This window comes from Quercus lobata, chromosome 7 (genome assembly GCF_001633185.2).
Source record: "Quercus lobata isolate SW786 chromosome 7, ValleyOak3.0 Primary Assembly, whole genome shotgun sequence".
Taxonomy (NCBI): Eukaryota; Viridiplantae; Streptophyta; class Magnoliopsida; order Fagales; family Fagaceae; genus Quercus; species Quercus lobata.
In genome coordinates, this window is record NC_044910.1 from 44,411,746 (window position 1) to 44,472,693 (window position 60,948).

Here is a 60,948-nt window from a genome sequence, read left to right on the forward strand (position 1 = left end):
TTATATATATGGTTCCTAGACTATTGCAAAAACTAGGTAGTGACTCCCCCTTATGTCCACACCAACCTCCATTTATCAATCAATATCGTTCTTTGGAACTGCAGAGGAGCCCTAAACCCCAACTTTCATCAATCTATTGGCTCATAGCTGCTATGTATGATAGCTCTGGATATAGAGAAAGAAAGATTCTATGGGACAATCTTAATCAAATTACCTCTCTACACCAATTACCTTGGTTATTGTTAGGTGATTTAAATAAAATTTTTAACAAGTGAAGACGAGCTTAGGGGGAGACCTATAAACATAACTAGAGCCATGAGATTCCAAAACTGCTTAAACTCTTGTAACATGATAGATCTTGGATTTCGTGGCCTTAGATTCACTTGGGTCAATAAGAGAGATCTTTTTGCTATTATCCAAGAAAGACTAGATAGATGTTTTGCCAATTCTCCTTGGAGAAATCTCTTCCCTCAGGCCTCTGTTCATCACCTCACTCACCTTCATTTTGACCATTTCCTTGTCCTCCTCAGCCTAAACAGAAACCCTAAAATTTGTTGACCAGACCTTTTAAATTCCAACCTATGTGGATGTCCCACCCCCTATTTCCTAAATTTGTTCAAGATAATTGGGGTTCTTAAAATCTCGAAGCTAATATCCTTGCCTTCACCAATGCTTCCCAGACTTGGAATAGAGAAATCTTTGGTAATATTTTTCATAAAAAATCTAGACTAGAAGCTAGATTGAATGGAACTCAGTGAGCCCTCACTAACAAGCCCAATAGCTTCCTAATTAACCTAGAAAAAAAAAATTTTAGGGATGATTACCTTCTAATCCTTAACCAAGAAGCCCAACTCTGGTCCATGAAATCTAGGTATAACTAGGCTATTCAAGAAGATAGAAACACAGCCTTTTTCCACACCTCCACCTTGGTAAGAAGGAAAAGAAATAGAATTGACTGCATAAAAAACCATTTGGGAGTGAATTCATGATGAGGAGGTGATTGCTGAAATTATCAGAGAAGGATTCCTCAAGCTTTTTTGTATAGAGAAAACTAGTGCTCCTAGAGTTGACTGGTCCATTCCTAGATGGCCTACTTTTTTGTTTGAAGAATCCATCCAAAAGCTTAACCTTCCTGTCCCTTATCTTGAGATCAAGGCTGCCTTGTGGTCCATCAAACCTTTTAAAGCTCTTGGCCCTAATGGTTTGGATGCTAGGTTTTTTCCAAAATTCCTAGCAGTTTGTTATTGATTCAATGTGCAAGGTTGTCCTGGAGGCTTTTAGTATTGGTTGTTTCCCCGAATACCTAAATCATACATTACTTGTCCTCATTTCTAAATGTCAAGGCCCTAAGACTATAAGCCACTATTTTCCTATAAGCCTTTGCAACACCACTTACAAAATTATCACTAAGGTAATTGTCCGAAGACTTAGACCTTTCCTTGACCAACTCATCTCACCCCTCCAATATGCTTTTGAGCCTAGGAGAAGAGGTATGGATAACATGATCATTGTTAAGGAACTTGTTCATACCCTTAGTTTAAAAAAAGGGAAAACAGGATACATGTCCATAAAGATTGACTTAGAAAAAGCTTATGACAGACTAGACTGGAATTTTATTAAAGATATGCTTACTCTCTTCAAGATCCCCCCCCCCTCCTTATGAAACTCATTCTAAATTGTGTCTCCACTTCCTCTATATCTGTCCTCTTCAATGGAGGCAAGCTTGATCCCTTCCTTCCTTTAAGAGGAATCAAACAAGGTGACCCCCTATCCCCCTACATATTCATCATGTGTATGGAAAAGCTTAGCTTCCTCATCCATGATAAATGCAATACTAAGCTCTGGGACCCTTTTAAAGTGGCAAGAGATGGACCAGCTTTTTCCCACTTATGTTATGTTGATGACCTGGTTCTCTTTGCTAAGGCTGACCTTAAGAATAGCCAAACTATTAAGGATGTGTTGGATTCCTTCTATGATATTTCTGGGCTCAAAGCTAATTTAACCAAGTCAAAAATTTATTTCTCTCTCAATGTTAGCCAACAAACCCACAATTCCCTCTGCCGAGTCACAGGCTTTAAATCGGCCCCTAACTTGGGTAAATACCTAGGATTCCCCCTCAAATAAACTAGTTCAACAAGTCATGACTTTGATTTCATTATTGATAGAGTTAAAAGTAAACTAGCTGGATGGAAAGCCAATCTCCTCTCTATGGCTGGCAGAATTGTCCTCACCACTGCTGTCTTTACAGCTATCCCAGCATACATCATGCAAGGCACTATCCTCCATAGTAGAATCCATAATTCTCTAGACAAAATCAACTAGAATTTTGTATGGGGCACCACTAAAGAGAAAAAGAAAATTCACCTTGTAAACTGGAGGAAGGTGACTAGACATAAAGAAGAATGGGGGCTGGGTATTAAGGCTGTTAAACAAAAAAACCTATCCCTCACCACCAAGTTGTGTTAGAGGTTTAAAAATAGCAAAGGGGATCTTTAGGATGAGACCTTGAGGGGAAAAAAAAAAAAAACCAAAATAGAAATCACCCTAGGAAATATGGTTTCTCTAGAACCTGGACAACCATAACCAAGAGTGAGAAAATTTGTACAAGGGGTTCTCATTGGCTCATTGGGAGTAAATTTGGGCCCCTTAGAAGTCTTATCCAAGATCTTCTCACCCTTCTTGAAAGCAACCTCTTGGTTAGGGAAGCCATTGTGGATGGGTAGTGGTTTATCCCTCCAATATCCTTTGTTATACCAAATGATATGTTAATGAAGTTGGAAGCTATTCCTCTTAGAAAAGCTTCTATTTGTGATGATATCCTTAGTTGGGATGGTAAATCTAAAGGCCTTGTTGACTCAAAATCAGCCTATAGTCTAGCCTTTGAGGATGACACCAGTGACAGCCCCTTTGAAGGAAAATGGGTATGGAAATTTAACTGTTTTCCAAAAATCCAAATATTCCAATGAAAATGTATACATAACAGCCTACCTGTGAAAGCCATACTCAACCATAGAGGAATAACTGAAAGCCCTTTTTGTTTACATTGTCCTAATCCTGAAAAATATTATCCATGTTCTTAGAGATTGGTTTGTGCCCAAAAGCTATTGGATTGGGGTTGGGATTAATGGTCCTGATACTGAATTCTTTACTTCCCCTTGCTCTACTTGGTTAAAAGTTAACTCTTGCAAAGAGACTCCTATGCCTAATAAACCTTTCCTATGGAATTCATTCTTCCTTTTTAGTATTTGGAATTTATGGCTTCAAAGAAATAGATGCAGCTTCCAACATCTCCACATAAACTATTCTTTGATTAGGGATGTTGAATTCCTTGCATCTAAATTCTCTTGCTTGGTGTCTAACCAAGAGACAGCCAGCCCAAAAACTGATATTGTAGTGAGATGGGAATTCCCCACACAATACTGGTTCAAACTAAATTTTGATGGATCTGTTCTTTGATGTCCTGGGCTTTTTGTAGGTGGTGGTCTGATAAGAGATCATCAAGGGAGATGGGTAAAGGGTTACACTAGATTTATAGGTTGGGCTAACAGCATTGAAACTAAGTTGTGTGCAGTAAGGGATTGCCTAATCCTATGCTTGCAATTACAAGTCCAAGCTGTTGAAATTGAGCTTGATGCTAAATCTGTGATCCACCTTCTGTCAAACAATGAGGTATCTATGGCTAACTATGCACCTATTATTGATGACTGCGAGAACCTATTGAACCAGCTGCCCTTCTGGAAAATCCAACACTACTATAGGGAGGCGAATGCCTATGCTGATGCTCTGGTCAGGAAAGTTGTTTCCCTTCAACAAGAATTTTGTATCCTAGACTCTCCGCTTGTGGGGCTATCTTACCTTTTGATACACGACCTCTCTAGTCTTTTTAGTAATAGATTATGTAACACCTCTGCCCATGTGGCTAACTCTTATAGTCCATTTGGAATGAGGAGAAGGGAGTAGAGTAGAGTAGAGTAGATTTAGCACAAAATTAACTTATTTTTAGCCAATACTACTCTACTCCCCTCCACCCCCCCTCCTTCCCCCCTCTATCCAAACAGGCCATTAGTTCCTAATATATCCTCTTAACCAAAAAAAAAAGGTGATAACTATATAAAATTAGTGTAGCTCGTTGTCTTGGAATTTTGAACCTTTATACTTTATTCCATCAGAATATTCATGTGAGAAAAGCAAAATTTTCCACAATTTTTTTTATAAATTGAGTTGATAAGTTTAGAGTTATATAACATCACTTTTATATGAATTTATTGTAAATATCATTTTAATTATGTAACATTCATTGCAAATACTAGTTTAACGGAGGCTAATAGAAGACCTTAATTGAATAACTTTGAAACTTAGAGGTCTGAAATGAACAAAGCAAAATTAGAGGTCTAAAATGAATTATGGTGAAACTTATAGGTTGAGTTTTGCATTTTTGCTTTTAACTTTTAGTTGATTTCATAATATTATGTCACATAAACTTTTGATGTCTCACAATTTTACATGTCATCATTCTAATACACACACACACACATAGAAATTAAATTTACTTTAATTTTATATTTAAATAATTCATTAGAATCTTTGTATTTCATATTATATTTAAGTAGTAGAATATTTATATTTAGGCTAAAATATAAATTGCACCCTCTAAGTTTGACTAAAATTCATTCAAATTCTCTAACTTTACTTTCGTTCAATTGAGTCATCTAATTTTCAAATTTATTTAATTTAGGTATTCTATCCAATTTCATTAAAAAAATTTCCATTAAAAAAATATTTTTCTCACATAAGAACAAATATATAAAATTAATAAAAATATTTATAGATTTTTTATCTAAAAACTTTTGTTCACATTTTTTTTGTTCATTAGTTTGCATACTTGAAGGTTAATTTTTAATAGAATTATATGAAATGCCTGAATTGAATAAATTTGAATTTTTAAGACTTAATTGAATGAAATTTATAGTAGAACACTTAAATGACTTCCAATCAAATTTAGAGGGTGAAGTTTGCATTTTAACCTTATATTTAATAAACAAACATAATTATCAAATTAATTTATAATAAATGTTTATAATAACATATTTATAAGTACTTTTATAATTATTAAATTTCATATTTTAAAAAATAAAATAAAGAAGCAAAATTGTATTATCATATTATGAATTGATAAAACTTTCCTAGGGCTATCAATGAACCAAGTAGTTTATGAATAAATTGACCTCAACTCAAGAAAAAGCTTGTTCATGTTCATTTGTTTAAAAACAAGCAAAGTTCAAATCTTTAGTTTATGCTCGATTATTAAACAAGTTGAGCTCAAACATAATAATGTTTTTGTGAATAAGTTCGTGAACATGAAGACACGATTTAAATATATATAATGTGGGGCGCAAATGATTTATGGGCCAGACCCATCTACCCAGGGAGAGTCCAAAGGCCCAAGCCGAGGAGGATTATGGCCCAAGTTCAACGAAATAGCCTTTGGGTACCGCCGAGGGTAGTTCAGTCCTCGGCAGACCCACAGTACCCCCAAAGGGAAGGGTAAAAACGGTATAGGACTGGAACATGGAAGAAAGATCTAAAATATCCAGGGAAAGCTGCTGTTATTGTCATTTAATGTTCTGAACCCGACAGGGCCGCATTCTTTGGCTCTTACAACCACCCCCAACGACTTTGGGGGATGGACTGATGGGACAAGTATCAGCCTTGGAAAGATTGACCCTACACGTGGATGAAGGATAATGGACACAGGCGAGTATAAAAGGAAAACTAAGTAACTCAGGGAAGAGGCTGGGAAAAATGGCCAAAAACGAGAGCCTCCCAGCCCACCTCCAGGAGAAGTACTCTAGGGGTGACGATCGTTTAACCTTGTATGAACGCCATGAAAAACCCATCGCCTATCGATCAAGGCCTAGCCTTTCAAACCCACGCTCTACAAATGATATTGTTAGGGCCGTTTTACGTGCGAACCCGACACTGTTACGGTCCGCCACGAATCGTGACCCTACATATAATATTATATTTTTTTACATTTATAATTGTCTAAAAATATATTTATATAGACTTGAAATTGAATTATATAAGTTTGTTAATAAGTTCATATGATATTAACAAGTTTGAATTATTTGTACCTTATTGATGATAATCTATTGGTAGTAAAAATTCATAAAATTGTAAAGAGGTAAAACATTTTAGTCATTGTTTCATAATATATATGAAAAGAATAAGTTAATTAAGTAGCTTGTGAAAAACTTGAACTTAATTGACAAGAAAATGAGCCAAACTTGAACATAAAATCTTATTAGCCTCTAAGCATACATGTTGCGCATACTTAAAGGCTCTTCTATTTATTTATTTATTTATTTTAAGTAAAGGTTAATAATTTGCATATATTATAATTTGGAAATATTTTTTTTTTTCAAACAAATAAAAATGATAAACTTTAGAGATAAGCAGCAACTATAATTTCTTTAAAAATAAGATGAATGTGAGGGAAAGAAAACTAAATTTTAGGAGAATTCTTGGTTTTTTATTTTTTTATTTTTTAAATTATGGGTGTTTTACTTTTATTTAGATGAAAAATGAATAAAAAATGCTAAATTTTAGGGAATAAAAAGATGATCGTGAAGGGAAAAAAAATCGTAAATTTTAGGAATTCTCATTTTAAAAATCAAAGTGAAATTTGTTATTTAACATTTTTGATCCTATTTTTAAACCACATAAAGTTCAATTCAAAAAGGAGAATCTTTTTATATATAATATAGATTTGGTGATGATCTCGAACTCGACTTGTGTTCAAAAAAAAGTTAAATGAACAAATTTAAACTTTTAATATTCAACTTAGTTCTGCTCATTTACCACCCTAAACTTTCCTTCTTCTTTTTTGGTATAATAAGAGCATCCACTCTTTGGGTGGCCCCAAGATGCGAGGAGTTTCAAACTTAGGGCCGTTTGTTACCGTTATTTAAATAACAGTTTTTAGTGTTTAAACAATATTATATGTATTTTCACATACTTTTTCACCTACATGTATTTTCAAAAAATACAAATAATATTATTAGAAATTTCTTACCAAACGGGCCTTTAAAATCTCATAAATGGATGAATATCTCATGAATTAATGAAAATAAATAAGTGCCTATTTGTTTCAACTTTTTCAACCCAAAAGGCACGTTTTGAAGAAAGTTGAACCACAAAACCCGTTTGGTTAGGTATAAAATGCAATTTTCTGGAAAAAGTTGCGTTTTGGGTTTGTGAAGAGAACGCGCAAAGTGAAAAAGGTGCTCTAAGGTGCATTTTGGAAAAAGTTTATGCGCGTTATTCATATATCTGTTGAATTCTGTGTGCAATTACCAAATTGCACTACACATTTTACTGAAAATCTAACTTTACCCTTTGATAAATCAAGGTTTGTAGCTAGAAAGTCATGGCTTCCTCTCAAATCATTTTCAAGAATAAACCTCTCCTCCGTGCCGCTGCAAGTAAATGTTTCTCTTGATCGATCCAGATCGATCTTCTTCGTCTTCTTCTTCATGTTCTTCTTCTTCTTTCTTCTTTCTTCTTTGTCTTCTTCCCAAATTGCCCATTGTGTTTCAAAAGGCAGAGTTAGAGTGTGGGTACTGGGTAGTTAAAGTGTGGGTACTGGGTACTTGAAGTGTGGGTATTGGTCTTCTTGAAGTGTGGGTACTGGGTAGTGCCAGTAATATGTGAAGGAAGTAGTAGGGAGTCTCTGTGTGGCAAGAGAAAACAGAGAAATGAAGAAAGAAAATAAAAAAAGAAAGAGGAAGAAAGAGGCTCTGTGTGGAATGTTCTGGAGCGTGGAGGAAGTGGTAGGGAAAAAAGAGGAAAGAAGAAAACAAAAAGAGTAAGGGTACGTGTGTGGAGGAGAAAAAAAAAAGGAAATACGGATGAAAAGAAAAAAAAAAGAAAAAAATAAAATTAAAAATAAGAAATTAAAATTGAGAAATGCTATCACAATATTTTTATAATACTTTCATAATAAATCTTAAGTGGTAGGTTATTATTAGCTAATATTGGTAAGAAAAAAATAATTCTTTTAGAAAGAGGAAAAAATAATTTTAATAATACATTCAAATTAAAATTAGTATCAATTATCGCAATACTTTGTTAGGTTATTATTAGTTAATATTAGTGAGAAAAAATAATTTTTTTAGAAAGAGAAAAAAATAATTTTAATAGTATGTTCAAATTAAAATTAGTATCAATTATCACAATATTTTCACAATACTTTAACAATAAATTTTAAGTGTAGGTTATTTTTAGCTAATATTGATGAGAAAAAAAAATTAGAGAGAGAAAAAAATAATTGTAATAGTAAGTTCAAATTAAAATCAGTATCAATTATCACAATAATTTCACAATAAATCTTAAGTGGTAGGTTATTATTAGTTAATATTGATAAAAAATATTTTTAAAAAGAGAAAAATTGATTTAAGTATTATGAAGTAGTTGATTTAAGTATGAAATAAATTCATTTATATTAATAAGAAGTCATTAATGATAATAACAAATAATTATAACACTAAAAAAGAAAAATTGCCCAAACATTATTAAAAGAATCCCAATAATATATATTTTTTCTTCTTCTTATTATTGTTATCATTATAGTAAGTATATGAAGTTGTTTTTTTTTTTTTTTTTGAGAAAAATTATACGAAGTAATTGATTTAAATAAGAAATAAATTCCATTATATATACATTGTCTTTTTTGGAAATTTATCCTTCAAACTGCCACTTTTATAAGTGCTAACAAAACACTCAAATTTTTCAAAAAACATTTTTTAACATCTTTTATCAAATACTCAATTTTTAATAAAAATATCTTTTTATTATGCATTTTTTAAAAACCCCACTTCTTTAAAAAAAACCTAAACCAAACTAATTCTAAGTTTTAGTAATCTTTCCTAAACTTTCCGGTTGCCGACTAGTAATCAATTTTTTTTTTTTTTTTGATAAAATAAAAATTAGGTACGTAGGATTGATTCTTTCTCGAAGGGGAATTTTATAATATTGATATATAGGTAGGACCCGGAAATGGAGAGCCTATGCTTTTGACATCATAAGCGTGTCACGAGTCAGTCACTGCACACTGACCGACGAGCCACGCTATTGATTTAGAAGTCGACAAAATAGTAACCCATCCATATTAATAAAAAAAACAGAATTTTCTTTTCATCATCATTATTCTTCTTCGACTCTCACAGTCTCACAGTCTCACTCATTCCCAATTTTGTTGTCAATCACCCAAAATTCCTTCTTTTAATTACTACTAAAGTAGTAGCAGTGTAAAAATTTTAAGGTTCGGTAAATTGGGATTTTAAGGAGAAAGCAGCAGCAGCGATGCACGTGAGCCGACCATCGGTGCATCCGGTGGAGGCGCCGCCACAGACGGCGCAGAATGTGCCGAGAGCGAGGATGAAGGACATACAAGGCATGCCTGGTACTTGTGGCGGCTTCGCTTTGCGTCTCTTTCAGTTTATCTTCGCCGTCATCTCTCTCCTTGTCATGGCTTCCACCTCCGATTTCGCCTCCGCCTCTGCCTTCTGGTACTTCCTTCGCCTCTTTTGTTAAGTGGGTTTTGTTTACTTTTAAGATTTGTTCTTCCTAAATTTTTTGCATGAAAGGTGTTTGAATAAATTCCTTAACCAAATTTATTATAATTGAAGTATTGAACATCGAAAAGAAGAATCTTTGAAACTATGTACGGTTTTTGTTTATTTATTGGTAAGTGAAATAGGGTCCATGGCGATTGTGTAGAGGGTGGATTCATAAATGGGTTTCTTTTATGTATTGTACTCATTCTGGTAGAGATATTTAAGACCCCTATTCTTTTCTACCATTTCTGGATGTTGAATTTACTATATAGTAGTTCTGTATACACTATTTGTAACATAAATTAGTAAATTACATGTACAGTTAGAAAAAATGTTAGGGTGGGGTTCAAGGTGTTAGCCTAGTAGTACCAGCACCCTCTGTGGTGCCCAGTGCCTAAGGTTCGAAACCCCACCTCTCCCTTCCCCACTAAAAAGGAAAGAAGGAAAGAAAAATGACGGGCGTCAAGATGTTTGTGGGAGCAGGGCTTGCTTGTTGGTACCTGATTGACATTGACGAGACCAGAATAAGAATTGTTCCAATTCAGAATTTTTTTTTTCAATGAAGTTCTCTGTAGAAGGTTGAATTTAATGTTCTTCTTTGTATCATATGTGAATCATTTACATCTTTGTATATGATGGATAACTGGTAGTTTATATCATCAACATTTAGCATAAGTAGTGGTTGGCAGCATAAGTAGCATATCTTAATAATTTAGCATGACTGAGTCCACCGTGTGATCTGCCACTGTGGACCATTTGCTAGACTAAGTGCATCTTGGAATGCTGGTTTATCACTAAATTGGTATATAAAAAAAAAGCCTTGAATTGAAACTTAGATCTGAAACGTGTTGAAAGAACATAGAGTTAATTCCATAACATGATCACCATTTTAAACTTGGATTTTACTAACTTATGCCCTTAGACCATTTTAGGAAACTTTTTATGGAAAAATGAAAAAGTTACTAACTTTTTTTTTACAGTTTTTTCAATTTCCCATAAAATGTTTCCAAAAAGGGATGAGTAATTTATGCCCTAAGGTGCTCTCTCTCTCATCAAAGATAGGTGGAGACTGGTCAGTGAAGGGGAAAATTTGTAGTTATGACAGATAATATTTTTATAACTTACAAGTGGATGATACAAGATTTGCGTCCAGTCAGCCCTCTTTGACTTTTTGTCTCCAGCCTGTTGAAAGTCAATACTAACCAAGCCCCTGTGTCCAACTTGTTGACCTATTATCTTCGTAGTAATTTGAACTTTTTAGTCAATCCCATTATTAGTTAGAAAGCCTTCAGATGAGTGTGTGCTTTTGACATTTGTCTACCTGTTGAACCTACGTACTATTTCCCCTGGTTTACCATTCCCACCGACGTGGCAAACAGGTCAGAGAAATTACAGCACAACTTTTTGCGGGTGGTTTGGGCAATGAGTTCAAATACCATTTGGTGGTGTGGGATACAGTTTACTCTCCTGTTGCCAGTGGAGGTTTGGGTGTAAAGAAGTTGGGGACCTTTAATCAAGCTTTAGTGGGGAAATGGTCATGGCGCTTTGGGACAGATGACACATTTATGGAGATAGGTAATAGCTACGAAGTATGGTGAAAAATGGTGGGGATGGATTTCAGAATCTGATAGAGGAACCCGTGGTTGTAGCCTTTGGAAAAGTGTTTGAGCAGGATGGGACAGACTTATAAGTTATTTGTCATTTGATGTAGTTGATGGTAATTGTGTACAGTTTTGGTATGACCATTGATGTGGGAATCACCCCTTTGAAGGAGTTCTTCCCCTCTGCTTTGGCCCATTTTTTGTAGCACTTGGTGGCTGGGAGGAGGAATGCAGGGCTATTTGTATTTTCAACAGTTTTGGTGAACGGTCCAATAATTCCGAATGCTCCACATGGAAAATGGCCACGGAGCTGTCAATGTATGGAGAGATAGGGATTGTTGTCTTTGGTAGTGATACTGTCAGAGTTGTTTGTATGTTCATCAGATAGTAATGCATCTACTCACTCATTGTTGGTTAGTCAGATAAATGGGGAGGCACAAGCTGGGATGTTAAATTTCATAGAGACTTTAATGATTTGGAATTGGAGTCAGTAAGTTCCTTCCTAAATTTTTTTAACTCAAATATTCATATGAGAGAGGGTTGTGATAGATTGATGTTTGTTCGTTCTTTGCTGTCTTACGTGATCCTAGTGCAGTTTCTTTCCCTTGGAAGTATTTGGTCTGTTAAGGCTCAAAGAAGGGTTTCCATTTTTGAATGGACAGTAACTTGGGGTAAGATACTTACTTGTGACAATCTCATGAAGAGAGGTTGTACTTTAGAGGGTTGGTGTTGTATGTGCCGGTATAGCGGAGAGGTAGTGGATCTTCTATTGATGCGTTGCATTGTAGCTCACTTTTTGTGGAGTTATATTTTTGGATTTTTTGAAATTCAATGGGGGTTACCAATGATGGTCATGGATATCTTGTTTGATTGGACTTGGAGGAATTGGTTTGGGAAACATTCTTTGGATATTTGGAATCTAGTCCCTTTTATGCTTGGTGTGGGCTTATGGAGGGAATGAAATTATTGTTCTTTTGAAGATGCAGAAAGTTTTGGTGACTCAATTGCAAACAGTATTGATTACAGTATTGTTTGACTAGTCCCATGCTTGGGGCTTTAGTTTTACCAACGGTAATTCTTTTGTTGATTTTGAAGAGTCTGCACCTAATAACTTATTTTTTGTAATTCTTTAGACTTCTTTGTATTCTTCATTAAGTATTCTTTTTTTGATAAAATATCATTACTTATCAAAAAATAAAATACTGTCCGTTGAAGTCAATATTTACTTTTTTTGAGTACAACAATTGCACATCATGGGCACCTACTTGTTCTATGTGATCCCTGTTTAGATTGTTTTGGCAATAATTATCTAAGCATAGAATTTGAGCTCATCTTTTTATTACATAGCTACTTTACCTTTGTGGGTGAAAAAGTCCAGTTGCATTGTGTATTTCTGCTGTTCTGGTTGTAACCATTTAAATGATTATGTAAGTTAGTTTGTTTGTAAGATTAATAGTTCGTTGTTTTTTTTTAAAAGTAGATAAATTTGAATAATATGAACTCTTCATGCTTTTTCCTGTGTCAGCTACCTTGTTGTTGCTGTTAGCTTGCAAAGTTTGTGGAGCTTTTCTCTGGCAGTTGTTGATTTATATGCCATTTTGGTGAGACGAAGCTTACGGAACTGCAGAGTTGTCAGTTTCTTCACCATTGGTGATGGGGTAAGAAAACTGTTGGAATTGGTTGCTGATTAGGCGCCATGCAAATTCTGTTTAATCACTAGGAAAGTGGCTTGTAGCTGTAGGTTGTTTCTTGTCGTTAATCTGTTGAATGAGTTGATAATGTGAATTAGTATTCAGCTGAAAGTCTAATAAGTGTTTTTTATAAGCTCAGTTTTTAGCTTTTAGCTTTTATGTACAGCTTTTTAAAACCTCATTTTTTCAAAGTATAAGTATATTTTTGCACATGTTTAGCAAAAAGTTTTCGGCAAAAAACAAAATAAGTTGTTCCCAAACGAACATGAGCTTCTTGTGGAGGAATAATTTGCCATTGCTAATTGATCTCCTTTTTTTTTTTTGGAGTAATTCTTGATGATTGGTGGATACTGAAATTCTACATTTCTAAGAGCAATTACTATTGCTAGTCTTGTTCTTTAATCAATACTGTATTGATGTGTGATTACTGTAATATCAATGGTGTGGAAAGTAAGATTGGTGCATTAGGGAAGCATGAAGATTTTGTTTAAGATTTTGTTATTGTGCAGATCACATCCACTCTTACATTTGCTGCTGCATGTGCATCTGCGGGCATAACAGTACTCATTGGCAATGATCTTAATAAATGTGCCATAAACCACTGCACAAGGTTTGAGACTGCTACAGCTATGGCTTTTATGAGCTGGTTTTCCGTTTCACCTTCCTTTCTACTGAATTTTTGGTCGTTGGCTTCCCGGTGAAATTTTGGCAAAAAATCCGTAGTCAGCAAATGCTTTTGTGCTATCCTTGCTGGGTTTTTATTTTTATTTTTAAATTTCTTTTTGCATTTATAGTACACCATGTTTGGAGAACTGATTTCTCATACTTTGTATATAGGTAAATTATGCTAAACTTTTAAGGAAGGGAAAAAAAGTATTTTAAATGCATTGCATTTCACTCTTTGCAAGGTACATGTGTTTGTGTGTCAGTCTCTATGCTCTGAAAACAACCAGCCTGCTTTACCATTCATAATCATATATAACTTTCACTAAATTCCAATCATCATCATCAACCCAACAATCTCCGAAGTTCTTTTTGTTTAGAGGTAGTTTGGTTTTATCATTTGCTTATAACGCATAATCGAATCCTCAAAAGTTCATTCAAAGGTCAGGGTTTTCATGAAAAACAATCCCAATTCCCAAGTGCAGTTTTCGTGAGCAATTCCAAAGTAGCTTTTAAGATTGCGTACTCCATTTACAGTTACAGAGGTCGGTGAGTGTATGCCCTTTTGTGATATAACTTTTTTAAGGGGTGATAAATTATTAAATTAATGATGCTATGCTCTAATTAGTTTATAGGTACTAATTAGTTTATAGGTACTCTAAATTGAAGTAATGTTACAGTCATAAATTATTTTATAATATTTTTATAAATTATTGATGTAGCCAGTTTTTAAGTTTTTTATTGGTTTTATTTAGGCTCACTATTAATATCACTTTTTTATTTATCAATGACCACTTATCACATCATTAGTTTGTAAAATTTTTTGTAAAAAAAGTTTGTATCTCTAGCATTATTCCTCTTAATAGATATCTTTAAGATATTTGTCAATGAACTATTTTAGGAAAATTTTGATATTATGAAAAATATAAAAAACTATCGATCGTTTTTTACTTTTACTATAAAATGTTTTTTTTTTTTTTTTTAAGATAAAAATTCAACTATAACCTAATCTAAGTGTATATGTGTGTGAAGTTTTCTCCTAAAAACTTGAACTCCGGTTCTTATCCTTTACACCCCACAAACACTTATATCACATCATTAGTTTGTAAATTTTTTTGTAAAAAAAGTTTGTATCTCTAGCATTATTCCTCTTAATAAATATCTTTAAGATATTTGTCAATGAACTATTTTAGAAAAATTTTGATATTATGAAAAATATAAAAAACTATCGATCGTTACTATATAAGGTTTTTTTTTTTTTTTAAAGATAAAAATTTAACTATAACCTAATCTAAGTGTATATATGTGTGAAGTTTCCTCCTGAAAACTTGAATTCCGGTTTTTATCCCTTACACCCCACAAGCACTTATATGTGTGGAGTGATCATTACTTCCTCCTGAAAACTTGAATCCGGACTCTTATCTCCACACCTTACAAGCACTTATACTTGTGGAGTGATCATCGCACCAAACATATGTGATAGTCCGTTCTAAGCTAATGTTCTTAGGACATCTGTTAACTTTTCCTTAGTTTATAGTTTTGTTAATTTTTCCCATAGTTTATAGTTTAATTAGGGATTATATTTTTCATAGAGTTAAGGTTTCCATGCAAGATCTGTGAAAGAAGACAAATTGGCAACTTATAAGCATTTAAATTTTCCTTCATATTATATGTAAACATGTTTCACGAGGCACCTGTTTTTTGGTTTTCTTTCGGTGCCAGTACTTTGACCAAAAAAAGGGTGTCAAGCATCTTGCAGCCCAACAAAAATGATCGGAGGAATCTCGTGTCATATTCATATTTGTAAGAGCTGTTATGTATGTTAGTTATGCGTCGGTTGCTTTTGAATCAAAATAGAACCGAAAACAAAGGCTACATTAACAGTTTTGAGAAATATCACCTGGCCCATTGTATCTTATAAGTGGGGTTTCGAGAGCAAGGGGTGCTATGAAAAAAGGAGATTCATTTGAGTAAAACCTTAGCTTTAACCAAGATCATATGTAGATTAAAAGAAGAAAAAAATTTCAATATATAATTGGGTTCCGATAATATGTTGTTCTTAGGTATTTGTTAATGAACTATTTTAAAAAATAACTATTTTAAAAAATTTTGAGATCACTCTTATGAAAAATGTTTTTTTAAAAAAATGATGTAAAAAAAAAAAATCAGTTACTTTTTTTCTTTTCAATAAAAAGCTTCAAAATTTATTATCTAAAATATGTTAGCGAAACTTTTTTATCAAAACCAAAATTATAATTAAGTAATAAAATAATTAAACCTATTTTGTATTTCTTAATTAGTTTGGTAATTGACTTTTAATTGGAGCAATATTTTGATTAGTTTTGTATAAAGTTTCACTCATCATAAAATGTCAATAATAAAGAAAATACACAAAATCCCTATGTGGCTTATTGGTAAAACCTGAGAACCCTTGAAGTTTTGAATGCAATATTTAAGTAATGCCCTTATGATATTGTTTCAAATGTAAACCAACATGCATCCATTAAAATGAGCAATGAGTTATTCATGTGATGATTTGTATCCATATCTAGAGTTATATTTTTACATTAAAAAATACCACAAAGGGGTTTTGTATCATACTCAAATGCCCCAAAGGAATTAGATATTACATAATTAAACAATTCACATATAGAACAATACTACAAGGGAGTTCCATGTTTTTAGGGGAAACCACATGAGTATTTTGTATATTTTTCCCTTAATAATATTATTGTACTTACATGACGTGTAATACTTACTTTGAGTCACACGACATGAAAATTGTAAAACCCAAATTAAATTATTAAAAAAATATTGAAAATAATTAAAAATATATCATGAAACTCTTTTTAAATTTCAAAAAATCTTTAGAAATAGAATTTTAACTAGAATAGTACCATTTTTTGGGATAATTCAATAATTAAGGGGTGGAAACAATAATTCAAAATATCTTTAATTGAGCTATAAGATTCTTGACACTAGGGTAATACTTTTAAACTTCTTTAATCAATGACAATAGAATTTCACTTAACAATTAAAGGGAGCATTAATTTATTGCAATCACAATGTACATGACACAACTTTTCCTTTATTATATTGTATATAATTTGGCTATCTTCATAATAATGGTGCAACTTTTTTTTTTTGTTTTGTTTTTGTTTTTGCTAACTTAGCAAACTTCCAATAACACTTTATCTAAAGATAAAATTGGGTGAAAATAGAAACTAGAAAGGAAAGGGACTGCCAAAGGCTTTGTAGCTGAATTGGCACCTCTTCGTGTACAAAGTGTTTGGGGGTTTACAGGGAAAAAGATTTGAGTTACGAGGTTAGCAGTATATTGTAATTATTTCTCAAAAAAAAAGAAAGGAAAGGGACCGATTGAACCTTCACTTTATATTTTTTTTGGCACTTATTCCTCCAATTCTTTTATGGTGGTAGGTAATATAGGGAGTAGTATGTAACAATGTTAATGAAAGTTTATTTTCCTATTATTTGGCAAGGGTTTTACTCTCTTCTTATTGGCACTCTTTCTTAATTTGTGTAAAGGTTTTTCTCTTTGTAAATCTCTCTCTCTCTCTCTCTCTCTCTCTCTCTCTCTCCATTAAAAGAAGGCTTTGACGGAATTCATCATCACGAGGATAATGTTTTGAATGCGTAAGGTTGAAGATATACAGAGGGTAAGATAACGGTCTTTCATCTTCTTTCTATATAGAGGGCGATTGGTAACGGTTAGATATATCAAATTTTTTGAAATATCTTAAGACTTTTATTGTCTATATATAATATATTGAACTTCCCTCTAATCTTCAACAATTTGTCCCAGAGAGAGAGAGAGAGAGAGAGATTTGATAATGTCCAACCACAATATTGAAGAGGAGAGGAGGCTCTATCGGTGTGCTGTTAAATATGAAAAGATGGTAAAACAGGTAATAATTTGATGTCTTTTATAGAATACACTTGTGAAAATTAAGGAAAATAGGAGTGCAGAGTATAATAATATCGTATTCTCTCTTCTCTCATGAATGGCAAGTTAACTCATCAACGGATTGTCTCATCATTGGGTTGTCTCACTAATTAAATTCGTGGTAGAACAGGAATTACCATGGTCCTATCCTGAATAATTTTCCCATAAACATATTCATAACTCATAAGGAAATGTTTTTAAGTGGATATGTATGTGCATTTCAGTGCATGGAATTGGAATAAATAATAAATGCTTTATCTTTCTTGCAAAGGCAGCTCATTAAGATCAAAATAATCTGGATAGGTTTGTTTGTTTTTTCTTTTTCAGTTTGACGAGCTCATTGGAATCATGAACGCTACTAAGACCAGACCCCCGAAGCGACAAAGGGTATTAATATCCTCCCTAAGATCTTTTAATTAAGACCATTAGTTTCATACATTTTTTCTTTTTCTTTTTCTATCTTTTTTTTACTGTTGTAAAACTTTAAACAATCAGAAGACCATATTTTAGAAGAAAAAAAAACTTTAAGGGTGCTTGGTCTTACTAGCAGAAAAAATGGCACTCTTTGTGAAAGAACTGAAACAATTAAAATAAGCCATTTAACAAGGGGGTCATGGCTTCCTGAAATTTTTATTTTTATTTTTTATTAGTATGCAATATTTAGGTTCAAAAATTTATATTTGACCACCAAAAATAAAAACTAGCTATTGCAAATTGAAAGTTGACCCAAAATATCAAAAAAACAAAACAGTCATTTGACCTATATATAGATCATCAATGATTGTAAAGAAAAAATATTTTGTTTATATTTTGTTAATATAAAATATTCGTCAGTTTAATTTTTTATATATTAATTTAATTTTAAATTATATTTTTTCATTTTTTTTAATAGTAATTTAAAAAAAAAAATGTTTTGGCCCCCAAAAATCATGATTTGTAAATGTTCTGATATGCATGTTAGGGAAATGTCTAAATATGTAAGAAGTAAGATTATATCAGCTTTATTTTATCATTACCATTTCATTTTTCATGTGGTTTCATCAATAATTTTATGACTTTTCCACAGGGTTCAAAAGAGAACAGTTCTAGCAGTACTGCTGCCCCAGCTGCCTCCTCAAGCCAGCAACCTGAAAACAATGAAGTTTTCGTGCAGACTATAACAAGATTCCTCCAAGAATTAAGAACAGACCCTACTGATCCTGATTCCCCAACCAATACCTCAGATTGAAAAGCAATCTCTCTATTACAAGAAAAATTACTATTTTACAAGCTAGGAGTCCAGATGATTTACATACATCATCTCCTCCAACCATCTAATTATTTGTAGTAATTACCATTTGCCTGAAGGGCAAGGATATTTATGTGTGTATGAAGGATTAGGTTACTGCCATGATTAGCATAATAGTGATTGTATTATGAAAGAAGATGAAGAATTATCATTTAGGGTTGTAACAATTTCAAGAGACCCCAATAGTGTTATGTTGCATTTGCTTGCTTAAATAGCCTTCCTCTCCATCTTTTTCTTTTATCTGCTCATCTGGACTTGAATAATTTTTCTGGACAAACACTCACAGGATTAATCGCCACCAAGTTTTGCCGTTTAATTAATCATCACCAAGCTTGTATTAAAGCCGCATTGTTCATCTATTTTTGCTCTAAATAATGAATATATAGATCTTAATATGGTGTATTTTTGTAGCATGTTAAGAGTTTATATAAATAGGATTTAAAATAAAAAGAAACATAGAATTTTACAAGTATACTTTTCGCTTTTTATTTGTCTTTTAGAAGATGAATAAAATATGAATTTTCACCCCCACCAAAAAAAAAAAAAAAAGTTCATTTTTAAGAGGAATGCTTAAAATGGAATGGATTGGTTATAAGGGAATGTCCATCTCATTCCATCTTATTAAACTCCTAACCTTCATTTAGGAATTCATAAGGGAATAAAATAGAATGATCATAAAGAAATGGAAATGAATTGAATGTACTCAAGCCTTTGTTTAGGAGTTCATAAGATAATAGAACGGAATGATCATAAATGAATGGAAATGATTGGAATTAATTTAAGTAAGAGATATGAATGTAAAAAATAGAAATGAAATATAATTAAGTAATCTTATTTAGATGTTTTAAAATAAATGAATGGAAAAGAATGGAATGCAAACATTGTTGGAACCAACATTAGAAAAAATGAAATAAAATTATTTTACAACAACATTACTATTTATACCCCCTCAATTTATAGATCATAAAAATTGATTCTAGTTTAGACTCGATGTGAACAATGTTGTTGCTTGTTATTTGCTTTCAAAATTGTTATACTATATAAAACAAGCAGAAATTGGCGTGGATCAATCGGTATTGAAAATTGGAATTCCATCAAAGCACAACACACATACTAGCACCTACTTACTTTTCAAAAGTCAATAAATCAATTAAATTGAAAGACTCACGGGATTTGATGGAGAAATCACCAGTAAGAGAATAGTAGTAGCGTAAGCAACATAGTGCAAAGAGAGCAAGAATGATAGTATATATTTGTATGTCTGGTTGAGAAAAAAATGTGTCATGTGTGAAAAGGGCTAAGATTGAAAGGGTATTTTTTAAGAGTTTTAATAAAATTTTCATTAAACTTAAATCTAGTTCCTCCCAATTTTGAGAGGAATGAAAATTTGAGGTTTTGAGAGGAATAGAGAGGAATGAACGTTCACAATTACCCATTCCATTCCCTCCTACTTATTAAACTCCCAATCAAGGAATGGAAATAAATATTCTTAAATTATTCTTTTTATTCCTTTTCATTCCATTCAATTTCCTCATTCCAAACAAGCTGTTAAATAAAACCATAAAAGAATAGACACAATTTCTCTATGTGATCCTCTTTAATATCATTCATTTCGGTCCTTCCAAACATACAGTTAAGATTCTGTCATACGGCTTAACTGTCATACACCAAGCACACAGTTGAAAGCATGCGAATTGCAAGACATCAAAACATGTGTCGGTGCAAGGCTAGCGTCTCCAAACGCGCTTAATTTCCCAGGTTTGACTGGTAAAAAGTAATCTATGTTCTAGAGGAGATAGCAAGACTCCCTAAGTCTGACCTTGTGCAGAGAACCAACCCTTGTGTGGAAAGAGGGCATGATACATCAAATACACTGGGAAAAATTTACCATTTTTGTTAGTAACAAAAAGGATCATGTTGAGATTTGCACTACACAAGTGTTTTCCTCAATTAGTCAATCATGAAGTTTGCACTTTGCATACAATAAGAGAATATCTGATCTAAATATAATGTAATTAGTATCACTAAACTCAAGCAAAGTGACTAAAAGGAACTCCAGTGAAGGACCAAGCCCATTATGTTAAAAAAAAAGTAATAATAATAATGCTTTTCATCATCAATAGGTCCAACGCTCTGGAACCATTGGACCCAATCTTTGCCCATAACTTGAAACCCTTTCTGAAGCTAGAGAAGCTAGAGATGTGGGTGAGACAAGGAAGTCCTGAACGAAAAACAAAATTTTCTGTCCTATTACATAGCTAGCAGCCTAGCAACATTTTGCTAAGGACTAGAGTACACGAGTCTCTCTTTATTACCCCAATTGTAGCAGGGGGAAAAACATGCAAACCACGTGAAAACACATGCAAAACATTTTGAAACAGAAATCTATGGATTCACGGGCCTATACATCTAAATGTTGGTGATGATGACTCTTTCAGACATACAAAATTTACTCTTTCACAACCAAACAAATCTCTTGCCCAAAATTCAAGAAGATCTGTCAACAAAGATTTTCCTCCTAAAAAACAATTTACATAGAGAGAAGGTTGAAATTCGGAGACCAACCCAAACCTTCCCTCAGTAATAAGGAAAGGAGAAAAATAAGAACATCAGGGTCGTCATTATTTCAACAACTCATAGTTGAAATATCTGCTTACTAAGCATTCTACATGATAGCTGAGAAGGAACCATATATATCATCGAAGATATATTTCCCGTGCTTGAATAACAGTCAAGAGAGCTAAAATTTTGCACTCTGAAAGATTTGCTCAGAAAGTACTGCTTCCCTCAGAGACACGCTAATGACACATGAAGGTAAAGCTTAATATGCAGAAATCTCGTTTACCCAATATCAAATTTATAGTGATCAATTAATCTAATGCAAGTTGCACTTCAGCTTGGCATCCTCAAGCTCCTGTTTTAAGGATTCCACCCTTTCAAGCAAGGCTGTATTTTCCTGGTAATGTTTGAATTTGTAAGAAAAAGAACAGAAAAATCAAACTGAATGTAACTTTTAAATTATTCTTAGTACCCTCGAATTCCATGGTCGTCCATAAATACAGAGGTGAAAACACTTTTTTAAAGGTTCGGAAAATAACAAAAGAAATTCTACTGGCCTTTTTGAAGAAATATCAACGATTGCTTTCAAGAAAATTTCAGAAGTATATAAGAAAAGTTAGATGTAACTAAAGCACTGTATTAAATACTAATGTGCAAACAACTCTCAGCTTAGTTGTCACTAAGCTATTGAATTTGGGTGTCCCACATCATGCGGAAACTGAATGCATCCTAAAGAATGTCAACTACAACATTGAGGGAAAGAAAAAGGAAAGTACATGATAATATGAAGTAAAGAGTCACCTTTTGTACCATTGCCAATTTCTCATCTTCCACCTTGTTCTCGAGAGACTCCTTAATCTGTCAAGGAGATCCATAATTATTCAATCCAGAGGAAGAGAGGCTGTTAAACCTCAGGTATACTTCTAAAAAGGGAGAGACAAGGAAGAAATAGAAAAATAGAGAAGAATCATAATTGTTAAGTGTACGCAATAGTGGAGTCTAAAAAAAGCAACTGTCAATTAGAAGGCTAATGCAAATGAGTAGTTATCATTTTGTCAACTAACCCAACTGCTGTACATTGATACATCTAAATGATGGTTCCAAAGCATCCAGTCCACCATGCACATTATTCACACAATAATCTCTTAACTAGCCAACCCCCAAGGGGTAGAACAATCATCTGGAATCACACCTTATAAAGCAAAGCTCAATGGTTTAAATCTCCCATTTCCCCTCTCCTCGAGCACAAACTCAATCATTTAATAGACTTTTTGGTTGGAAGAAGGAGGGGAGTGTTAGCAGAGGTCCATGGCATGGATGGAATTTTGATAGGTAGTAGAGGTGCAATGGTGATCAGAGAGTGTATCCTCACAATGAGACCATGGAGGAATGCATTGCATAAAAGTCTCTAGAATATGAACTTCCTAAATTTGGGCCAATCCCACAAATAAATTTTTTAACAAGTCATGTAACTTGTTTAAATAATACACAGGATAGTCTTATAAATCACAACGTAGTGAGTTGAAGGAAATAGCTCCGAAGTCCAAACTGATTTAGAACTAAACTATATCCTTCAATGATATACGTAGATAGTATTATAAATTGCCACGTAAATACTTAATACGGTAATAGTCTTAGGATATAGCTCAAAAACCACATTTTGGTTTCCCCAAAACGGTTTATTCAATGTAGGATTATGTAGCTCAAATGTCATACTCCATATCTGCTCAGTCATCCATATATAACACTGTAATAAGCACGCAATGTCACCAACTCAGCATACAATTCCATCCAAGTTTGAATTCATAACAGCACAAGTATTAGAAGTTCAGGTTAATCATGGTCGATTAAAACAAAACAGAATTTCAGGTTAAAAGTTGATAATTCTCACTAGAAACTCATATAACATGAAACTAAATGAAATAAAACTTTGCCAGGTTATCTCCATGGAAACATCTATACAGGATATAAATTGATACAAATTCTCTTGTTCCTCTGTGTAATAAAATTGAATTCTTACCTATCAAAAACAAAAGGATATGAATTGATACAAACAAAAATATATAGTTATAGCTACAAAGGTACATTATACATATCTTGCAATTTTAATTCAATTCACAAAATCCTATGATACATGAGCTATGAATCTATCATATAAAAAAACCCAATAATTCCAAAGCACAAACGCTAATCCCACAAATGAATTAAGTTATTGTATACCTCATTGAGTTCTTTGGCACAGTTGGTAGACCTCTCTACTTCCACATCATATTTCAGCCTCCACTCTGCAGATTCATCCATGGCTTCCCTGTTTGCAAGATCAAACTGTCTTCTACAAAGATTTTTAAGCACAAAAAGAAAAACCCCATGTTCAATTACACATTAAAGAAACCAAAAAGAAAGAAAGATTAGGAAGCAGAACCCATAAAGGAAAAAAAACAGAAGGGGAAGAAAAACCTTAGGATTTCGGAGTCATCAGAAGAAAAAGAATAATCGATGGTCCAAAGCCTCAAGTACACTGCTACTCCCAAAAACATTGCCACTGCCAAACCCACCAAGATTTTCTTTCTCTGTCCTCCCCCCATGATCATACTCTCTCTCTATCTTTCTCTCTCTCTAAAACACACACAAACGGAGTGACAGAGAAAGAGAAGGGTCTCTCTCTCTCTCTCTGCGCTTCGGCGAACAAATCAATAAAGGCAAGCCGGTCACTCACATTCTAACAACCACTCCTTACTTCGGGTTTTCGATCTAGTGTCGCCTCGATAAGACTGCTTTTGTAACAATGTTTTGTTAAGCCAAAATTCGTCTCCATATACCGCTTTCGCCTTAATAAATTAAGTTGCTCTTAGTTTTTGATAAGCTATTAGGTTGTTCTTAGGGTGCGTTTGTATTAAGGTTAGAAGTCTGTATTTTGAGTTTAAAATGAGTCAGTTTTGGTTTTGGGGTTTTAAAAATATTTTTTAATCTCCTAAAACCAGCAAAAATAGCTTTTAATAGTTTTTTTTTTCCTAATTTTATTATGGGAAAAGTTAACAAGTTCCCAAAGGACATTAGTTTAGCATTTTTTTTTTTTAATAAAAATTATGGGAAAAGAAAAAAAAATAGTTTTTTTAATATTTTTCATGAAAGTGGTATTAAATTTTTTTTAAAATAGTTATTAACAAATGCCCTAAGGTAACTATTAACTGAACCATTTTATTATTAATATTTAAAAAAAAAAAAAAAAAAGTTCCTACAAGGATGGCAAGATGTAAAGTTGTTCTATCGATTTGCCTAAAGACAATAAATAGAGAGAAAAAAATTTGTTCTCACCTCTATTTTAAGTTCAATTTGTTAGGATTTTTATTGAAAATTTCTAATGACTTTGTAGTTTGTACTCTTAAAAAGAGTTTGCAACATTTGGGCATTTGTGAAAGATATGTTAAGTCATCTTCTCAACAAAAAAAAAAAAGGTTCAGTCATGGAACTTATCTAAGATATGCAATCTAAAAAATCTTGCTCAAGCGAACAATAATTGAACCACAAAGTTCACCGGTCCCTCATTCCAGGTTTGCTTGAACAAAAATGTCAGACTTTGTTTTTCTAATTCCCTTAGAAAAATAATTGCACAATTTTATTACAACTTTATTTAACCTACTTATAAATACAAACAAAGCACAAATCTTTATACAAAGAAGGTTGTTGTACCATTTCAGCATCTTGAGAGTCTTCTTTTGGTTTCAAAACCAAAGAAACACCCTTCTAGTTCTAGTTATTGGCTTTGCACCCTCAAGATATATCAAAACCAAGAACTTGAAGAACCCATGCATATTGAAACCACTAAGAGCTTTGTCTTCTATCAGTGCATGCATTGATAGATTAAGGGAGTCAATTTTAGACCGAAGCCTATTTCAATTTGATTAGGGGAACAAAATATTTCGGTACTAGTTGATACTTCATACTGGTATACAGTTTCAAGATTACCATTATTTATATATTTCTATACATATATATTTATTTGTATTTATTTAGGTAAATATGAAATTATTAATTTTTATGTTTATCAACATAAAATTTAAAATCCACATATTTTATAGTCTACATATTAGCCTAAGTACATTAATTAATTTATTAGCTTAAATAACATGTTTTAAAAAATTCAATTTTTTTTAAAAAAAAATTTATTTAATTGGCCGAAATGCCAATAATAGCCAAAACATCCAAAATATGCCCGGTACAGTTGATACAACTGTACTAATACTGATTTAATGGTCGGTATGATTGGTATCGATACAATATTGATTTCCTTTATTGAGATCCTAAAGTTCCAATTTGAAGCAAACATGTCATTTGTGAAGCAGTCCATATAGAAGAAGTCCTTATTAGGGGTGAAGTCAATGAGTTGCCTATTGGGTCACGAAAAGTCTAATTACAAATGGTCAAATGCTATTTGAGTTTGTCTGTATACTTCTCATTTTATAGTGAATTGGCTTATAGGGTAGGTCACCCTGGAGTAATTTTCCATTTAAGAGGTTAATCTTTAAAATTTCACTTTGTTACGAAATCTCTACATTATTTTTTTTTTATCACTTTATTATTATTGTGATAAATTTGGTGTTTGTGGTTGGATTGTCTACTTGTTTTAATTCATAAATAAACTTGTTGAATATCCGTTGATACAATTGTATTGAGCTTAAAACAAATTTCCCATTTTCAAGCCTGCATGAAACACGATGGAAAATTAGAGGAGAAAAAGGGAGAGAAAAAAGTGATTTTTCATTGTTTGGTTGGAATGAAAAATGAGGAAATAAAATAAGGAAGATGGAGTTTTCCACGCAGACCTACCATTTTTTTTATTTGAAAGTGGGGAGAAAAGATGAAAGAAATTGACAATAAGAAGAAAAGTGCAAAAATTATCCCACTTTTCTATTCTCTTACTTTTAATAATAAAGGAATAATAGTAATTTACTCTTTATACTTCTACTTCTTCTTTTTTTTTTCTTTTTTTTTTTTCTGTATAAAAGATAGAATTTCTATTCTAACCTAATCTAAATGTATATATGTGTGAAAATTTCTTCTGAAAACTTAAATCCCAACTCTTACCCCCCCCACACTCTACAAGCTTTTATACTTCTACTTTTCTACCAAGCATGATGGAAAACACAAATATTTTATATTCTTCCAACCAAATAAAGTCTTGAATTCTTCTGATCTTAAGTTTTAAAGTGCCTACTAAATTTTGGACTGTAGTTCTCCATTTCACACTCTTCTAATAAATATATGTAAGAAGAATTCAGTGAGGGATGATCCCAAGAGATTCACTAAAAAAAACATAAATCCAAGATCTCAAGAATGACCTCATGGATGACTAGAACCCGAGTCCCAACTTAACTCACAACGTTGAGTAGGGTAACCAAAAATGTCCCATTTTTTAGGGGGTGGTAAAGAGTAAAAGACTATGAACTAACCCATCTCTAGGCAAATCCAGCCTGTACCATTAAAGGCTCATGGAAGACTCTTTATAAACCAAACCAACCAAGCTGGTTCGTTACAGTTTACACCTTCCGAGCTTGTTTGAGCACCATTAAACCCCATTCATTAGACATTGAACTTTTATGGAGCACCATGGATCATGACAGCAACCTAATATGGACCATGTTTAAACACTTGTACCGTACCTTATAGGACCACTGGCATGAAATAAGAAGAATCATATATATGGGTACAGCATATTCTTCAAATTCTACGGGCTTAAAACTCTAACAGCCTGCCAATACCCATTGAATAATGCCCATTGCTACAACACCCACCACAGCAGTCAACACAAGTTCAATTGTAGTTTTGAGCCACACAGACCGACCTTAATTTGCATCCACATTTCTCAGTTGACAGAGGAAGGAGACGAAGGACCTTTTGAATAATGTAACTCTCCAACTTTATTGCAGTGTAACAATGAAGCAGCCTAGCTATTAATAGGTTGCTTTTTTTTTTACAACAACAATGAACAACCTACAAATGCAAATATCATCAACCATGAAAACTACCGTGAGGCCTTCTAGTGGTCCAAAAGCTTAAGAATTATCCTTATGAAGCAACCTAAATATTAATCAGTGTACTAATCTAAATAAACAGTGGTAAGAGAATCAAGTGGCGCCCCTTGTTTGATAATTTGTTACCACCAGATAAATTAGTTACAATGTGTTTTGGATATAACTTATTGAAATTGATTTATCATCTATGGCCTATCAGTCAAACTCAGATATGGACAAGGTGTCTTCAAATTTATGGATTTTCTTTTCTTTCTTTCTTTCTTTTTCCCCGAAGTTTCTCCCAATGTGAACTTTTAGGAAAAGTCTAGATATAGATACACTGAATATGGTGAGCATATGGTTGTTGTTGAAGTTTTTTTAAAGTTTTGGCATTTCATGGAAATTGAAACGAGTCCAATCATGTATACTCCTCAACATGGAACTCCACCCACACGTGACATCCGAGCATTCTAATTAGGTCTTAATAAGGCAAGCTCCATGTTTTCTTACAGATACGTTCAATGCTTAAACTCCTTGTTATCTTTACAATTTAAAGTTTGAGAACCAAAAAGAAGTAAAAGTTAAATGAGTACTATATCTTAGCAAAAAAACGAAGAGACCACTATATAAATTTTAAGATTGCCAATATCCTTGTTGAGGTTCAAAAGGGCTTAGATTGAGGGACAAGAATTTGATTCCAAGGTTTGTTCTAGCTAAACTGTACTTTTCTTACCAACCGCTAACCATTTGAGTTCACGTCACCTCGCTCATTTCCTTTGGAATTTACTTTCATCCAATATAAACCCAAAAAAATAGCTAAACACAAAAATGAAATACAACATATAAGGGGGAAAATAAAAGGGAAAAGAGAAGAAAGAAACAAAATTTGGCCATATGAAACCGTGATGATGATCATTGGGATTTAGCTTCGATCACAAAGTTAGAGTTACATGCATGAGTGATTCTCTTAATAAAACTCAGACACTCAAAATTCACAGGAAAATAAGTAAAAAAAGGAAAATAAAAATAACAAGAAGCTTAAATTAGTCCTCCGGGAAAAGATCATAAGAGATCGAAAAGAGTGAGATTTGACCTTAATTTCTGGCCTAACAAAATACCCAAAAATTCTAATCTCTCCTTTATTACTCTATTAATTGCATGAACCAAGTCCTTCTCTAGCTATAGCCCCTACTAACCTTCAAACCCAACTTTCTCCCAAATTGCATTCCTCACACGGCGCAAGTCCATGCCTTTCAAAGTCCTACCTTTCCCTTCATGAACAGAAAAAGAGGCACCTCGAGTCCTTGCTAAATACTCATGAGGAGGAAACCTGTAATCTTGATCTTCATGCTCATCATCATCATCAACAACAACATCTTCATCACTGTCTCTCTTTCTATGGTCTCTATAGTCATCTTTAAGAATCTTCGACCAGTCCGGTATCTCCATAGGCAATGATGTTGATGCCACCATGGTCCTGTCCCCTATGTCCCTCTTCCTAGTCACTTTTTTAGGTTGCCGAGGAGTTGGCAGTGTTTTCTTTGTCTCAAGTGGTGAGACATGATTGGAATTCCAAACATCAGCTTCATCAAACTCGAAGTGACTGTCGGAGGCAACTGGGTTGTTGTTGATGTTGTTGTCACTCTCCGAACTGGTTGATGAGTAGATGTTGTAACTGGTTTGTGCATGGAAATTTTTCCAAGTTGCCATTGATGAAAACTTTGAAATGGGGTTGCAATATACTTGCAACTGTTATATGGGTTTTTGTTTGTTTGTTTTCTTTCCAGCTAGGCTGTGTTTGCTTTGTTGTCATCCTTGATTATTCAGCATTTTATAATGGTGTAACGGATAAGCTCATTTCTCTTTGCACAGAGTTCAAACAAGCAAGTTACTAAAAAGCCAAACAGAAAAATTGTAGAAAGTGGGTGTCCTCATGTGTTTAGTATGAGCCCCTTTTTATTTTTTAATCAGTTAATCTTTACTATCTGCTTTAAATTAAAAAGAGGTCATGCATCATGGGGTCCAATCCCTATAGGTTTTGGTCACATATCTATCTTTTCAATTTTTATGGGATATGTCCTCGAAAGAACTATATATAATTAAGCCAATCTCACTTCTTTTATTTTGGCCCTATATATATGATTGAGAGGCAAGTGGGAGATGTACAAATCAAATGGAGTTTTAATTATAATTTTTTTGTGGCTCCTCTAACATAGGACTTTACGAAATTAAAAAAAGGGTTTTAATTAACAAATTTAAGTCTTAGGTACATTGTTATGTAAATACCATTTTATCCATAAATTTTAAGTTTGAATGATTAATCGTTTGGACATCATTGATTATACATCACTTTGTTGCATCATTCTTATTTCTCTAATGATATATTATCTATTATTTAAATTAAAAGATTTGATTAACAGTTTCTTTTAGAGTATTTGTTAATGAGTTATTTTTAAAAAATTTTAATATAATTTTCATAAAAAATAAAACTGTTAAAAAAATTATTTTTTTTTCCTATAAAAAGCTTTTAAAAATATTTTATAAACCAACTCTTAAAGATATTTGTTAATTTTTCCTTAAGTTAAAAACAAATGAAAAAAAGAAAAAGAAAAAGGTGGGGTGCAAAATTGATTGGTTAAATTACAATGAACTATAGCATACAAAAAAAATAACAAAAACAAAACCCCACTAATATACAAACTAAATTGACACAAAAACATAATAAGTACAAAACTAAAAAATTGATTATCCCAACCCAAAAGTCCCATGAAAATCTGAAGAAGTGGTTTATAAAAAACTTAAAATTGTTCTTAAAAAAAAAAAAAAACTCAAAGTAAAATCCCTAAAATACCCTTCGAATGACACGCGTATGATGTTTTGTCGATTTTCAACTACTACATACAAAAATGTCATGTCAAATATGACGTGGGCATAATCGATTAGGAAATTTCAAAAAATAGATAACATAATAAGGAAAATTTTCCATTTATAATAATAGGAATAGAAATAGATAGCAACGAATTTTTATCCATTTAGGAGCGAGTCCACACGTGGGCCAATCAAGTCATTCGTCCAATCAACGACTCAAATCTCAAATTCATTGGCAGTTAAGAGCTTTATGACACACTTTTTCGTCTAGTCTTTCACCTACTGCAGGTCAAGTTTTTTGGGCCCCACACCCCATTACCTTTCCAATTCAGATCAGATTGTCCATATCGTGACACGTCAGGTACGAAAATATTTCTCACTTGGTGAAATGAGTGCTTCTTTTGTCGTCACATGTCAAAATTGTCCATATCCTACCCTTCAATAAATCTGATCACACCATTTACATCCAAGGATTACAAATTTTTGTTGTAACTCGTGTATGTGGCAAATAGTAAGCGACGGAGTAAAAGTATAAGTGATGGCTTTTAATGGGGTTTAAAATTTTACCACTCATAACTCATTAATTAAATAAATCATAACAAAATTATGGTAAAAATTATGATCCTAGTATATGCTCACTCTTCTTAACATTTATATTATATTATTTATTTTATATTACATACATTTCATTAAAAAATTACTTATATATTTTTCTCATACAATAATCATCTTTATTATGGGACATGTAAATAAATTTAAAAAAATCATATGATAAAACAATAGTACTTATGTAAATTTATGCAATTAATTGTTGTAACGATCATATATTTTTACACAATTTTATATATTTTCATATGAGTAAACTTTGAACTTAATTAACTAAAATGTAGTTTTTTTTTTTTTTTATTATACAAATGGTTGCCCCCATCAAAATTGTCACAAAGTAGTATGCTTCTAATTTTTTTTTTTTAATCTTTTTATGTGGTAGAGATTGTGGGCCCATTTGGTACATGTACTTAAACAATAGTTTTCAATTTTTAAACAATATTACATGTATTTTCACATATTTTTTCACCTACACAAATTTTCAAAAAAAACAAAAAACATTACTCCTGTATATCAATATGGTTCAGTGAGGTTTGCCGACTGGGGTGTTCTAGGGATGTGTGCGTTAATTTATTGAATATATTAATTATATATTCATGATGGTGAAATTATCCTAGGACAGTACATGGAAAATTATTAACCACACTCACGCGTAAATTCCAAAAATAGGTTCATATAATTGAAATTTTAGAGGGTGCAATGTCGTGTAAAGAGAGAACACCTATTAATTAACTTAGCAACAGTTGCTACCTAACAATTCCACAGTGTATATATGGAGGATTGAATGATGATTCAGTACAGGATGATTGTAGATTACGATACAATAGGCATTAGCGGAGCATTCCAAGGTCAATTATTTTTTTCTTTTTAAGGAAACAGGAAAAATGCATTAGAAACTAAACAGCAAAGGTCAATAATGGATTAGCAACAGTGGAATTCTATTATTATTACTCCTCGATTCACATAAACAATTCCAACTCGTGTTTCATGCTGAGTGAGAATTGCTGACCAAGTATGGGTTTATGTAATTTTTAACAAACCTTTCATTATGTCTACTTACTACCACCTTGTTTTGATTTTATCCATTTTATCGGGAGATGCATGATTTTATAATCATGAATTTTTTTTAATAAAAAAAGAGGGTTCGCAAGTTGTGGGGACGGCTATATAAGTATTGTCCACACATTACGTTATGGCTTGAGATCACTTGGACGATAATAGGGCTTATAACTACTCAAATTTATAATTCTTGAACTCACATATATAATGAGTTATAAGAATTTTTTACTGCTATGTCATATTATAATCATTAGTGAATTATAGTTTTTGGTTCTTGAATTATATGCCACAATTTAATTTTATCCATGAATTAATGTTTGTTCAATTTAATTAGTCTATAAGGTTTTGAAAATTGTTAACATCTTTACTCCTATTTCCATTTTAGAAATTATTTCATGAAATTGCTTTACAAATTAAGTGTTTCAAATTGTAATTTAACTTAATTCTTACTATAACGGCAACAAAAGAGTGCAAATGAGGCACAATTTTGTACGATTTCAACAATAAGCTTTGATGACAAGCAAGAGCAAAGGTAACATGCAATCTTATTTAAGAATTTCAAGGACTAACTTAACATAATTGACTGTTTTGGCAATAATTTTTTAGGTTTATAGGTGAAATTCTACTCTTTTTTTGGGGGGGGGGGGGGGGGTGGAAAATGGTACGCCATTCCTCAGGCCAAGTGCTTATAAGACAAAGGTGAGAGGTGTCTCTCCCCGATGTAGGATTGAGCAAATCCGTGTGGGTGGAAGCAAAGTTCAACGCTGCCTATCCCAAAGCGGATAATACCTGATTGGGAAAAGATTCGTTCCTCTCACATAAATAATATTGTTTATTGTCTTTTCTTTGTACCTTTATTCAAAGCTATTATCATAAAAGTGTACATAGTCAAAAAGAGTTAGATATGCTTCTTATTGAAATCTATATATATATCCAAACCCTTAAGGGTAGGAAATCCAATTGAATTTTCCACATGTCTTGAAATTTGATAATCTTATTGCTGGAGTATGATAGACTATTTACTCATTAGATTTCCAAGCTTCAATTTCGCTAATGCTCGTTGATAAGTTGGTTTGTTCTAGCGTTAAAAAAAAAAATCAAAATTTTTTTTTCATGAGAAGTGTTTCATTTTATACTAGATTTATTACGCTATACCATATGTTTGATTATTTTCCTATTTTGATAATTCCAGTAAAAAAAATGACATATGTTAGGTTGTGCTATTCTGGTTGGTGAAATATAAAGCAGAGCACTAATAATTATGTACGGTTGAGGAGAAAAGTTCAGCCATTCAATCTGGAAAAAAAGAAAAAAAAGAGAAGAAAAGACAACGATTGTAACTTTTAACTTTTATTTTTAGAAAACTTTTTACCTTTTTGACGTTTTAACTTTTCTATTTAGTGATCCATAACTTTTGCAGTCTTTGCAACACCTTAGAAATTGCTCCCAATTTGAATCCAGATTGAGACACATGATTTAAAAAAAAAAAAAAAAATTCATTTTAGTGTTTATTGAGTCATGCTAAGGACACAACAAAATTTTATAACAATTTCACAATATTTCTCACAAAATAAAAATAAAAATTGTACATTATGGTGGATTTATGTATAAGGTGGTAGGTTATTTTAAGAATGTTATGAAACTGCTATAATTTTTTTTTTTTTTTGTTTTTCTAATTTTATCTATTGCATGTTCTCTTTTTTCCTTTTCCTTGAAGGATATTCCGTGTAAGTTTATTGCCAGTGTCAGATTTATTCCAAGCATCACTTCCCATCAAATTTGTTATCTTAATGATGTGCAACATAATCAAACAAAGAGAATAGACATTTTTCTTCTAGATTTGATATGATATGCTCCCATTTACGTCTCTTATATTTTGAGCTTATGGACAAAGTTTTGAGAAAAAGTAAATATATATAATGATATCATTCATAATTTCTTAGACCACCCTATGCGACCATTTTGCATTATTTTTGACTTGTTAATTGCCTAGGCCCTAGGTACGTACATATCATTGGGTAAAATATAATGAGAAAGTCTAGTGCCACAATCACAATACACAATTTGTGCTTGTGGTTGGTGGAAGGGTGATGTGGGGACACCCTTCTACTAACCATAACTCTCCATATGGCGAGTTGTGACACAAGTTGTGCATTTTTCTGTGACACTAAACTTTCTCAAATATAATAAAATACTTTCGAGAGACTCAAAAACCAATTAGAACAAAAAATAACATGGTTTGCACCAATAGTAGTGTTCTTGATAGTCATTTTAAAGTCCATGGATAATGCAATTCTGGTCATTAGCGTGGGAAACGTGGCACATAAGTTAATTAGAGAGTAGACTAAAGGCAACTAGGGGTTGGAAAAATGAAATTGTAATTGATCTTGATTGTTAGAAATTATAGAATAGCAAGGTTACTATGGATCATGTTTTATATAATATCATAGCTACCGTGCATTTGTAATTTTATGTGTTACAATGACTTTTGGGTTGTTATATTTGTCATATTGTGTTCTTTTAGCATGATTAATTTTACCAACTTATTTTACTATTAAGCTTATTTTTGCTATTATTTATGAGTCCCACAACATTTTTTAGTACTATTTATGGGCTACACTATACTATTTCAGCTAATTTTTATTTTTATCTACAGTACTTTTCAGTAAAAAGTTTTCAGTTTTAGCAAAATAAGCGAATTTCAAACAGAACCATTGTATACCTAATATATTTCATTCAATTGACGAGTGCATTATAGGGCAAATATGAATTTTGAAGATTTGGTTGTTTAAGGTTTTATAAGACACATGTATAACTAGCAAACAACTTACAACAAAAACTCTCTACTGCTCCAAAATATTTGACCCTTCAACCATAAGGATGTTTTCACAAATGACACACCCATGGTAGGACCGCAAACTCCAACTGACTCCAAGAACTTCTTGGAGTGTCCTTGCTCCCATGACAACAAGTTTGTGGTAACACATTGACTTCAACTTATTCACCAATTGATTTCTAGATCTACCTTGATATCTCTAATATAGTGAAATCAAGAGAATTAGGGTTTGGAATCTTTTTATGTAACGCAGTTCTTTATCTTTGTTAAAAATACCAAACAATGCCAATTAAGTTATAATGTTTTTGGCCTCTCTCATTTGTTTAGTAGATCATAATGTGCCCTTACGTAATCTAGCCAGTAGGGCATAAATTACTGTTGAAGTATACATCTTAATGGGCTTTGATTAAAAATCAGATTTCGGCACGTGTGTGAAGTCTCTTATCGGGCAGGTAAGGTTTCTCATAATGCATTTCCATGTGCGTGAAGTCTTCCAACATGTTCACGTCCAAATTCATCCCCTATCAAGTTGACAAAGACTTTTCATTTTTGAGTTGATGTTAAATCCTCTTCTTGCTCTCAAATTACAACTCTAAGATGCAAAAAAATTCACTATTTGACACAATTTGTCAACACGAATACATGTAGACCTCATAATGCATTTCCATGTGCGTGAAGTCTTCCGACATATTCACGTCCAAATTCATCCCCTACCAAGTTAACAAATACCATTCATTTTTGAGCTGATACTGAATCCACTTCTTAGTTTCAAATTACAACTTTAAGACGCAAAAAGACTCACTATTTGACACATTTTGTCAACACTAATACATGTAGACCTAATAAGGTCTTATTAGGCCACATTTATCTTATTTTTTTGTCATTCTCATTTTTTTAATATTTTAACATTCATGGATTTAAAAATAGTTTGGTTTTGATAGAATGACTTAAAAAAAAGAAAAAAAGACCAGGCCTATACAATGATATCCTAAAATTATCCTAAAAGCTCTTTTCAAACAAGATTTATTTCATTATTCGAATCCTTTACACCGCAACACCTATACACACGACACATGCCAATTATGATGCTCTTAGTAAGAATACTTTTTTTCTTCAATGATCATTTGCGGTATATATTAAAACATAAAGAAATATGTTAATAAAGTTTAGGCATCTTATTATGTCGTTATGCATCACTCACTGCTTCGTGAAGTTTAAAATATGCATTTTTTGCGTGAAAGTCTCTTATCAGATAGGTAAGGTTCTCACAATGACTTTATCCAGAAGAACATTCCTGTTAACTTATTGACCACAGGAATTGCAGCTTTTGTTTTTTTGTTCATTTCACGTTTAGTCCATGGATGGTTTGAGATTGTGGGGGCCAAACATGCATGCATTTTGTGAGTTGTGTGTGAGTTTAGGGTTCATATGTTTTTTTCTAAGTTCAGGCTGCCTAACAGATATATGTCAAAGTATACACGTCAGACTGTGTAAATAAAGTGAGAATTACGTGTGGGTGTTTTATATGGTTGTTGGGTGTGTCAGATTGGAGTGGAAAAATGAACTTTTGAGTTCAAGTTCTTTCTTTAATCCAGGTAGAGGAGAAGTTCGAAGCCGTTTGATTAGTTTAATCATTGCTTTACAAAAAAGTTTTAGTTTTAAACAGAGGATATGAATAATATTGAAGGTGGCCGGTGCAGCATCCAAATTGGCAATTAATTAAGAAGGCGATAAAGCATATGGATTTTGATAAAATAAACTAATCCATAGTTGATCATAAATATTTGGATTAAAGTTTGGGTTTTTTATTTATTTTTTATTTTTATTTTTATTTGGAATGGTTAAAAATACTTAGATAATATATATGCTAGGATATTTGGCAACTCAAACTCACACCCCCTACTAATCCAAGCATTTATTAGTGACTACGGAAGTGCCAACTTGTCCAACCAGGCAGTGGTCCTGAACTGTTTTTTAGTTGGCCATACTTATGAACCATTTTAGAGTGATGGAGTAGAATTAACTAAAGATTTCGAATTTGGTATGGATGGGGTGTAAAATCTATATTTTATATCATTTAGTAAGTGATTGTCATATCTGTTTTTTATTTAAAACTTAATATAACTTATCACACCAAATAACATCTTCATAAACTTCTAATTGGGTTGGATTTTTAGATGAGTGATAGAATTGATTAAGTGTAGTTATGCCTATTCTTTAATATATGATAAGATAATGTGGCATGTTAAAACTGGAGCGTATAAAACTTTTATAATGATTACTCTTTACCAATAAACTTCTTTTTAGTTTTTAGTGTCGGCAAGATTCAATTCTAAAGTTCTTTATTCATTTAAATCCACTCCCCCCAATGGATTGAACTTCCTAAAATATTTATAATGATTACTCTTTACCAATAAACTTCTTTTTAGTTTTTAGTGTCGGCAAGATTCAATTCTAAAGTTCTTTATTCATTTAAATCCACTCCTCCCAATGGATTGAACTTCCTAAAATATAATTGTATGATTGACAATGGCATCCATTGTAAATAGAAATGTAGAACAGCTAACAACTCATGCAAAAATGCATCCTTATCATGATCTTGCTCTTTTTTATTCTTTTCTCTAATGTCATGTGAAGTGTCGCAACATTGTTCATCCCTATCTGTTATCCAAATAATTTCATGTACTTGTCACCCATCCAAAAAAATAAAATAAAAACTCATGTATTGTCACCCTATTCATTGCACCAAGCTTTCAATCCAACCCATTAGCCACAACCCAATGGTCCCCAAAGGTCCACTAAAAATTAATGGGCCTATTTGGGCCTATAAAAAAAAGCCCAATAAAACCAAGGACATTTTGGTCATTTCAAAAAACCCTACTTGCAAAACCCTAGCATATATGAACCCTAGAAAACCTCACAGTTTCTGTGACTCACTTCACAGCGCCCCCATAGCTATTTCATACAAACTCCTCAAACCCTAAACTCCACCACCAGAGACCCCGAAAATGCCTCCAAAGCTCGATCCCTCACAGGTGGTGGACGTGTACGTCCGAGTCACCGGAGGTGAGGTCGGAGCGGCGAGTTCACTCGCTCCGAAGATCGGTCCACTGGGTCTCTCCCCGAAGAAGATCGGAGAAGACATAGCGAAGGAAACCGCCAAGGACTGGAAGGGCCTCCGCGTAACGGTCAAGCTAACGGTCCAGAACCGTCAGGCCAAGGTGTCCGTGGTGCCCTCCGCCGCCGCGCTGGTCATCAAGGCGCTGAAGGAGCCGGAGCGCGACCGGAAGAAGACGAAGAACATCAAGCACAACGGTAACATCTCGCTCGACGACGTCATCGAGATCGCTAAGGTGATGAAGCCTAGGTCCATGGCGAAGGATCTTAGTGGGACCGTGAAGGAGATTCTGGGAACTTGTGTCTCTGTTGGGTGTACTGTTGATGGTAAGGACCCTAAGGATTTGCAGCAAGAGATCACTGATGGTGATGTTGAGGTTCCTTTAGACTGAAAATCAGCTATGTCAGGGGTTTGAAAACCTTGAATTTACCTTTTTTGTTTTGTTTTGGGTTTTGTTGTTTAATCAGTTTTGAGGCATGGAAAGAAAATTTTATCCTTTTTTTTTTTGTTATGATTTAATGGTTATGTCTTTGAATTTTTAGGGGTTAATGTTAAAATGTTTGGAAACAGAATAGAGCGGATTTGAATATCATAATGCATTTGCTAATGCAACCACAAAGAAAATGTGATTATGATTTTGTTTCATTTTTGGTTTTTTTTAATAGTTTCTATGCTTGTTAATGAATGCTTTTGAGAATCTAATGTGGGAAATGTAGATAGGCTCAAAATGAAATCTTACGAAGTGATTATTATCAAGTAGTTTTGTATGGGTCTTTCGACGATATTGAGATGCATAATTGAGCTGAATGGATATAGAAGGTTAATTTTGTTTTGACAACATAACTTTTAGTTTAGTTTGCTAAGCAATAACAAAGAAAATGTGGGTCTGATTTTTGGTTTCTGCGCTTGTTGATGAATTTCTTGAGAGTATAATGACATTGAAATGCTCAATTGAGAAGTATTATGAAATAATTCTAATCAAGTAGTTTTTAATGGGTTTTGATGATATTGAAATGATTGAGCTGAATGGATACGTTCTTTCCGGTAGGTAGATTGTGATATTTGTAGGTCAATTGTGTCACACTTTTAGTTTAGTTTGCTAAAGAAAGAAAATGTGGTTATGATTTAGTTTCATTTCTTGGTTTTAGATTCTATGCCAGTTGATGAACGTCTTTGGAATTTAATGACTTTGAAATGATCAATGTGGGTAATGTAAATACCATATTTTTAGTCCTTGGGTACTTGGAAGTATTGCTGAAATGAGAAATGTGAATGGTTTGAAATGGATTCTGATAAACGTTATAAAATAATTCTAATAAAGTAGTTTTGGATGGGACTTTTGAGGTATTGAAATGCATAAAATATCATTTGAACTGAATGGATACATTGCCTGGTAAAATAGATTCGTTTCTGGTTGCATTTTGTTTTGTTTATGGTATTTACTCATCAGTTATAGAAATTTGTTTCGTTTATCTTAGAATTCTTAGGATCTCAAGGAGTTTTATGTATGCTGATTAGGGAGCCCTGAGTAGTCACACTCATTTCCTTCGAATATTTTAGCATCTCAAGATGCTAGAGAATTCTTTGTTTGTTGCTATGATCTTGAATAAACCAGGTTTTTTCCATGATCTGGAATAAACCACCAGGTTGTTTTATCGGTTTATGTTAACTGATTTTAGGTTTTAGGTGTAAGCTACCATGGTAGCACTGTCTATCACATTGCCTAAGGGTTAACAATGGGGGTGCTTAGTGCTTACTGGTAATGTTTGTATGGTGTTTGTTGTTTTGGTTTGAAGTTGTTTAATTGATTTTAAATATATAGGGCTCATAATTCTGGTTCACCTGGTGTATATACATATAAATACATGTCCTTTTTCTCAACATGTTTATATTCTGGGAATTACTATGTCAATACATGAGCTTGCCTGGCTGGTTGTAGAAATATAGAAAACAAAAATGATCCCTATCACCGGTTCGAAACAAAATTCTAAAAGTCAGAACAGAAGCTATGTTGTCAAACTGTATCTAACAAGCTACATAATTGAGATTACAAACTGGATTGCTTTTTCAACCACTTGAAAAGTTCCAGGCAATGGTCTCATAAAATATTGTGCTTTTTACCCCAAAATGCTTAATTTTGTCAGATTCATTCCCGTCACATCCCAACCTCGTTGAATCTCTCCCGGTGTTCACTTGGTGTTGATATCCGCCTAAAATCAAATCTGCGAAAAAAGAGTTCCTAGCTTTCTAATTTGAAGTATATGGAGCATCGTTTATAAATACTGGAGCTTTTGCTGTGGCTTTGTTCTAGTGCATTGAGCTAATTAAAAGATTAATACTTTCGAATCCAAAAAACAAAGAAAGAAAGAAAGAAACCAACACCCAAATGGAGTTATACCAACCCACACTCGAGACCCTCCCAAGTGGATTGAAATTCCAGTTTGGCGATTTCCGAAAGCTATACCAACCCACACTGCAGTTTCCATATATTTGAAAAATCAATCAATTGATCCATATTCTCTAGTGACATGAAGGTGAAAATCCTAAAACTGACTGACCTCATACTACAAAGTGATCCAAACATCTATAATCTATTGCTCCAAATACCCATTAAATCACTAAGTACCACCTATCATCACTTTAGTTGCTACAAGATAAATTCCCCATAATGCAGCTCCAAATTAAAGACTTTCAACGTTGCCTCCACCTAATATATCTGGAACTCCTGGCAGTTAATTGGGTTATACATAAATTTATGTGCAAAGGATCAAAAAGAGATAAATAACCCATATTAATAGATAGCATTTTCTTTCTCAAAAAAAAAAAAAATAGATAGCATTTGAAAAGACAAACTAGAAAATATCATAAGAAAGATGATGAAAAAAATCTATCATTTATAAGGTTCAGTTGCACAGTCCACATCATTTAAAGAAACATTACAAAAAGTGAGAGCTATCTACATGCAATGATTAATACAATAACCCAAACTCCCAATTATAAAGAATGTGTTGCTTACAACTTCTATTGCACAATCAAATGCAAATTCCTAGGGTGTACTTTTGGTTTGCTTTTAAAGCGATCACAAATGCATATGAACTAGACTACCAAGTAGCTTTAAGAACATCCACATCAGCCTACTCAATTTTTTAACTAAACTAATCCGAAAAACTTCACTTTTTCTAGTTTAACTATCTATTTTTATAGACATACATCAACCTCAACTCCCTATCACTACTCAAATTTTATAACTATTATTTTTATTATTTTTTATCCATTCACATTTACAATCCATTAAAAAAAATAAAAAATACAACCCTCCCCAAACACCCAACAAATCCCTTTCACCATGTCTTGCATCATCCACAAATAATTTTACATAATTAATATTTCAAAACATATAGTATCGTCTTTATTTTTCCTTTTCCTTTGCAATATCAATTAATATATACAAACAAAACAAAACAAGATTAAGACATTAAAAAAAACCTGACTAGTTTATAAAATTTGCAAAGTCTACAAGTTTTTTTCTTTGTTTAATTTTTCATACTTAATAGTAACATAACTAAAGGCCAAAAGAAACAAGGCATGACAAGCTACAAACAAAATAATAAGAGAAGGACTAAGAACAAGAAAAAGAGAACTCCAATCACAATATTATCATTCACTTTTTACTTAATACCAAAAAATGGTGCACACATTTCTATACAACAAAATTTGACAAGTTTAGAAACACCCTAACAACAAAATCCATGCATTGTACAAAAACGTTGCATGACTAGCTTGCTACATTGCAACAATATTCACCGATTACTGTTCTCTTGACGTTGAATGATTTCTTGGTGGAGTTGGCTAATGTATTGTTACTGCTTTGGATCCAAGTTTGTAGTATCCATCATGGTAATTTCTAATTCTTTCATCATTCGTTTTAATTGAAGCTTCTCTCTCTTAACATGAATCAACTCTTCAAACTCCATTTTCTTGATCTCCACAAGTTCTTGGTGCTTCATTTTCTTAATCTCTACGAGTTCTTGAGTTTGAGAAAATTCCCTCTCAAGAGCATTTTTTTTTTTTTTCTCATTAGATTATTTGTTCTTCTTTTCTGCCATGTCATTCAATATCCCTTCAAGATTCAAAATCAAACTATCATTACATTTTAGTTTATTTAATCGTTTCCTTTTCAGCCTTCCTACCGGTGGTCTCTCCAAAGTCTACAAAGAAAGCATAAGAGACCTCGTCTTCCCCTAGATGTATCGAATGCAAAGTAGAGGAAAAAGATGTTGCGGTTGATAATATTGTTTGAGCCTTAATTCCAACCATTTTGGTTGATGCCTCAAGATATTTCAACAATGATCAAATCGGAATGCAGTATTTTGGACCTTTAGATACGCTTCCTTTGCCTTATTAATCTGAAAAATTGACAAATAGAAATTGAATTTAATGAATAAATAGTATTGGTGCATTAATTCATTGATACTACTTTGAGCAACAATTTTTTACCTTGTTTTGCTCATTCACACTTCTTGGATTAGTCATCTCAAAGCTAAGAACCCAACAAACTTATTAGTATGGAGTTGAATTGTTGACCAACTATTCATTAGAGAGTTTGCAATACGAGTAGATGCAAATGTCTTCTCTTTATTGAAGCACTCCAAAACTCTATTCCAATATGTTTTGTGTTTTTGTTCATTCCCTTGCATCGCGTCTACTGAAATATTGAGCCATGCTGACACAAAGAGACAGTCTTCTTCTACCGTGAAATTACCACCCGATGTGTCTTCTTAGTAATGGATTCCATTTGAACTTTAGGTGGAAACTGTAGGGTATGGACGTCATCTTGTGGAGAGTCCATCATAAGTTCATTATTCATGTTAGACCCTTCTTCTAAAAGCTGTGTGAAGTTCCAATCCCCCCTACATTTGTGAATCCATTCCTTAATAACAATAACATAATAAGCAGCAATATGATGAGAAGTTAGGCAAATCAACTTTACATACAGCAACAAAGAGATCACAAGATTACCAACAAGTAAGGCAAATCAACTTGTTTATATGAAACCACCCACAAATGACGATTTGGTTATTAAGAATAAGGAAGCTCAGCCCAGTCTTTAGCTTTATCCTAAGCAAAACTTGGGCACAAATTAGAATGAAACAATTACAATTACTGTCCAAATCATATTTCTTGCTGATCATACATAGATGACATGATCCAAACAATGATCATATTAAGTTCATTGATTCATACTAATAAAGTGACTAAACTTCAGAATGGCCACACCAACCTACCGCTACTCTCCTTTTTCTGCGTTTGTAACAGACTGTGAACAAAGTATATAACACTAAGCACAGAAACAGGCAGAGTTATACTAAATTATTGATTCCCTACCTTAAAAACAAAAACGGACATATAAAAGGTAAAACTGCAAACACTACAAATATGAGCAAACAATGAAGAAGAAAACTGGATTGCTCTCCTCAATTGCCACGGATAACTACTAATAAGCAATAATAAAAAAGACAAATAAAAGACTGAACTATATTATCAACACTCAACAGACAGAGATTGAATCCAAAAACCAGAGTGAAAATCCACATTATACTAAACCCCAAAAAATCATACTACCTCGTTTATTTTGGATGGAAAACTATAAACCACCAAGATTTCTGAGCTGTTTTCAAAAAATAAAAAGAGGTTACCTAGCAATATTGTGCACTTTCATGATTCAGACTAGCAATATTGTTTAGTAGGTTGTTTACAAAGAACAGAAAGTACAAAGCTTATGACTATGCTCATCCTGCATTTCAATGAATTGAAAAGAGACTTAACCAAACACTCAAAAATACTATAGAGCTTTGCAGTTGAAGCTCTACTTCCTACATGGCACTATTTTTCCTTCCTTTTCCTTTTGTTTACATTTACTTCTATTCCCCATTTATCAGTCATCAAACAGAGCATAGAGTATGAAATCTATTCATGTTGCACAGCAGTACCAAGTATCAAAACACACAAAAGTCATCCATGCCAATTCACACCTACAAGAAAGTGAGTTGTAGTATTCTATTTTATAGTATTCAATTTTATCCTAGGATCTTCCTCATTGACCGTTCTTTATTTAGGTCCAGATCTGAGCAGAGAAGAATGAATATATAAAAAAGAAAAAAAGAATCTACTGAAACAGATACTCTAATCAGATGTGAAAATGGGTAAAGAAAAATGATAACTTTGAGCAGCAAAACACATCCTTGCTACTTCAAGATTAATGAAAAATACGTCATAATAATTGAAGCTGACACCTGTTCTGAACACACCCATAGACAAACAATCCCACAAGCCGCTGACCACTCGCCGGTATATGGTAGACATACCCACACTCAATTGGGCATCATACCCATCATCAAGCATTGGGGAAAATTTGATCAAAGCACAAAGCAATGAAAATTGGGGAAGAGAGAGAGAGAAAGACACATTTTATTACATAAAATTCTACAAAAGACCAGCCTAACCAGGTATACCTTTGTTAATCTTTGGACTAATTTGCACATCCATCTCAAAACTATCATTGTTCCTTGGCAGCTGAACCTGTTTGAGCTTTTCCAGAACCTCGCAATAAATAATCTAAATACCGAAGTTGTATTAAAAAGATAAATTTAGAGAGTTGATAGGATGCTCATAATAAAAAGAAGATACTGTTAATGTGTGTCAAATAATATATATTTATTCATTTACACCCGTATCCAATCTCGATCTTATTCTTTCAAAGATATTTAGTTTTAATTATTTATTTATAAGTAAAAGAAATTTTATTGCAAATGAAAGGAATTATAGCATGTTCACAATGATGAGCATAAAGCAACTTGAAGAAGTACAGGCAAATCAAATAGAAGATCTAAGAAAAAATTGAAAATAAAAAATGGAAGTACAATTAGTAAAACCCCAAGCTTGAGATCATTCAAACGAAGTGTGAAGTGGCAAGGACTTCAATTCCTCAATAGATCTCATGCCATCCTAAAAAATATGGTTGTTGCACTCTTTCCAAACTAGCCATAACATGCACGCTGGCACCAAGTTCCATACATTCGAAGATTACTTTGACATAATATAAAAATAATATATGAACAACTACACGATTCATGACATCACATTCAATGGAGGGGGCAAATATAGACCCATTCAACCAATGCACTTTAGATAATCTCAATAAAATGCCCTCTTTTCCCCAAAATACTGACTCAAGAAATTGCCCCCATCATATGAGTTTCCAATTATGAAATATCTAATGGAGCTAAACCATTATCTTTTCATATTCATACACGCCTTATATAATACACAGAATTGTATGAAGCATCCAGCAATAATTTTTGTTTACCAAATTCTCTAAGGGAAACTTAATTTTGGCACTAGGACCAAAGTTCTAATGGTGAGTGGTGATGTGAACCACATTGCATGAGCTAAGTCATAGGCAATAAATAGGTGGTCTAGGCATTCCTCTTCTGTATCACATAATGGGCAAGAAACATCAATGGTGAGATTCCTAAATGCTAACTCCCTTCTCACTAAAAAACCATCATTTAAGAACATAAGAAAAATAATGGCTTTAAAAGGGAGTTAAATTTTCACTGGGAGTTAAATAGGCTTTAAATAGGCTCTCTTGATTGTAAAAAGACCTGACTGAGCATGGGGCCAAGTCAGTTTCCTTGTACTTCCAAATCAGTTATAATATTGTATTCCAATGGCCACATGCCTTGGAACTACTTTGAGAATTTAGTTTGTGCTTTAGAGAATGGTCTATCAGATGCAAACAGAGGAACCTAAAAGATAGAAAATTCATTTTTAACCATGAAAATGAACTTAAGGGATGAAGAAATTTTATTAGCAAGCACAATTGCGATCCCAACAATGATGAAGTTGTGGCCGTGTCCATTCTCATTAAATCAAATATTCATAATTAACACAAAGGTAACAAGTAAATAAAAACGTGTGATTTTATATTATGTTTCTAAAAATAACTCCTCAACCAATCATATATAAATAATATTCTTAAAACACCTCTTGTGATGTCTAGTATTGGGGTTCCAAACCCCCTCCCCAATTTACCTAGGAAAAAAAAACCTTAAATATTACGATCAAGGAACATGTTCTCATACATATTAAAGCAAATCAAATAAACTAAATAAATGAATATGACTCCTACCTAATTAAAAACTCCTTATTAGTTTTGCTACCTGAGAAGTCTAATGAACAGAATCTGTAATCCCAATTCTTCTCAACTGCAAATACCTTCCCTTGGCAGCCCATTCCAAATTTGCAGCTTTTAGAACCTCTAAAATTACTGTTTAGCTGTTTGAATAGTCTTAATGACAACCATATGCCAAACTCTTTTCAAGTGCAAATCATTTAGTATTAAACAAAACCAAAATCTCAACAAACACTTGTTTGTTTTTTTGTCAACAAAACTAACCAAAGATTGTCATTTTGATTAACAGTCAACTCATTATCTCAATATGTGATCCAAAAATTTTATTTAATTTTTAGAACATTAAGAGCAAGGTGCACTTTCAAAGATGCATTTCCAAAAGTATTTAAATGAATTACCTACCTTTTTAATTGTAGAGAGTACCTCTTGATGACCTTGACATAGGATCTAGTCCTTTAATGACGGCTCCACATTCCTAGATGAAAAGGCCAAAATAAAGATTTGAAACAATTAATTTGTATAAAACTATTTAAATCTCTAAATCACAAGTGATAGCAAATAAAAAAAATTTAGTACATGCCATAGCAAAGGAGTCTACTCTTTACCTCCCATCATAGCTCTTGAAGCTAAATCTAGGCATAAAAAAAGGTATTTTTTAAGCAATTGAATGAAAGGGTAAATCGGTTTAAGATATTTTCAAAGAAAACAAGGGAGTTCAATACCACTAAACTATTATGAAACAGTTGCAATTTAACTCATCGACCTTGTACCATCCTCCCATCCAAGAATATTCACCAAAACATTGATCACTAAAGTAGGAGATCCACAAAATAACATTTCCATGGTCTTACATTTGAGGATTACTTTGACATAATATAAACTTATTTTAATTAGAAATAATTAAAACAACTACACAGTTCATGACATCACATTGAATGATGGGGGGCAAATACAGACCCATTCAACCAATTCGCTTAGATAACCTCAAGAAACTGCCCTCTTTTCCCCAAAATACCGACTCAAGAAATTGCTCCCAACATATGAGTTTCCAATTATGAAATATCTAATGGAGCTAAACCGTTATCTTTTCATCTTCATACACACCACATTTAATACATAGAACCGTATGAAGCATCCAACAATAATTTTATTTACCAAATTCTTTAAAGGTTTTACACCATCATATAGAAATATCATGAAAAGAGAGAGATCTATACCTCCAATATATGATCCTGTCAGGTGCAATACTTCCAAGAAAACTGCTGAAAAGAACACCAGATGGTTTAAATGCAGTGTCCACTTCCCATGTGTTTGCTGCATCACTACAGATAGAAAAAAGCTAAGCACTATGACTTGGGACAGTAATGCACTACCTTGTTTCTATGTATTAAAATATCCCAAAGAGTGTTGGCGAAGATGACAGTGAAGTAATAGCACTGGTCTTGTGACTGACACACTCTTCCCAGCCAAGAAGAAACTTAAGGTTGACTTGACTTTGGCTCTAGGTCCTAAGTTCTAATGGTGAGTGGTGATGTGAACCACATCATAGGCAATAAATAGGTGGTCTAGGCATTCCTTTTCTGTAGCACATAAACGGCAAGAAACATCAATGATGAGATTGCTAATTGCTAACTCCCTTCTCACTAGAAAACCATCATTTAATAGTTTCCATAGGAAAAATAATGGCTTTGAAAGGGAGATAAATCTTTCACAGGGAGTCCCACATCTGAGAACTATCTCATCTTCCACAGGGCAGCCACATCTGAGAACTATATCTCTGAATTATGCTCCTTCCATCTAAGTATTCATTATGGAGAAGCCAATAGGTTCTCTTGATAGTAAAGAGACCTGGCTGATCATGGGGTCAAATTAGTTTCCCTGTACTTCCGAATTAGTTATAATGTTGCATTTCAATGGCAACACGACTCAAAACTACTTTGAGAATTTAGTTTGAGCTATAGAGAAGGTCAATTAAATTCTAACGCAGGAACCTAAAACATAGAAAGATCATTTTTAAAAAAGAAATTGAACTTAAGGGATGAAGAAATTTTATCAGCAAGTATAGTTGCAATCCCAACAATGATGAAAACACGTGATTTTTTTATTTATTATTTTTCTCAAAATAACTCTTCAACCAATCATATATAAATAATATCCTTCCACAGATCCCAACCAAAGGTTTTTGGATAGCATATATTAAATGATCAATCACAATCTCAGGGGTTGAAGGGATACTCTAGTGGTTCCAACACCTCTTAAATATTATGATCAGGAAACATGTTTTAATACGTATTAAAGCAAATAAAATAAACCAAATAAATGAATGAGCCAATCTATGACTCCTTATCCTAATTAAACACTCCTTATTTGTTTTGCTGCCTGAGTAGTCTAATGAACAGACTCAGTAATCCCAATTCTTCTCAACTGCAAATACCTTCCTTTGGCAGCCCATTCCAAATTTGCAGCTTTTAGAACCTTTAAAATTACTGTTTAGCTGTCTGAATGGTCTTATGACAACTATATGCCAAACTCTTTTCAAGTGCAAATCATTTAGTATTAAACAAAACCAAAATCTCAACAAACACCTATTTGTTTTTTGTCAAAAAAACTAGCCAAAGATAGTCATTTTGATTAACAGTCAACTCATTATCTTAATATGTGATCCAAAAGTTTTATTTAATTTTTAGAACATTAAGAGCAAGGTGCACTTTCAATGATGCTTTTCCAAAAGTATTTAAATGAATTACCTACCTTTTTAACTGTAGAGAGTACCTCTTGATGACCTTGACATAGGATCTAGTACTTTAATGACTGCTCCACATTCCTAGACAAAAAAGGCCCACAAAAAGATTTGAAACAATTAATTTGTATAAAAACTATTTAAATCTCTAAATCATAAGTGATAGCAAATAAAAAATTTTTAGTACAAGCCATAGCAGAGGAGTCTACTCTTTACCTCCCATCGTAGCTCTTGAAGCTGAATCTAGGCATAAAAAAAAAAATAAATAAATAAATAAAAAAAGGTATTTTTTAAGCAATTGAATGAAAGGGGAAACTAGTTTAAGATATTTTCAAAGAAAACAAGGGAGATCAATACCATTGAACGATTATGAAACGGTTGCAATTTAACTCATCGACCTTGTACCATCCTCCCATCCAAGAATATTCACCAAAACATTGATCACTAAAGTAGGAGATCCGCAAAATAACATTTCCATGGTCTTACCTCAGAGGTTTTGAATTCCTGCAAACACTTCAAACCTAAAAAGTAAAAAGAAATAACAAAGATAAACCTTTAGACCAATAGGACCTTTCAACATTTTACCACACTAACCATCACATGATTCAGCTTGGCTGGATAGATCTAAAGCATTTTCATCTCTGAGAGTTGAACTTGAAACACCTAAGCAGAAAGAAAATATACAAAGTGATTCCCAATTAGGGGAAAAAGGATAGGATTATATAGCACATAGAAACTTCTCAAACGTTGCATGTTCTTATGTTTTCCATCCAAATCTAGAAGTTCTCAATAGTTAAACCACATTAAAGAAAAAAAAAGAGAAGTAAATGAAAAAACGCAGTAACCATAAGAGCAATGCAATCAATAAAAAAAAAGTTACTTTAGTTAGAACATTAACGTTTGGCTGCAAAAAAATTCAGGTTTAAATTCGTACTTTCTTTGTATTTTGTTCTTTGTTTGGCAATGTAGAAAATAAGTATACAAAAATGGTCAAGGTCGTCAAGTAAAATTATAGATTATTCTTTTTTTCTTTTTCTTTTTTTTTTTAAGAACAAATGAATTTACATATAGAAAACACCAGTATCTAAAAGCTGGAACACCTAACAACAAAAACAGAGCAAGCAGGAAACTAAATAAAAGCTAATACTAAACTTACAAAGAATCAAACTAAAACCCTCAATTGTGGTAAACTCAACTAAGGCTTTAATGTCTTAATGCCTCCCCAGACTTGACATTGTTGCAGAATACATCATCATTTCTTTCAAGCCAAACATAATAAATTACTACAGACCTAGCAGTTTTTCTTATGGTGCCTTTAAAACTTTTGGCCTTCAACTTATTTTTACCCCCAAAGAACAACTTGGTACCAACTATATGCCTAGGATTATATTAGACACTATGACATAACTTGCTGCCACAGCCTCTTTGAGAAAATAGGATACTCAAGGATTCTGAGTCCATAGTTTAGTGCAAAGTTGATTTTTATTTCTCTCCGTAATATGTTCAATGCATTCTTGTTCAGCTATCACTTACCTCTCAAGAAAATAATGAAAAATCTAAGTAATATTATTCAGTGAATCAATAAAAGTAAAGAAACATCTATGACAATTAATAATATCAAAGTTTAAAAGACAAATATTATAATAAATGAAAATCAAATTGCAAGGTGGAAATGGATCTTAGACCTACCAATTACTTCAACAGCAACAACAACTGCATTAAAATAAATTAAATTAAATACTTGAGAAACAGTCCTATGAATTATAAAGGCAACCAAAGATGTGAATCCAATAATGCAACTAAAACAGGCATACCTTGGCATCGAGGTTGCTTTCAGGTGGAAGCATAATTCTTTGAAGTTTGATCAAGATCTTCTTGCCTTCTTTGATGGTGGAAACTGATTGAAGTCAAAATTATTGTTGTCAAAGGCATGGGCCACTGAAGAGGAACCCTGATCAAACCCATCACTAAATCCCAAATTTTGCCGACCCAAGCCTAATTTGGACCCACTTGTTGTATTCACTGGAAGCACTGGCAAAGAGTGGAGAATGGTGGTGTCTTTAGGAACCGAAGGAGCCAATGTTCTCCTACATCTGAGTCATTATATTCAATGCTTGCAAATGAATCCAAATCTTGCCGACCCAAGCCTAATTCGGACCCATTTGTGGTATCCACTGGAAGCACATCAGATGGCAAAGAATGGTGCTCAATGTCATCAAGGACTATGGGAGGGCAAGCATCTCTACTAGCAGATGAGTCCAAATCGTGCACATCATCACGAAATGATGATTCAAAGTCTGGGTCAGTGTTATCACAAATCCGAGCAATTGAAGAAGAACCCAGATCATCCAACCCATAAGTAGAGCCCAAACTTGGCTGACCCATACGTAAGTCGAGCCCATTTGTGGTGTCCATTTCAAGCCCCACATCAGATGGGAAAGAATGGTGATTGATGTCATCAGGGACTGAGGAAGACCCACAACCATGCCTAGCATTTGGACGCATATAACAGATGCAGTCTACATGGACTCCCAACCATGTAATTTTGGGCTCATCAAAAGAAGTGTCATCATCATCATCATCATCATATTCATAATCATACTCGAGTTCAACTGTAATCCTAACGTCATTCTGTTCAGATGGATTTGATTCCTTCCATTCCGGAAGATATACAAGATGTAAGAAGAGATGCTCAGAACCTCTTCCTGTAAAGTGACAACTTAATATTTTTTCATCTGAAAAACCATTGGTGGAATCAACAAAACAAGTTGCTGCTATAGGTTTCGCCTTCGCCGATCAAAAAGCAAAACAGACAATTAATTTATGAAATTCACGGCCAACCACGAATGATACAGAATTTCCATCACTCCGATGGTTCAATTTGAACTCCTTCGGAATCTCAATTCTTGGTAGTACAAGTTCAGGAGGCCAGAAATCAGAAATCTCACGTCTCAATGTGTACCCCTTCGGAAGCTCAAATCTTGGTGGTAGAGGCCAGAAATCAGAAAACGAGGGATCCATGAATATTTCTTGAAACTGCTTGCATTTAACAAATACAAGAAACTGAAATTTAAAGATTCTCGTAATATATATCACTTAAACTTACACACACATACAGAGAGAGAGAGAGAGAGAGAGAGAGAGGGGGGGGGGGGAGAGAGAGCTCACCTGATTCAATACTCTGCATGATGATAGTAGATCCAACGACGTGCAGTTTGCTGCGTTCACGCTTCTTATATGCTGTGGAAGCCTTGGAATTTCTCGTAGCTTCTTGCAATTACGCATGCTAAGTTTTTCTAATGTGGTAAATCCAATAATGCTTTCCGGGATTGTAACAATATTACAGCCATCTATTATTAGAAAACCTAATGAGGGGAAGGAATCGGGCTTCATCAAAATATGTGATTCAAGTATATGTCCGTCACAATCACGGACTTCCAGAAAACTCAAGTTCGTAAACTTACATCCTGAAATGCTAACAAGAAAATCCCCAATGTTTTGACAATTAGCTAGGTTTAAGCAATTAAGCCAACTAATTTGATACTTCAATGACGAATGCCATTCTCTAATACTACTATCATGTAAATATAAACTGTGACATTTCATTTCTCGGTAAATACGGGGAAACTTTTCAAGGCTTACGCAGCCGCATAGACTAATAGATGGTAGAGATTTCAACCTAAGGGTGCTGGGAAGAATTTGAAGTTTTTTGCAATTATCGAGCGCCCACTCCTCAAGCTTATCAAGAGATCCAATGGCCTCATGAACCTCAATTAAATTTTCACAGCCCATCATGTGCAAGCTCTTTAAGTTTGGGGCACCCAAGTCAGGTAATTTTTCAAGACTTACACAACCATCTAGATTAATACGTTCAAGAGATTTCAACTTAAAGCTGCTAGGAAGAATTTGAAGTTTTTTGCAACCCCAGAGTCTCCAACATTTGAGCTTACCAAGAGATCCAATGGCCTCATGAACCTCAATTAAATTTTCACAAAAACTAATGTCCAACCGCTCTAAGTTTGGGGCGCACAAGCCAGGTAATTGTCTAATGGACATACACCCTTCCAAATCCATACTTTTCAAATTATTGTACTGGCCCCCCTACAAGGGAAAAAAACCCCAAAAATTGTTCATCAACAAAATTTTAAAAATAACATTCAAAGAAATCAAAATTCATTAATACTAATACTCATACCTGCTTGAATAGATTCTCCAATCTAATGCAACTACGCGGCATCCCAAGTTCAACAAGTTGTTGAGGACAATAATTGGATGGCAAAGAAGAAGGATATTCGTCCCATTCAAGTAACTTTAACTGATTGGGAAGATATTTAATTTCTTCAGAAATAAGTACATTATGAACCATAAGAAATTTGAGATTTTCCATATTTTTGAAAGCTTTGGCGTGTAATTGCACTGTTATTGGATCAGGCGAATGCCACATTATACCTCGAATTTCGTCTGACCCCTGATTGGATAAAGAATTAAGTGAAACATATAACACAATAGAATTTGCCAAATCTATAATAATCATGAAATTTTAAGTGAAAATGATACTGTTAAACTTATATTTGCTATGATATTAAAAAGAAAAAATTATCAAAGAAGAAAAAATTATCACTTCTACCTGATGAAAAAAGAAGTTAAAATCTAAAGAAAAAGAAGTTATACCTCACTTTCAGTTAGTACTTCAAGTGCATCCTCATAATGCCATATCCTGCTACGTTTTTTGAGGACTGGTGATTCTTGCCGAACAATTTCCCTACCCATTTGTTGTACCAAGTCATGCATCCACAATATGCCAAAGTCACCAATAGTTATGAGACATTTATTAACAAGGTTTGGAATACCAGATTTTGGATATAATTTGCAAGCATCTAATATATTTATAACATTATCCTCGTTCCTTCCCTTGAAGAAACATGCAATATCGAGGAAAATATGCTTTTCCGTTTCCTCCAATCCATCATAACTTACTTTAAGTTTTTTATAAATATCTCCTTTAGGAATGTTTCTATATTGCTGTATTGCTTCTTTCCATTCAGAACTTGGTTTTCCATACAAATGAGAACCAATTATTTTTAGAGCTAATGGTAGGCCATTGGCATATTGTATGACTTGGTTTACAAGTTCAGAATAATCTTCCTCAAGTTTTTTTCCTTTGAAGGCATGTTGATTAAAGAGTTCAAGAGCTTCACATTTGTTCAATTCCGTCACCTCGTAAGTTATACAAATGTTTCCAAGATAATCGAGCAAGTGTCTGTCTCTTGTTGTTATAAGGACTCTACTTCCTGAAGCAAACCAATCATAATTTCCAATCAAATTATCTATTTGTTGGGATTTATCCATGTCATCAAGAATTAAAAGAATTCTTTTACAATGAAGCATTTCCTTTATCATATTGGTTCCACGGGCTACACTCACCACCTTCAAATGTTTGTTCCCTAAGATATTAGAAAGGAGTTTCTCCTGTAGTTGGATCATGCCATTATTTGTTTCAGAATTTTCTCTAACATTTTCTAGATAGCAATATCCTTCAAAATGCTCAAAAATTCTGTCATAAACAACTCTTGCAATAGTTGTCTTACCTATTCCCCCAAGTCCATGAATCCCTACCATTCGAACATCATTTGCCTTAATATCTAAAAGTGATTCTATGGCCTCGGCACGAGAATTTACTCCAACAGGGTGATTAGCATCAGATAAGTGTATGCTATTTGATTTGGTATACGATATGCGCTCAATAATTTGTTGGATAAATTTGTATTCAGGGCCGCTGCCAATCACAAAGCATACAAGACCTTAAATGAGTTGGACTAGTTGAAATTATGAATATGAAAATAAAAGAATCAAGATGTCTAGTTTTGTGCATTACATCCTACACTTGACATATTATCAATTGAATTAAAGGATATAATTCAAGTATTTGAGAAGTATCATTTATTTTATTTTATTATATATTTTTTGGGAATAAGATTTTGGCTTGCCGTACTTGACCAAAATAATCAAGAAATTTTGGATTTAAAAAAAATGATGGGAGAAACTTTAACATTATCAACTATCAAGTCTTCGAAAGGTATATTTTGTTTCTTTGCCAAACCAAAATGACATTCTATACTTTATTCAAAACTTTGATTTTGATTCATTCTATTTCTTTCCGTAGTAAGAAATTGTTTTAGGCTTTTGGCAAGTAGTTGCATGGAAACTTCACCTTAGGTGAGATAAAAGTCTGTTGAAAACCATTTATAACACTTTGAACGAAATGATTAAGAAAATTAGAGAAATGTTTTTGAAAGGATTATGTGGATGAGCCTTGATTCGAACAACACTTCCTCTTCTCACAAGTGTGGGTGAAAGGTGAGGTCATGAAATTAAAACTCATTGGATGTGTTTGCAACTTACTAATAGGGGGAGAAAAACTCAAAAATATGTTAGACAAACTCTTTAATTAGTATGATTAAATTCTTCTATTTCTACTAACCTAATTGCCTTAGTAATTGAAGAGATATCATAATAGATTTGATAGATTTGTTATTTTATTTTTTATTTTTTTTCATATTTGGCATTTGTGGGTGTAACAAAACCATTTTAGAAGTCTAAAAGTCATAAAAGCTAATGTTCTTAGATACATACCTATCTTTATATGGCAATCCGGACAAATTAGCCGCTTCATTTAGAGCTGCCCTCCACCTCCGCACCTTCTCTATGTTATCCTTGAATTTGTTTTCTTGTTCAGCCAGTGCTACTTCGAAGTTACCTTTTTGCTTACGCACATCAGATGGATCCACTTTGTAAAAAACAGGTAGAACCAATTGTCCATTTTGCTTACAGTTAAGAATCTCGACAAGTTCATCCAAGCACCAAGACGAAAATGCGTAGTTTTGAGAGAATATAATAATTGAAGTCCTAGCCGATTTGATAGCTTTGAGAAGTTCCGCTGAAATTTGTTCTCCTCTTGGGAGTTCATCATCAATGAAGGTCTTGAAACCGTTGTCAACCAAAGCACGATATAAATGGCCAGTAAAGCCATTGCGGGTATCTTCACCTCTAAAGCTCAAGAAGAAATCGTAGTCCCACCGGCGAGTGGGAGAAGAAAAGGAGTCTCCTTGTTGGATTGATGAAGCCATTAGAGTCGACAAGCAGAAGATTGAGAAGATCAAAGATGTGATGAAATAAGAATATTCTGACTTTTTTGAACTAAAAGTCTTCACTCTTCAACTGATTCGCTCCAATCAATAAATTAACCCCTAAAAAATAAACACAACGAGAAAGATTGAAAACTTACAGCAAAAAAGCAGAGCTTTTAAAGATCATCATCATCAATCATAATAATCAATCATATCATAAACTTCTAGCGGCTAAACTAAGAGAAGATGAAATGAAAAGTGATGAGAAGATAGGGTTTGAGATTATACCTGCGACTCTGCGAGCTGTGTTTCTCTGATCAAATAGAAGAAGATGAAGATGAAGTGTAGAAGAATTAGTAAAGGTAGAGTAAAGAGTAGAAATAGACACAGGGAGTCACGTGGGGAGGGTAAAAAGTAATGTTTATTTAAGTTGAATTGAAACTTCTTGGAAGGTGCCTTCCCTACAAATACCATTCTATGCATATTTATTTACAAAAATGACATTTTTTTTTTTCTTTTATTACCAATTTACCAATCGGTGTGGACTGTGGAAAGGACAAATCAGTAAAGTAACCAATCCTTTTAAAAAAAATAAACCATAAGCCCCAATCAATTCACTTCATTATCAATTTAGATTTTAGCTCAATAGTAATAAGTAATAATAATAATAGTAAGTAATAATATTTTTATTATATATATTTATATAAATGTATATTGTGGTAATTCCAAAACGACATATGGATAATTAAAATATTCTATTCTAGGGACCAAAACTAACAATAATAAACAATGAATACACTTTTTGTCGCACTATCATGGTACCAATAATTTTTTTTAAACAATTAATTAAATGAGAATTTTCTATATTGCATTGAAAATCTTCTGTAGTTTGTTATTTTGGAGGATGGTTGTTATTTGTGCTTATGATTAATAGTTTCCTTAGGTTTAGTAATGTGTTAGTGGGGAACTATCAAAGTGAATATTAGGGGTGTGTTTGGATTGAACTTATTGTTGCTGAAACTGAAAACTGAAAACTGAAAACACTGTAGCAAAATAATTTTTAAATGTGTAAATAGTACCGTGGGACCCATTTTTAATATTTTTTTAATGAATAAAGTGACTGTGGGTCCCATAAACAGTACTGCTACAGTATCGATACAGTGTCGTTTGTCCCCCTTCTCTGCAAAACGCGTGAAATGTAAAAAAAAAAAAAAAAAAAAAAAAAAAAAAAAAAGAACAAAACGCAGCTTGGAATCACAGAAGCTGAATACAAACACACACTAGATGTGCTTGTTCCTAATTGGTAAACCTAGATGACTCATTTTAGTTGCGAAAATCAAGTCTTAATTATTAGAGCTTTAAGATCGGTCTCTTTATCAGACTGTCCAGAGGTATTGTGCATAACATCATCCATCAGCCATTCAAAATAGTAAGTTAGGAACGTTTTCAAAGAATTAAGAAAACTAACATCTCGAGTTTTAGAAACTCGAGATCCATATTATAACTCGAGTCCAAAAGACTCGTTCTGTGAGTGTGAAAATGTCACATAAATCTCAAGTCTTTAAAACTCGATTTCCATGCAAAAAATTTAACCTATAGTGGCGTTTTTAAGCTTTACAGTGACGTTTTAAAGCCCTATAGCGGCGTTTTCCTGCAAAAAAATTTTAGAAGTACAGATTTAGGAGGTCCTATAGTGGCGTTTTTAAGCCCTATAGTGACGTTTTATAGACCTATAGCAGCGTTTTTACTCAATTAATGGAAATCGAGTTTTTAAAACTCGATTTTCAGCCTGATTTTTTTCCCAATTCAACTTAATCCACTTACAAATCGAGACTTAAAAACTCAAGTTTTATCTTAGAACTCGAGTTTTAGACACTCGAGATGTTAGTTTTCAACATTGTTTTGAAACGTGACAATTAACTAAATTTTTTAATATTTATTGTTATTTAGAAAAAAAATTCGACTGTCCAAAAACTATTTAGCCTAATGGGTTATTAGTTTTGAGACACTGAATGATTCCATGGTGCAAACTTTTGAACAGAGGCTCTTTCATTTGTCAAAAAGTGAGTGAGAAAACAGTATGATTAAAATGACTTCATTGACAACGCGGAATTGACTAAAATCATTGTGTTTACTCACACATACATTCGCTCCAATCAACAAATTAACCCAAAAAGAAAAAAGAAAAAAAAAAGAGGAAAACATACCATACATTTTCTTACACACAAATGAAAGAAAAAGAAGATGGGAAAGGAAAAGTAAAAAGTAGAAGAAAAGACAAGGAATCACGTGGGAGGGTAGGACTTTCTCAATTTTTAAGATGATATGAAACTTCTTGGAAGATGTCTTACTTTACAAATACCATTCCATGCATATTTATTTACAGAAGTGCCTCTTTTTTTTCCTTGTATTTACCAATCAGTGTGGACTGACTTCATTGACAACGCGGAATTGCATTGTGTTTACTCACACATACATTCGCTCCAATCAACAAATTGTGAAAGAAAAAGAAGATGGGAAAGGAAAAGTAAAAAGTAGAAGAAAAGACAAGGAATCACGTGGGAGGGTAGGACATGAAACTTCTTGGAAGATGTCTTACTTTACAAATACCATTCCATGCATATTTATTTACAAGTATTTACCAATCAGAGGACTGGAAGAATGGTAAGGAGTCAAGTGAGGAGGAAGGGTAGGCTCAAATTTTAAGTTGAAATGAAACTTCTTGGAAGGTGTCTTATTTACAAATGCCATTCCATGCATATTTATTTACAAAAGTACCATTTTTTTCCTTGCATCACCAATCGGTGTGAACTATGGACTGGTGGAATACGAGAAATTATTCGGTTCTTATTGAGGATTATATCACAAATACCTAGTGGTCTTCTACTCTAGTAATATAATGTGTCCAATTTAAATGAGTCATTATCATACTCACGCTCTTTCAAATAAAAAAAAATATATAAAATAAAATAAAAACACATCTCAGTTCCAACATCAGCAGCACAACAACGACAATCCTCTGCCCACTCTGACACCATTAGGACGGTGAGCTCTGTGGCCCAGAACAGCATGCCGTTATTTTTGTCCTTAAACACAATGTCGTTCTCCTCGTCCCCAAATGCTTACAACTAGATCTGGAATGGGTTTTGCAAGGGTTTTTGGCTTAGATATTCTCACTGTTAGGGGTTTTTGGCTTGAAAACAAATACTCTAGAATATTGGAAAAATACCGGGCATGGGTTTTACAGAGCATTGTGGAGCCCAACATTCGAATTTCCTTTAACTAAAATATATGAAAAAGCTAATAATGTGATCATGTGGAATTTGTTGAAATAGGTATTTATCTAATTGGAATTAGTTTCATCAGCGCTTCAATCGAAGCTTCCAATATTAATTCTGCATCCCAACGCAGAGAGCCAAGGATATTAAATTTTAAAGTCTGGTATTTCAATTTGTTGATAGAGGCATGGGATTACATATATTGAAGTTTAAAGTTGACATTTTTATTTTCAAATCAATATGTGTTTCAGTTTAATTTTAGGTATTTGTGGATAGAGCCATGAGATTGCTTAAGATTGTTGGGTGATTGTTCTGAATTACTTTTCCACAAAGATATTGTTAGCACCGAATATGGGAACTGACAAGATTCTTGTTTTCAATTAATTTTGGAGGGCATGATTAAGATAATGACTCATTTAAATTAGTCACATGGTATTATATTATTGGAGTGGAAGACTATTAGGCATTGCTGATGTGGTCCTCCATAAGTACGGCATAATTTCTTGTTGAATACAATACGTAAGGACAAATGTATGATGTGAGCAATTAACCAATTTTTACATTTATATAAAAAATAAAAAAAACAATATCCACCAATTCAGTTCATTAGAATTTTTGTTTGTTATATTATCTATTTAAATTTTAGATCAGTAGTAATAAATAATAATATTTTTATATAATTGTATATTACGCTAATTCCAAAATAGTAAACTGATATCTACTGGCATGAAAATATTCCGTTCTTGTTACTAAAACCAACAACAAGAAGCAGCGAATGGAGCTAAACATTTATTGCCCCCCAATTTTTTTTTAACAAAATATTAGTATTTGACTTCTCTATCTAAACTTAAGAGCCTTCTGTGCATAAGTTTCTTCTTTGTCTAAACTTCTCTTTCTTGTCCTACAATACTTATACATTAACACATTATATAGTTAAAGTGCTAGATTATTCTTTTTGTCAACTGGCACCATGTGCTTTTACAAGTTCTAGGTGGAGGGTAAAATTGTGAGTTTAAGACCTATTTGGTGCGTGCTTACCAATAATAATAAATAAATAAAAACGCTTCTCCTCATTGACTGATTACACCTACAGGGTGCTTGCTAAGGCAAGCAAATCTGGCCACCCATTAGCAGCCTCTTTTATAACATACTAGAGAATACATTTATGGTGTCCAATCTTGGTGATCAATTGGATCGAATGTGCATAAGACCAAGTCAAAACTAGTAAAGCTCAATGGGATTTAAGCAAATCATGTGACCTAGTTGGGTTTGTGAATTGTGTAAAATTACACTAATAGGTCCACTTCAATGACTTTTTTACTGTTTAGTGTGTGATAATATGACAATTTAAATAAGAGAAAATCTAAAGAAATTAAAAAAAATGCATTTTTTCTCTCACTTCTTTGCTAATTCATGCTATTGTACCTATCATTATTCAGTGTTTCAATTCTCCAAACCTAGGGCTATGCATCAATTTTTTCTGCTCTGAACGTATCACTTTTCAGCTTCACATAGCCAGTTAATAGGTAGGTATGAATATATCAATATATGTTATATAATTTATTGCTTAAACCTTATTTTTCTTATTTTTTTTAATATTTTTTTATGCTTTATTTGTTAATTTCTTTGAGTTTTAGCCTTTAACCCTTTTTTTCTCTCCTTTTGTTTACTTAGTTTGAGATTTGCCTTTTTTTTTCTTTGTTTAATATACATAATTTTAGTACATGT

The 60,948-nt window shown here is 33.1% G+C and overlaps 5 protein-coding genes across 9 annotated transcripts; 2 read left to right on the plus strand and 3 right to left on the minus strand.

The window, feature by feature from the left end:
- The first annotated feature begins 9,073 nt into the window (after nt 1–9,073).
- Nucleotides 9,074–13,806, plus strand: LOC115952206 (CASP-like protein 5A2). The gene is made up of 3 exons (XM_031069284.1): nt 9,074–9,569; nt 12,744–12,876; nt 13,419–13,806. The coding sequence occupies exons 1-3, from the start codon at nt 9,364–9,366 to the stop codon at nt 13,608–13,610; spliced, it is 531 nt and encodes a 176-aa protein (XP_030925144.1). The 5' UTR covers nt 9,074–9,363; the 3' UTR covers nt 13,611–13,806.
- Nucleotides 13,807–20,355: 6,549 nt separating this feature from the next.
- On the minus strand, nt 20,356–24,269 carry LOC115952278. Of its 4 annotated transcripts, XM_031069374.1 has the most exons (5): nt 23,841–24,268; nt 23,604–23,715; nt 22,185–22,241; nt 21,670–21,780; nt 20,358–20,697 (listed from the first exon to the last, which is right to left on the minus strand). In XM_031069374.1, exons 1-4 carry the CDS (start codon nt 23,972–23,974, stop codon nt 21,700–21,702), a joined length of 384 nt encoding a protein of 127 aa, XP_030925234.1. In that variant the 5' UTR covers nt 23,975–24,268; the 3' UTR covers nt 20,358–20,697; nt 21,670–21,699. The 4 variants fall into 4 exon arrangements, with proteins under 4 accessions (XP_030925237.1, XP_030925234.1, XP_030925236.1 ...); XM_031069377.1 differs by lacking the exon at nt 21,670–21,780 and having other exon boundaries at nt 20,356–20,697; nt 23,841–24,269; XM_031069376.1 differs by lacking the exon at nt 20,358–20,697 and having other exon boundaries at nt 21,047–21,790; nt 23,841–24,269.
- A 4,019-nt stretch (nt 24,270–28,288) lies between these two features.
- LOC115954044 lies at nt 28,289–29,220 on the minus strand. The gene has a single exon (XM_031071899.1). The coding sequence runs from the start codon at nt 29,102–29,104 to the stop codon at nt 28,586–28,588; it is 519 nt and encodes a 172-aa protein (XP_030927759.1). The 5' UTR covers nt 29,105–29,220; the 3' UTR covers nt 28,289–28,585.
- Nucleotides 29,221–37,677: 8,457 nt separating this feature from the next.
- On the plus strand, nt 37,678–38,526 carry LOC115952231 (60S ribosomal protein L12). Its single transcript, XM_031069319.1, has one exon. It carries the CDS (start codon nt 37,772–37,774, stop codon nt 38,270–38,272), a length of 501 nt encoding a protein of 166 aa, XP_030925179.1. The 5' UTR covers nt 37,678–37,771; the 3' UTR covers nt 38,273–38,526.
- Nucleotides 38,527–41,513: 2,987 nt separating this feature from the next.
- LOC115953244 (TMV resistance protein N-like) lies at nt 41,514–56,342 on the minus strand. 2 transcript variants are annotated; one of them, XM_031070826.1, is made up of 16 exons: nt 56,231–56,342; nt 55,449–56,062; nt 54,404–54,591; nt 53,487–54,106; nt 53,011–53,283; nt 51,984–52,916; nt 50,630–51,851; nt 50,505–50,528; nt 49,173–49,478; nt 49,032–49,058; nt 48,827–48,899; nt 47,293–47,397; nt 46,478–46,550; nt 44,394–44,496; nt 42,379–42,791; nt 41,514–42,287 (listed from the first exon to the last, which is right to left on the minus strand). In XM_031070826.1, exons 2-7 carry the CDS (start codon nt 55,940–55,942, stop codon nt 51,612–51,614), a joined length of 2,748 nt encoding a protein of 915 aa, XP_030926686.1. In that variant the 5' UTR covers nt 55,943–56,062; nt 56,231–56,342; the 3' UTR covers nt 41,514–42,287; nt 42,379–42,791; nt 44,394–44,496; nt 46,478–46,550; nt 47,293–47,397; nt 48,827–48,899; nt 49,032–49,058; nt 49,173–49,478; nt 50,505–50,528; nt 50,630–51,611. The 2 variants fall into 2 exon arrangements, with proteins under 2 accessions (XP_030926686.1, XP_030926685.1); XM_031070825.1 differs by having other exon boundaries at nt 53,487–54,591.
- Nucleotides 56,343–60,948: the final 4,606 nt, after the last annotated feature.

Bases quoted from the DNA above. Each gene is read 5' to 3' on its own strand.
- LOC115952206 (XM_031069284.1), top strand. From the start codon at position 9,364: ATGCACGTGAGCCGACCATCGGTGCATCCGGTGGAGGCGCCGCCACAG. The intron at 9,570-12,743 runs GTACTTCCTTCG...TTCCTGTGTCAG, and splicing joins GCCTCCGCCTCTGCCTTCTG to CTACCTTGTTGTTGCTGTTA. The intron at 12,877-13,418 runs GTAAGAAAACTG...GTTATTGTGCAG, and splicing joins TCTTCACCATTGGTGATGGG to ATCACATCCACTCTTACATT.
- LOC115952278 (XM_031069374.1), bottom strand. From the start codon at position 23,974: ATGATCATGGGGGGAGGACAGAGAAAGAAAATCTTGGTGGGTTTGGCA. The intron at 23,716-23,840 runs GTTTTTCTTCCC...AAATCTTTGTAG, and splicing joins GATGACTCCGAAATCCTAAG to AAGACAGTTTGATCTTGCAA. The intron at 22,242-23,603 runs GTATACAATAAC...TCTCCTTGACAG, and splicing joins GTGCCAAAGAACTCAATGAG to ATTAAGGAGTCTCTCGAGAA.
- LOC115954044 (XM_031071899.1), bottom strand. From the start codon at position 29,104: ATGGCAACTTGGAAAAATTTCCATGCACAAACCAGTTACAACATCTAC.
- LOC115952231 (XM_031069319.1), top strand. From the start codon at position 37,772: ATGCCTCCAAAGCTCGATCCCTCACAGGTGGTGGACGTGTACGTCCGA.
- LOC115953244 (XM_031070825.1), bottom strand. From the start codon at position 55,942: ATGGCTTCATCAATCCAACAAGGAGACTCCTTTTCTTCTCCCACTCGC. The intron at 54,592-55,448 runs GTATGTATCTAA...TGTGATTGGCAG, and splicing joins GGATTGCCATATAAAGATAG to CGGCCCTGAATACAAATTTA. The intron at 52,917-53,010 runs GTATGAGTATTA...TTTCCCTTGTAG, and splicing joins TGGAGAATCTATTCAAGCAG to GGGGGCCAGTACAATAATTT.